The sequence below is a fragment of the Arachis hypogaea genome, chromosome 14, assembly GCF_003086295.3.
Source record: "Arachis hypogaea cultivar Tifrunner chromosome 14, arahy.Tifrunner.gnm2.J5K5, whole genome shotgun sequence".
Taxonomy (NCBI): Eukaryota; Viridiplantae; Streptophyta; class Magnoliopsida; order Fabales; family Fabaceae; genus Arachis; species Arachis hypogaea.
This window is the reverse complement of record NC_092049.1, coordinates 17,551,190-17,623,278: the sequence shown is the minus strand read 5'-3', so window position 1 is coordinate 17,623,278 and position 72,089 is coordinate 17,551,190. Positions and strand designations below refer to the sequence as shown.

At 33.7% G+C, this 72,089-nt stretch overlaps 3 protein-coding genes, 2 long non-coding RNA genes and 1 other non-coding gene across 6 annotated transcripts; 4 read left to right on the top strand and 2 right to left on the bottom strand.

Annotated features, from left to right (window-relative positions):
• Positions 1-6,689: 6,689 nt before the first annotated feature.
• Positions 6,690-6,797, bottom strand: LOC112745254 (small nucleolar RNA R71). The gene has a single exon (XR_003173191.1). It is a non-coding gene; the product is annotated as a small nucleolar RNA R71 (small nucleolar RNA).
• Positions 6,798-29,755: 22,958 nt separating this feature from the next.
• On the top strand, positions 29,756-32,382 carry LOC140178828 (uncharacterized). Its single transcript, XR_011871759.1, has 3 exons — positions 29,756-29,843; positions 30,214-30,610; positions 31,982-32,382. It is a non-coding gene; the product is annotated as an uncharacterized lncRNA (long non-coding RNA).
• Positions 32,383-36,507: 4,125 nt separating this feature from the next.
• Positions 36,508-38,620, bottom strand: LOC112742338 (pectinesterase-like). Its single transcript, XM_025791574.1, has 2 exons — positions 37,579-38,620; positions 36,508-37,226 (listed from the first exon to the last, which is right to left on the bottom strand). Exons 1-2 carry the CDS (start codon positions 38,618-38,620, stop codon positions 36,508-36,510), a joined length of 1,761 nt encoding a protein of 586 aa, XP_025647359.1.
• A 4,834-nt stretch (positions 38,621-43,454) lies between these two features.
• Positions 43,455-44,719, top strand: LOC112742337 (sodium/hydrogen exchanger 3-like). The gene is made up of 5 exons (XM_025791573.2): positions 43,455-43,630; positions 44,098-44,208; positions 44,290-44,428; positions 44,514-44,581; positions 44,710-44,719. Exons 1-5 carry the CDS (start codon positions 43,455-43,457, stop codon positions 44,717-44,719), a joined length of 504 nt encoding a protein of 167 aa, XP_025647358.2.
• Positions 44,720-53,409: 8,690 nt separating this feature from the next.
• On the top strand, positions 53,410-56,303 carry LOC140178269 (uncharacterized). Its single transcript, XR_011870780.1, has 2 exons — positions 53,410-54,179; positions 54,460-56,303. It is a non-coding gene; the product is annotated as an uncharacterized lncRNA (long non-coding RNA).
• A 14,212-nt stretch (positions 56,304-70,515) lies between these two features.
• On the top strand, positions 70,516-71,098 carry LOC112742336 (sodium/hydrogen exchanger 3-like; the record flags this gene model as incomplete). The annotated part of the gene is made up of 4 exons (XM_025791572.2): positions 70,516-70,622; positions 70,704-70,842; positions 70,928-70,995; positions 71,089-71,098. Coding segments are annotated over 4 exons (324 nt in total), but the record flags the coding sequence as incomplete, so codon positions are not given.
• Between the last annotated feature and the right edge of the window lie 991 nt (positions 71,099-72,089).

Sequence of the window (72,089 nt, the reverse complement as noted above, 5' to 3'; positions counted from 1 at the left end):
ATGCAGCAGAGAAAGAAACAACAACAACTACTTCATGCAGCAGAGAAATCTGCTACGCCAGGGATATAGGCCCCGCACGCACACTCTCAACAACAACTACTCATGCAGCAGAGAAATCTGGCACGCCGGTGATGTAGGCTCCGCACACTCCCATATGATCCAGTAATTTCTTCAGTCATTTCCAAGCCTTCAAATCGTCATACCCATCACCAGTTTTCAACTTCTCAAAAATCTCTTCAGCCATATACTTCACAACTCAACACACCCCACGCAAAACTAGAAGTTATACAAACCTTCCAAACCTAGATCACCGGCTCTAACTCATAACTAAGATACCCTTTTCCATTCTTTTATTATTTTCCCTCTTGATTCTAGATCCTAAAACTGGCAAAAAGGTTTTAAAACAAGTGTTACTGAAGTTTACAAGCTTGATGGAAAGGTGAAACAGTTGAAAACAAGGTTTTGATTGAAAAACAGGGCAGTGTGCGTGCGCACTCCCAGAGAAATTTTCAAGAGGTGTGCGTACGCATAGAGGTATGCGTACGCACAGTGGGTAAAATCTCAACTCTGTTCATCTGCACAAGGCGTGCGAATACCCTCAATAGAGTGCACCTTCCAACGTATGCGTACGCACAGGGCTGCGCGTGCACACAGCTTGCAAAACTTCGTTGGTTGTGTGCGCGCACAGGTCGTGCTAGCGCTCTCATCAGCAAGCTTTCTCCTGTGTGAGTGCGCACAAGGCTGTGCGTGTACACAGGTTCAAAACTCACAGGGGTGTGCGTGCGCACACAAACCAGAAATCACAAATTCTGCAGCATGCACAGAATTCAGTTTTTGACACCAAACTTTGAGTGATCATAACTTCCTCTACAAAAATCTATTTCTTACAAACTTTATATCCATTTAAAGATTTTTCAATGAACTTTAATTTAAAGAAAATTTCAATAAATTTTGAAAACTGAGGCTCAAGTTATGATCCGTCAAAGTTCACAAAAAATCTATTTTTACCAAAAACATTAAAACTCTATTTCACCAAACTTCTCAATCCAAAATCAATTGCTCTACATCCAACCCTAATGTGTCTAAATTATATCCCTATGTCTTCTAATTCATTCCACACCTAAAATTTTCAATTTTACCATTTTTCACTCCTAATCATCATTCATTCTATTAATCTCTCAAACCATATGCAACAACACCACACATCAATAATTCCTCATACATAAATACTTCACTTACCACCTATCATCATCATAATAGTCATCCACCATCAATCATAGCTGAACAGAAATAATGCATCCTCGTGCAACATTAACTCAAAATTAACACCATTCAATATCATCACCAACCATAAGATTTAAAAACCTACAATCATCATCATGATATATCATCACACATCATAATCATCAAGATCCTTCAACAAGCATCATAAACATATATTATACATTCCAACATTCCCTGTAATCCTCTTCATCATACAACATAATTTCATAATTAATTAAGCATACACCAACACTATTCAATCCTATCTTATAGTCCACTAGCCTAAGTGTCCAGAAATATTATATATTACATAGAGGAAACCAAAACCATACCTTCACCGATTATCCTCCACGCACGAAACCACCAAAAAGCCAAGATAACTCCAAAAAGTACCAAAGCTCAAACTAACAACACATATATCACCAAAATCAAAATCTAGAAACCACAACATACAATACTACAAGGGTATATGTGGAACTTTACCTTGTCCAAAGGGGATTGAGGCAAAGCCCAACAATTACCCACTACTAGAGATCATCTAAACAACCAAAACCACAAAATCTACTCAAAAACCATATCCAAAAACGTGAAAACTGTTAGGGCTGAAAGAAGGAGTATGAAATTCAAGTTGTCACCAAATTTGTTTAGCTATAAATGAAGAGCTCGATGAGAGCTTTGTGTGGCTGCAAACGGCTCGTCAATTGGAGTTCCGGATCAAAAGTTATGGAGTTTTGAAGAGGGAGATAAATAGTGACAATGGCTTCCTTCTCCTCTCTTCTCCCTATCCGAGCTCTCTCTCTCTCTCTCTCTCTCTCTCTCTCTCTCTCTCTCTCTCTCTCTCTCTCTATATCTCTTGGTGTTAAAATGAGCTTCTTAGGCTCATTTATTGCTTTATATAAGTTGGACTTGGGCCTAACTTGAGCCCGGTCCAACCATGTAGCGTTTTTAGTTTGTTTGGCCCAACTTTGGGCCAAACCTTTAAGATAAGTGCCCGGTTTGCTATTTCAAAAACTTTTCTAAGGTTTCCTATTGTTTCACTCTCTCTCACGTAGTGCTGGACAGACTTAAGCCGGTACTGCCGGCTAATCTATCGGTACGCGTTTTTACGCGAAATTTTTCAAAAGAGAACATTTTTCCACTCAGAAAAATCCACTGAATCCGAATCTCATATTTATATTTTAAGAAAAACATTTTTATATTTTTGAACCTATACCGGACAACTAAATTATTCTATTCTAGTTAAGCGGTTTTTCGTGAAAACTCTGGTTCTTACATATAGATTACTTGATGAGCGGATAATTTATACGCTTTTTGGCATTATTTTTAGTATGTTTTTAGTAGAATCTAGTTACTTTTAGGGATGTTTTCATTATTTTTTATGTTAAATTCATATTTTTGGACTTTATTATGAGTTTGTGTGTTTTTCTGTGATTTCAGGTATTTTCTGGCTGAAATTGAGGGACTTGAGCAAAAATCAGATTCAGAGGTTGAAGAAGGACTGCTGATGTTGTTGGATTCTGACCTCCCTGCACTCAAAGTGGATTTTCTGGAGCTACAGAACTCAAAATGGTGCTCTTCCAATTGCGTTGGAAAGTATACATCCAGGGCTTTCCAGCAATGTATAATAGTCCATACTTTGACTGAGTTTAGATGACGTAAAAGGGCATTGAACGCCAGTTCTACACTGCTGTCTGGAGTTAAACGCCAGAAACACGTCACAAACCAGAGTTGAACGCCAAAAATACGTTACAACCTGGCGTTCAACTCCAGAAAGAGCCTCTGCACGTGTAACATTCAAGCTCAGCCCAAGCACACACCAAGTGGGCCCCGGAAGTGGATTTATGCATCAATTACTTACTTCTGTAAACCCTAGTAACTAGTTTAGTATAAATAGGACTTTTTACTATTCTATTAGACATCTTTTGATCATTTTTAGATCTCTAGACCTCCATGGGAGGCTGGCCACTCGGCCATGCTTACCCTCTATTCACTTATGTATTTTTCAACGGTAGAGTTTCTGCACTCCATAGATTAAGGTGTGGAGCTCTGCTGTTCCTCAAAGATTAATGCAAAGTACTACTGTTTTTCTATTCAATTCAACTTATTCTGCTTCTAAGATATTCATTCGCACTTCAACCTGAATGTGATGAACGTGACAATCATCATCATTCCCCATGAACGCGTGCCTGACAACCACTTCCGTTCTACCTTAGATTGAATGAGTATCTCTTGGATCTCTTAATCAGAATCTTCGTGGTATAAGCTAGATTGATGGCAGCATTCATGAGAGTCCGAAAAGTCTAAACCTTATCTGTGGTATTCCAAGTAGGACTCTGGGATTGAATAACTGTGACGAACTTCAAACTCGCGAGTGCTGGGCGTAGTGACAGACGCAAAAGGAGGGTGAATCCTATTCCAGTATGATCGAGAACCTCAGATGATTAGCCGTGCTGTGACAGAGCATTTGGACCATTTTCACAAGAGGATAGGATGCAACCATTGACAAGGGTGATGCCTCCAGACGATTAGCCATGCAGTAACAGCGCATCGGACCATTTTCCAGAGAGGATTAAAAGTAGCCATTGACAACGGTGATGTCCTTAAATAAAGCCAGCCATGGAAAGGAGTAAGATTGATTGGATGAAGACAGCAGGAAAGCAGAGGTTCAGAGGAACGAATGCATCTCTATACGCTTATCTGAAATTCTAACCAATGAATTACATAAGTATTTCTATCCTTATTTTATGTTTACTTATTATTTAATTTCGAAAACTCCATAACCTTTTGATATCCACCTGACTAAGATTTACAAGGTGACCATAGCTTGCTTCATACCAACAATCTCCGTGGGATCGACCCTTACTCACGTAAGGTTTATTACTTGGACGACCCAGTGCACTTGCTGGTTAGTTGTATCGAAGTTGTGAATGAAAAACGATTTATTAAGACGTGCGTACAGAGTTTCTGGCGCCGTTGCCTGAGATCACAATTTCGTGCACCAAGTTTTTGGCGCCGTTGCCGAAGATTGTTCGAGTTTGGACAACTGACGGTTCATCTTGTTGCTCAGATTAGGTAATTTTCTTTTTGTTTTATTTTTAAAAAGAAAAAAAATTTTTCAAAAATCTGTCAAAATTTTCTCATTTGTTTTCGAAAAATTTTTTTTTTTTAAAATCAATGTTTTCAAAAATATATTTTTCTTTAGAATTTTTAAGAATGAATTCTAGTGTTTCATGATGATTTGTTGAATCCTGGCTGGTTGTAAGCCATGTCTAATCTTTTGGACTGGGGTTTCAACTTATCATCACAAGAGCTTGTTGATTTTCACACACTTAGTTGCTCTATACATGGAAAGTATAAATATCTTCTAAAGCTTGACTGGCTATTAAGCCATGTCTAACCCTCAGATTGGAGCTTTAGACTAAGAGTACAAAGATTCATAGAATTCATATTAAAAATTTTGGAATCCTTATTTTTCTTTTTCATATATAATTTTCGAAAAAATCCAAAAAAAAAATCATAAAAATAAAAAATATTTCATGTTTCTTGTTTGAGTCTTGAGTCAAGTTGAAAGTTTGGTGTCAATTGCATATTCATCTTGCATTTTTCGAAAAATTCATGCATTCATAGTGTTCTTCATGATCTTCAAGTTGTTCTCGGTAAGTCTTCTTGTTTGATCTTGATGTTTTCATGTTTTGTGTCTTTTCTTGTTTTTCATATGCATTCTTGCATTCATAGTGTCTATACAAGAAAAATTTTTAAGTTTGGTGTCTTGCATATTTTCTTTGCATTAAAAATTTTCAAAAATATGTTCTTGATGTTCATCATGATCTTCAAAGTGTTCTTGGTGTTCATCTTGGCATTCATAGCATTCTTGCATGCATTCATTGTTTTGATCTAAAAATTTTCATGCATTGCATCATTTTCATGTTTTTCTCTCTCATCATAAAAATTTAAAAAATAAAAAAAAATATCTTCTCCTTTTTCTCTCTTAAAATTTCGAAAATTAGATTTGACTTTTTTCAAAAAATTTTAAAATCTAGTTGTTTTTATGAGTCAAATCAAATTTTCAATTTAAAAATCTTATCTTTTTCAAAATCTTTTTCAAAAATCAAATCTTTTTCATTTTTCTTATCTATTTTCGAAAATTTCAAAAAAAAATATTTTTCAAAAATCTTTTTCTTAATTTTACATCATATTTTCGAAAATAACATCATCAATTAATTTTTGATTCAAAAATTTCAAGTTTGTTACTTGCTTGTTAAGAAAGATTCAAACTTTGAGTTCTACAATCATATCTTGTGATTTCTTGTGAATCAAGTCATTAATTGTGATTTTAAAAATCAAATCTTTTTCAAAACTAATTTCAATCATATCTTTTCAAAAATATCTCTTTATCTTATCTTTTTCAAAATTTGATTTTAAAATATCCTTTCTAACTTCTTATCTTCTTATCTTTTCAAAATTGATTTTCAAATTTGTTTCAACTAACTAACTAACTTTTTGTTTGTTTCTTATCTTTTTCAAAACTACCTAACTAACTCTCTCTCTCTAATTTTCGAAAATATCTTCCCTCTTTTTCAAAATTTCTTTTTAATTAACTAATTATTTTAATTTTTTATTTTAATTTTTGAAAAATTACTAACCTTTTTCAAAAACTATTTTCGAAAATCACTAACTCTTTTTCAAAAATAATTTTCGAAAATTCTCTCTCTCTCTTATCTCCTTCTATTTATTTATTCATCTACTAATACTTCATCTCACCCAAATTCGAACCCCCTCTTCCATCTGTGTTCGAATTTTTTCTTCTTCTTTTCTTCTACTCACACAGGGACCTCTATACTGTGGTAAAAAGGACCCCTATTATTATTATTTTTCTGTCCTTCTTTTTCATATGAGCAGGAGCAAGGACAAGAACATTTTTGTAGAAGCAGATCCAGAACCTGAAAGGACTCTGAAGAGGAAACTAAGAGAAGCTAAATTACAACAATTCAGCAAGCACCTTTCAGAAATTTTCGAACAGGAAGAGGAGATGGCAGCCGAAAATAATAATAATGCAAGGAGGATGCTTGGTGACTTTACTGCACCTAATTCCAATTTACATGGAAGGAGCATCTCCATTCCTGCCATTGGAGCAAACAATTTTGAGCTTAAACCTCAATTAGTTTCTCTGATGCACCAGAACTGCAAGTTTCATGGACTTCCATCTGAAGATCCTTTTCAGTTCTTAACTGAATTCTTGCAGATATGTGATACGTGTTAAGACTAATGGAGTAGATCCTGAAGTCTACAGGCTCATGCTTTTCCCTTTTGCTGTAAGAGACAGAGCTAGAGTATGGTTGGACTCTCAACCTAAGGATAGCCTGAACTCTTGGGATAAGCTGGTTACGGCTTTCTTAGCCAAGTTCTTTCCTCCTCAAAAGCTTAGTAAGCTTAGAGTGGATCTTCAAACCTTCAGACAGAAAGAAGGTGAATCCCTCTATGAAGCTTGGGAGAGATACAAAGGACTGACCAAAAAGTGTCCTTCTGATATGCTTTCAGAATGGACCATCCTGGATATATTCTATGATGGTCTGTCTGAATTAGCTAAGATGTCATTGGATACTTCTGCAGGTGGATCCATTCACCTAAAGAAAATGCCTGCAGAAGCTCAAGAACTCATTGACATGGTTGCTAATAACCAGTTCATGTACACTTCTGAGAGGAATCCTGTGAGCAATGGGACACCTATGAAGAAGGGAGTTCTTGAAATTGATACTCTGAATGCCATATTGGCTCAGAATAAAATATTGACTCAGTAAGTCAATATGATTTCTCAGAGTCTGAATGGAATGCAAGCTGCATCCAACAGTACTCAAGAGGCATCTTCTGAAGAAGAAGCTTATGATCCTGAAAACCCTGCAATAGCAGAGGTGAATTACATGGGTGAACCTTATGGAAACACCTATAACCCCTCATGGAGAAATCACCCAAATCTCTCATGGAAGGATCAACAAAATCCTCAACAAGGCTTTAATAATGGTGGAAGAAATAGGTTTAACAATAGTAAACCTTTTCTATCATCCACTCAACAACAGACAGAGAACTCTGAACAAAATACCTCTAATTTAGCAAACTTAGTCTCTGATCTATCTAAGGCCACTGTAAGTTTCATGAATGAAACAAGGTCCTCCATTAGAAATTTGGAGGCACAAGTGGGCCAGCTGAGTAAAAGGATCACTGAAATCCCTCCTAGTACTCTCCCAAGCAATACAGAAGAAAATCCAAAGGGAGAGTGCAAGGCCATTGACATAGTCTACACGGCCGAACCTGGAGAGGAAGGGGAGGACGTAAATCCCAGTGAGGAAGACCTCCCGGGACGTCCAGTGATCAATAAGGAGTTTCCCTTTGAGGAACCAAAGGAATCTGAGACTCATCTAGAGACCATAGAGATTCCATTGAACCTCCTTATGCCCTTCATGAGCTTTGATGAGTATTCCTCTTTTGAAGAAAATGAGGATGTTACTGAAGAGCAAGTTGCCAAGTACCTTGGTGCAATCATGAAGGTGAATGCCAATTTATTTGGTATTGAGACTTGGGAAGATGAACCTCCCTTGTTCACCAATGAACTAAGTGATCTGGATCAACTGACATTGCCTCAGAAGAAACAGGATCCTGGAAAGTTCGTAACCTTGTACCATAGGCAACATAATCTTTGAAAAGGCTCTGTGTGACCTTGGTTCAGGGATAAACCTCATGCCCCTCTCTGTAATAGAGAAACTGAGAATCTTTGGGGTGCAAGCTACTAAAATCTCATTAGATATGGAAGACAATTCAAGAAAACAGGCTTATGGACAAGTAGAGGATGTGTTAGTAAAGGTTGAAGGCCTTTACATCCCTACTGATTTCATAGTCTTAGATACTGGGAAGGATGAGGGTGAATCCATCATCCTTGGAAGACCCTTCCTAGCCACAGCAAGAGCTGTGATTGATGTTGACAGAGGTGAACTAGTCCTTCAATTGAATGAGGACTCCCTTGTGTTTAACACTCGAGGTCATCCTTCTGTAAACATGGAGAGGAAGCATAAAAAGCTTCTCTCAAAACAGAGTCAACCAGAGCCCCCACAGTCAAGCTCTAAGTTTGGTGTTAGGAGGCCACAACCAAACTCTAAGTTTGGTGTTGGGAAGTCTCAACAATGCTCTGAACATCTGTGAGGCTCCATGAGAGCCCACTGTCAAGCTATTGACATTAAAGAAGCGCTTGTTGGGAGGCAACCCAATTTTTATTTATCTAATTTTATTTTTCTTGTTCTTTCATGTTTTATTAGGTTCATGATCATGTGGAGTCACAAAATAAATATAAAAATTGAAAACGGAATCAAAAACAGTAGAAGAAAAATCACACCCTGGAGGAAGACCTTACTGGCATTTAAACGCCAGTAAGAAGCATCTGGCTGGCGTTCAACGCCAGAACAGAGCATGGTTCTGGCGCTGAACGCCCAAAATGGGCAGCATCTAGGCATTTGAACGCCAGAATTGCACCCTGGAGAAGAGCTGGCGCTGAACGCCCAGAACAAGCATGGTTCTGGTGTTCAACGCCAGAAATGGGCAACAAATGGGCGTTCAACGCCCAGAACAAGCACCAATCTGGCGCTGAACACCCAGAGTTGTGTGCAAGGGCATTTTTCATGCCTAATTTGGTGCAAGGGTGTAAATCCTTGAACACCTCAAGATCTGTGGACCCCACAGGATCCCCACCTACCTCCACTCACTTCTTCTCACCCCTCTTTCACACAATCCCATAAACACTCTTCCCCAAAACTCTTCACCAATCACCTCAATCTCTCTTTCCTATCACCACTTCACCACTCACATCCATCCACTCTTCCCCATAAACCTACCTCATAAACACAACACAACCCTCTCTTCTCTTCTTGGCCGAATACACCTCTCCCCCCTCTCCTCCTTATTTTCTTCTTCTTCTTCATCTATTCTTTCTTCTCTTGCTCGAGGGTGAGCAATATTCTAAGTTTGGTGTGGTAAAAGCATAAGCTTTTTGTTTTTCCATTACCATTGATGGCACCCAAGACCGAAGAATCCTCTAGAAAAGGGAAAGGGAAGACAAAAGCTTCCACCTCCGAGTCATGGGAGATGGAAAGATTCATCTCTAAAGCTCATCAAGACCACTTCTATGATGTTGTGGCCAAGAAGAAGGTGATCCCCGAGGTCTCTTTCAAGCTCAAGAGAAATGAGTATCCGGAGATCCGACATGAAATCCAAACAAGAGGTTGGGAAGTTCTAACAAACCCCATCCAACAAGTCGGCATCCTAATGGTTCAAGAGTTCTATGCCAATGCATGGATCACTAGGAACCATGATCAAAGTAAGAACCCGAACCCAAAGAATTATCTCACAATGGTTCGGGGGAAATACTTCGATTTTAGTCCGAAAAATGTGAGGTTGGCGTTCAACTTGCCTATGATGCAAGGAGATGCACGCCCCTACACTAGAAGGATCAACTTTAATCAAAGGTTGGACCAAGTCCTCATGGACATATGTGTGGAAGGAGCTCAATGGAAGATTGACTCCAAAGGCAAGCCGGTTCAACTAAGAAGACTGGACCTCAAGCCTGTAGCTAGAGGATGGTTAGAGTTCATCCAACGCTCCATCATCCCCACTAGCAACCGATCTGAAGTTACTGTGGATCGAGCCATCATGATCCATAGCATCATGATTGGAGAGGAAGTAGAAGTTCATAAAGTCATCTCCCTTGAACTCTACAAAATAGCCGAAAAGCCCTCTCCTGGGGCAAGGCTAGCTTTTCCTCATCTTATTTGCCATCTATGTTACTCAGCTGGAGCTTCCATAGAAGGAGACATTCCCATTGAGGAAGAGAAGCCCATCACTAAGAAAAGGATGGAGCAAGCAAGAGAGCCCATTCATGGATCTCAAGAGACGCATGAAGCTCATCACCATGAGATCCCGGAGATGCCTCAAATGCATTTTCCTCCACAAAACTATTGGGAGCAAATCAACACCTCCCTAGGAGAATTAAGTTCTAACATGGGACAATTAAGGGTAGAATATCAAGAGCACTCCATCATCCTTCATGAAATTAGAGAAGATAAAAAAGCAATGAGGGAGGAGCAACAAAGACAAGGAAGAGACATAGAAGAGCTCAAGGACATCATTGGTTCCTCAAGAAGGAAACGCCACCATCACTAAGGTGGACTCATTCCTTGTTCTTATTTTCTGTTTTTCGTTTTCTTAATGTTAAGTGCTTATCCATGTTTGTGTCTTCATTACATAATCATTAGTATTTAGTAACTTTGTCTTAAAGTTATAAATGTCCTATGAATCCATCACCTCTCTTAAATGAAAACTGTTTTAATTCAAAAGAACAAGAAGTACATGAGTTTCGAATTTATCCTTGAACTTAGTTTAATTATATTGATGTGGTGACAATGCTTCTTGTTTTCTGAATGAATGCTTGAACAGTGCATATGTCTTTTGAAGTTGTTGTTTAAGAATGTTAAATATGTTGGCTCTTGAAAGAATGATGACAAGGAGACATGTTATTTGATAATCTGAAAAATCATAAAAATGATTCTTGAAGCAAGAAAAAGCAGCAAAGAACAAAGCTTGCAGAAAAAAAGAAAAAAATAGCAAAAAAAAAAATAGAGAAAAAGCAAGCAGAAAAAGCCAAAGCTCTTAAAACCAAAAGGCAAGAGCAAAAAGCCAATAGCCCTTAAAACCAAAAGGCAAGGGTAATAAAAAGGATCCCAAGGCTTTGAGCATCAGTGGATAGGAGGGCCTAAAGGAATAAAATCCTGGCCTAAGCGGCTAAACCAAGCTGTCCCTAACCATGTGCTTGTGGCGTGAAGGTGTCAAGTGAAAACTTGAGACTGAGCGGTTAAAGTCAAGGTCCAAAGCAAAAGAAGAGTGTGCTTAAGAACCCTGGACACCTCTAATTGGGGACTTTAGCAAAGCTGAGTCACAATCTGAAAAGGTTCACCCAGTTATGTGTCTGTGGCATTTATGTATCCGGTGGTAATACTGGAAAACAAAGTGCTTAGGGCCACGGCCAAGACTCATAAAGAAGCTGTGTTCAAGAATCATCATACTGAACTAGGAGAATCAATAACACTATCTGAACTCTGAGTTCCTATAGATGCCAATCATTCTGAACCTCAATGGATAAAGTGAGATGCCAAAACTATTCAAGAGGCAAAAAGCTACAAGTCTCGCTCATCTGATTGGAGCTATGTTTCATTGATAGTTTGGAATTTATAGTATATTCTCTTTTTTTATCCTATTTGATTTTCAGTTGCTTGGGGACAAGCAACAATTTAAGTTTGGTGTTGTGATGAGCGGATAATTTATACGCTTTTTGGCATTGTTTTTAGTATGTTTTTAGTAGAATCTAGTTACTTTTAGGGATGTTTTCATTAGTTTTTATGTTAAATTCACATTTCTGGACTTTACTATGAGTTTGTGTGTTTTTCTGTGATTTCAGGTATTTTCTGGCTGAAATTGAGGGACTTGAGCAAAAATCAGATTCAGAGGTTGAAGAAGGACTGCTGATGCTGTTGGATTCTGACCTCCCTGCACTCAAAGTGGATTTTCTGGAGCTACAGAACTTAAAATGGCGCTCTTCTAATTGCGTTGGAAAGTAGACATCTAGGGCTTTCCAGCAATGTATAATAGTCCATACTTTGACCGAGTTTAGACGACGTAAAAGGGCGTTGAACGCCAGTTCTACGCTGTTGTCTGGAGTTAAACGCCAGAAACACGTCACAAACCAGAGTTGAACGCCAAAAATACGTTACAACCTGGCGTTCAACTCCAGAAAGAGCCTCTGCACGTGTAACATTCAAGCTCAGCCCAAGCACACACCAAGTGGGCTCCGGAAGTGGATTTATGCATCAATTACTTACTTCTGTAAACCCTAGTAACTAGTTTAGTATAAATAGGACTTTTTACTATTCTATTAGACATCTTTTGATCATTTTTAGATCTCTAGACCTCCATGGGAGGCTGGCCACTCGGCCATGCTTACCCTCTATTCACTTATGTATTTTTCAACGGTAGAGTTTCTGCACTCCATAGATTAAGGTGTGGAGCTCTGCTGTTCCTCAAAGATTAATGCAAAGTACTACTGTTTTTCTATTCAATTCAACTTATTCCGCTTCTAAGATATTCATTCGCACTTCAACCTGAATGTGATGAACGTGACAATCATCATCATTCCCCATGAATGCGTGCCTGACAACCACTTCCGTTCTACCTTAGATTGAATGAGTATCTCTTGGATCTCTTAATCAGAATCTTCGTGGTATAAGCTAGATTGATGGCGGCATTCATGAGAGTCCGGAAAGTCTAAACCTTGTCTGTGGTATTCCGAGTAGGACTCTGGGATTGAATGACTGTGACGAACTTCAAACTCGCGAGTGCTGGGCGTAGTGACAGACGCAAAAGGAGGGTGAATCCTATTCCAGTATGATCGAGAACCTCAGATGATTAGCCGTGCTGTGACAGAGCATTTGGACCATTTTCACAAGAGGATAGGATGCAGCCATTGACAAGGGTGATGCCTCCAGACGATTAGCCATGCAGTGACAGCGCATCGGACCATTTTCCAGAGAGGATTAAAAGTAGCCATTGACAACGGTGATGTCCTTAAATAAAGCCAGCCATGGAAAGGAGTAAGATTGATTAGATGAAGACAGCAGGAAAGCAGAGGTTCAGAGGAACGAATGCATCTCTATACGCTTATCTGAAATTCTAACCAATGAATTACATAAGTATTTCTATCCTTATTTTATGTTTACTTATTATTTAATTTCGAAAACTCCATAACCTTTTGATATCCACCTGACTGAGATTTACAAGGTGACCATAGCTTGCTTCATACCAACAATCTCCGTGGGATCGACCCTTACTCACGTAAGGTTTGTTACTTGGACGACCCAGTGCACTTGCTGGTTAGTTGTATCGAAGTTGTGAATGAAAAACGATTTATTAAGACGTGCGTACAGAGTTTGTGGCGCCGTTGCCTGAGATCACAATTTCGTGCACAATTACTTCAAATTTGATTTAAACTACCAATCTTAAATTTTGCATTGATAGGTTTGCGCTAAATAACAACGCATTTACATAGGAGTGTACCAACGTCATCAAGCTGATGTACGACCACCCATAACTGAGCTACCAGAAGATCCCTGCTGAGACCAGAGACCGATCATATTCAAACCTTATCTAGTTTATATCTTCTGTTTTATTAATTATGTATTTAATTTCGATTAATTAGTGGTAAATGTTTTTTGTGTAGGAGAAATTTATATGGGACAAGACTCACGATGCCATGATTAGGAAGATCTTCGACCATCGGATGGCTTGGCAACTTCAGCAGATGATAGAGGACGTACGTGAGAGGCGCAACCCCCTCACTGTTTGGCTCCGCCGGGACATTAAGAAGGCATTATACGTCAATTGGGAGACTGATGAGGGGTTTATGCATTACCGTCTCACAAACAAAGCTAACAGGGAATCGTCCAGGTCGTCGAAGTATACCGGCGGCTCAGCGACTTTTATGAAGACAAAGGCCAGGCTAGTATGTAACCTGTTTTATTTTATTATTAACTTCATTTTGTCTTTGACATTTAATGTTATTATTACTTGATTTAACATATTATTTCAACATGTGTAGTCTAAGTCATTGGATCGTGATGTGTCGATGGCGGAAACCTTCAAGTATATTCACACTCTGAAGGAGAACAAGGAGAGATTTACTGATCAGCAATCTAAGAATCATTATGTGAGTAAACATCATTTGACGTAAAGTTTTCAATTAACTGTCATCCTAATCATAACATGTGTTACACAGAGAGTCCTACACGCAGAGACTAGAGACCGCAACCCAGCAATCCCAGCCTATAGGAGAGGATGGCAGCAGCTCCGCAGATGCAGTCGTCGATCCTGACACGGTTTGGCACGAGACCGCATCTGAGCCATACAAAAATTGCATCTATGAAGTGGGATCATTTTTTGCCAACAACCTCCACACCTCCACATTTAGGGTTTCATCTGCCTCTGCCACCAACTGCGCTATCGATCCCGAGGACAGCGTTATCAGTTTGACGGATCAGGTGCTAATCTCACACAGATTAGGCAGGAGCTGGAGCGACTTCAGCAGATGGAGCAATAGATGGAGGTGTACCAAGAGCAGATATGTCCTAGTGGTAGCGGTACTGCTGGTGGCAACGGCACTGCTGGAAGGGCACCGACATCACCGCCTAGTCCGCCGCCTCAGTAGCATTAGGGGATAACGACGACGACTATCAAGATCTGTACTAATTAGAGTTTTGTTCTAGACTGTTTGATTGTATTTTATTTATTTGATTTTTTATTTTACTCGTACATTTGATATTTAATAAAATCATTATTTGGTTTTTATTATTTAGAATTTGACTGCCACTTGGGATAAATTTTAAAAAGATAAAAATAAAATAATTTTACTACTAGTTGTGTTTAAAAAAATAAAAAAATTATAGTTACCATCAAATTTACTGAAAAAAAATCCGACGTTAATTAGGTAGGAAACAAAATAGTGCCGCTCCAACATAACTTGTGAAAATTTTTCGCCAGTAATCAAATAGTTTTCAGGCAAAGAATTCGGCGTAGAATCCGATAGTAATTACCGGTGAATTGAAAAATCTAACGGTAACTTATTATTAATGAGGATTATACCATCAAATTATACCAACAAATTATTTTCATTATTTTGTTAATAAATTCAATGGTACTTAACATTTTTTTTGTACTGATTATAAAATTATTTATTTTAAAAATTTAAATTATTATACAAAATCAGAATAACAGTTATATATATACATATATATAAAACAAGATTAAATTTCTTGGTCATCATTATTTAGCTATTGGCAAGTTAGAGCCCAATCTTCATACAAAACTAGCCAGTAATAAAGGGTGTTCACAATGCAATTTAGATCGATTTTAAATAAAAAAAATTATTATCCAATTTGAACACATTAGTTTTATTTACAGTGCAATTTGGATTGAATTTATAATTTTATAAATAAAAAAATTAAATATACATAATAAATTTCAATATCAAATATTAAATAACTAATAATTATATAACCAGTCTTAATAATATTTTATTAAACTAATAATAACATAACGGTAGAAATAAAATTATAGATTGATTAAAATAAATCAATCTCATTTTAAATTCATAAAATGTTCACTAATAGTACATAAATAAGATGAAAATATATAACAAATTAAACATATTATAAGTAAAATTTTTAATATAATAATAATATTATTATATCACATTGTACGATTTAGAAGAAACATAATTAATATAATTTTAAGAAATAGATCCAAAAATTTGATCCAACCCATGCGATTTATAAAAATAAAATTCAATTAAATCTAAGTTAATACAATTTTAATCGGTTTTTCTTTTTACATTACAAGGGGCTTTCATACTCAAATATTCGGTTACTCTATGATCAAATTAAATAAAGAGAAAAAAATTTTAAGAGTTAACAGAATTTATTATTTTCAATCAGTTATTTTAGTTATAATCTAATTTTTTTAGTCTAATAATTCAATACAATATATTTTTAGTTTATACTTTTAAATATAATTAATTATTAATCAAAAACAATAAATTTTGATCTTCTTACATAAATGCGGCTCTCTTTTATGTTTTAAGTCCATAATATAGTAAGCAACTGTCGATGATTATTTAGTCTTTTCTACTTTTCCTTGGTGTTAAAACATCAACGTTCGTTAAGCTCTTAAGGTTTTTTTTTTCCCTCCCGGAAAAAGGATAGAACAAAAAACCCTATTCAATGTAAATTTAAATTCAAAGTCACTAACCTTTAATTTGATTATCATTACGTGTTCAAAAGCTTTACTAATCAAATTATTGGCAATGGAAAATTTTTATTAAATTTGAGATTGAGTATACATAACTCAACTTGAAAATTAACTCATGAAGTGAAAATTATTTTATATGAGTAAAGTATCGTTTTTGTCCTCAACATTTGGGGTAAATCCTATTTGTGTCTCTAACGTTTAAATCGTTCTATTTGTATCCCTAACATTTGTAAAAGTGATTCAATGTTATCCTGCCGTCAATTACACATCATGAGCGCTTTAGTTTGAGTTTTAAAAACCTCTTCTTGAAGTTAGAATATAAATATTTGGGATAGAATCGATGATCTACTCCGAAAAATAGCTCATCAAATGTTGAAACTAATTCCTACAACATTTAAATAATTCACTTTTCTAATAACATAATTGAATCTAAACACAAATAGTGGATATAATATTAAAATCGACCACATCCAAGTGAGACCTAATTGAAAATGAATACATCCAAATGAGAATAATTGAAAAATATAATCTGATTTGTTAGTATAATTGATAGTAGGATAACATTAAATCACTTTTATAAACGTTAACGATATAAATAGGACGATTCAAACATTAAGGATACAAATAGAACTTACTCCAAACATTAGGAATAAAAATGATACTTTACTCATTTTATATTTATAAATTCTTTAAAATTTTATTTTTAAAAGATGTGAGACTTGATGATATATTTTTACAGCAACATATGTTGCCGGATGGTCTATTTGCAGTTTTGCACAGCAAAGCAGCTCATGCAGTTTAGCTTAGTTTGTTGGGTTACTAATTGTCGCAAATTAAGTTAATTGTAGTCTAGTATATGCTGCGTGTCCACAACTCCACAAGTCATTAAGGTAGCGTTTGTTTTGAGATATTGAGATAAAGACGGAAAGACTGAGACTCAATATCATGTTTGGTGGTTCAGAGACTGGTACTAAAATTTCTGTCTCTGTCTCTGTCTCCAAAATTTCAGTACCTCCAAAAGATGGGAACACAGGAGACTAAAATTTTTAGAGGTGGAGACTGAAACTTTAATAACATTTTATATCTAAAATACCTTCATTTTAATTAATTAATTCCAGTTTGGTTGTTTGTACAAATTAAATTAGAATTTCATTCTTGTTTTAATTTCTGTCTCCCACTTTGCACCAAACAGAATACTAAAATTTATTTCAATCTCTGTCTCTTAATCTCTGTCTCTCAGTCTCAGTCTTTCTGTCTCTCTCTCTCCACCAAACGCCACCTAAAGGAGCTATTTGTATAAAATTTATATTAAAATTTAAAATACAGATTTTTTTTAGACAATGGAGGGTGTGGGAGGATCAAACGAATTTGTTTTTCAGCAAAGCACCCAACTCTTTTCCTTACTCGAGCTATCTCCTCTTGCGTTGAGTTATACTCTTTAGCTAAGTGCACCATCAAATCATAGATCTTACCGTCATCCATTGCATTGTCTCTCTCAAAAACATGCTTGTTACGACGATACCAAAGAGAGCATAGGGTGCAAGTAAACAACAAAGGCCAATGAATGCCTTAGTACTGAGATTAAGATGAAAAGTTCATTAACAATTAGGGAAAGAGGGGTTGGTTCAAGAACGTACTGGAACTCAATGAAGTGTCCTTGCTCTTCCACATATTATTTGCGACTTTGTAAGCGCGAAGGATGTGGAAGAAAGACTCTAAAAAGAAAAGACAAACCTGGCAAGTATCATCTTGGGTCATGTGCCGATAGGCTCGAACCTCATTTGTCAAAGGGGCTTCATTAGCAACTAGCCAAAAAAAGGTGCGCAATCTTTGGGGCTTCAACTTTTCAAAATTTCAAAAATAAATCAGCCTTAGAGTCTTCAGAGGGATTTAAATAGAGGGAACATGCTGACTTTATGCTAAATTTACCATCGGGATTAAGAAGCCACGCTATCTGATTATCCCCTAAGTTTGCTTCTAGAGCTCTTGAGGATGAAAAAACAGTGATTCATTCCTCTTCTAAAATCTCTTCAATTTTACTTAAATTCCAATCGTCATTTGTTGCATATTCACTGACCATGTCGTTCAACATATCTTTCGATATATTTAGTTGATTAAAAAATACATTAATGATTATTAAGTTAAACAATACATATATTTATATACAAATACATAATGATTAATTTTTCTATGCATATATTATTTTTTATATACATTATTCATTTTACATTAACTATAATTATAGTAGCTATTTTAAACACTTAAAAAATATATTTTAAAAAAGTCACACCTTTTATTATTTATTTAAAAAATAAAAAATAAAAAATGTGATCAAATTAAAAATATTACTAAATAATAAAATTTACGACCTTAATTTAAATTATACTTTTTAAGTATTACCACGCGTTTTATAATCACCTTAACCACCTTAATTTTAACTACATATTTTAAGTATTATCAAGTTTTATAATCACCTTGATCCCGCATATTCATAACAATAATAGAATTCACACATATATGAAAAAAAAAAATAATGAGTTTTGCAAAGTGAAATTCAGTGAATGGATAATTATTGGATATGACGCTCCTCTTATGGCTTTTGCACTATGTGATATATGTTCCTGCTGAGATGTTTTCTTGTCAAAGATATCTACGTTAAAAATAAATTTGCTAAGGTATATATGGATCAGGTGTAAGTGGTAACAGGTGTTTTAGATTTTTTTTATCGTTATTTGAGATAAAAAATAAATTTTGCAAAGTTTTTTTTGTCTTTTTTTCGAAAAATATGAATTTGGAAAAAAACGTACTCTTAGTAATGTTCTTAGGATGAGATTTATGATAGATTTAAATAAGTATTTAAGAAAAAACGTACTCTTAATAATGTTTTAGATTTTTTTAATTTATTTTTAATAAAATGTCAAAACGTCTTGACTCTTAGAAAGTTTGTAACTTTTTTTTTGGCAGGTAGAGTCACTCTTGCTCAATCGACTCTATCAACTATCCCATCTTATGTAATGCAAACCATAAAGTTACCTTTGAGTATATGTGATCTAATTGACAGCATATGTCACAATTTTGTTTGGGAGGAGCTAATTTGGTTAGAAACCTCATCTTCTTAAATGGAAAACTCTTTGTTTGCCTAAGGCGCAAAGAAATCTCAGCTTTAGACCTGCGTGAGTTCTTAATAATTCAAATTTGATGAAATTAGTCTAGAAACTTGTCCATAATAGAGGAGATCTTTGAGTTAAAGTTCTTCGAAGTAAATATGGATGTGGTGAGGCTACTCTTCCTGTTGTTAAAAAGATCAAAACAACTTTAAGTGCTTGGCTAGGCATCCAAAGGGTTTGAAAGGATTTTTAGAATAATCTCATATGGAGGATCGAATTTGGTACTGAGATTCATTCACTACAAAAAAAGGTTTAAAATGGCATTTATATTTATGGACCGACGAATAGATTCCAAGTATTCATAAACTTGTGGACTTTCTCAGCCAGAAGTTATCGAAGAAATGTTGAAAGAGAGAGTTTGCGAGTTTGTTATTAATGTTCATTGGAACTATGACCGGATTGGTACTATGCTGGAAGAGGATTGATATTCTATTTTTGTTTCTATTAAAACTTCTGAGCTTGAGTTAGGAGTCGATAGTTTGACTTGGTTTCCGGTATCGAGTGGTGTTTTTTCGAGCTATCTTTTTGGGGCATGCGAATCACTCAAATGCTTCCTTATTCTCGAAAATATAGAAGTTGGAGGCTCCGCAATAGCTGTGGTCTTTCTGCTGGTTCGTAGAACACCAAGCCCTTTTAACCAATGCAGAATGCGCCAGAAAACATATGGCAGAGGAAGACAATTGTGCTATTTGTAGTGTACCCCTGAATCTGTTTCATGTGTTCCGTAACTGCAGGGTAGTGAGCGGCATGTGAATAAGTATTGATAATAGTTTGGTTTCAGGTAATTTCTTTAACTCTCTTCTCTTGCCTTATTTGTTAGAGAATTTATTTACTAAATCTCCCTACCAAGGGCAATCTTGATTCCTTAATTCTTTTTGTTACTATGATGAATTCCTTATGATATTGATAGAATAAATTTATTTGATGTTGATGATATCATTGAGGAGGAGAAGGTTGCTCTCCTTGTTGTCTATCTAGCAAAGAACTTTTAGTATGTTCATGATGAAGTGAGTCGAGTTAGAAAGGTAGTTGGCAATTATATTGAGAGGCAGATTAAATAGCACCCCTAAAACCTCCTTTTATTAAGTTAAAGACAGATGGTTCGGTTCTACATAATGAAAAAGTAGCTTGCAGAAAAATTATTAGAGACTTGGATAGAAGGTATTTAGCTGGTCTTAGTGCAAAATTAGCTTTTACCTCTGTACTTCGGTAAAGTTCTGAAGAATTTTAATGGGTGTGGACTTTGCTATAAACCTGGGGTATAATCATGTGGTTGTAGAGGTGAACTCAGTTGTTGCAGTAAGACTTTTTTTTTTTAATGATGATATTAATTTGCATTCTTCTCGAACCCTTATTTTGGCAATTAGGAAGAGGTACAGCCGAATAATCAACTGGAGAATACAACATCAATTCCGAGAAGCAAACTCCTGTGTAGATGGAATGGCTAATTATGGTCACAGCTGACCTTTTGGTTGTCATGTATTTTTTAATTTATCTTCTTGTATCTCTCTTCTTTTTCATACTGATTCTATCAGTATCTTATTTTCAAAAACTATTGTCTTTTAGTTTATTTTTTTTTGGGCTTTAGGCCCGTTGTTAATAAAAAAAAGATATTCAAAGTAACTCGTCTATTCGATTCTTTCATATATACACATACAGTGGTATTTAAATTTATATTGATCCAAATTAAATTGTTTGTCTAATTCAATCTAAATCGAAAATGGATAAAGTACTAAATTAGTCCCCTATGTTTAGGCGTAATCCTGTATTGGTCCTTAAAGTTTAAAGTGTCCTATTTGAATCCAAAAAGATTTCATTTAGCTTCAATGTAATCCTATCGTGAGGTCAAAGTTAAATAATTAACGGAATATCTTACAAGACAGTAGTATAAGAATAATATCGATAATTTGGAGAACAAGTATAAGCTCCAGAGGCACAAAATCAACCGTGAATGTATCAATACATTTATTTATCATTTTTCTTATAATTTAACTGAAATCTTTTTTATTGAACTAAGGAGAATGATAAATAAATGTATTAATGCATTCACGGTTAATTTTTTGCCTTTGGAGCTTGTACTAGTTCTCCAAATTATCGATCTTGTTCTTGTACTGCTGTCATATAGGACATTTTGTTAATTATTTAACTTTGACCTCACGGTGGGACTAAATTGAAGCTAAATAAAATTTTTTCGGATTCAAATAGGACACTTTAAACTTTAAGTACCAAAACAGGATTATGCCCAAACGTAAGAGACCAATTTAGTACTTTACCCAACTGAAAATAAATTAAAACTTTATTAATTTGAATGTGATTGAATTCTAGTTTTTTGCAAACTGCATGGATCCAATTTCAACCGCACAATATGCTATAATATTATTATTTTATTATTATATTTATAATTTTATTTATAATATATTTAATTTGTTATATATTTTTATATTATTTATGTATTATTATTATTTAATAAATATTTTATATTTTAAATAAAATTTATTTATTATTTTTTATATTTTATTATTTTTTATTAAGATAATATTATATTTTTAAAATGATATTTATTTTATAATTAATTTTAATAAAAATTTTAATTTTAATTAATTTATTTTTTAAAAGTATAAAAAAATGATACTCTCAAAATATTGGGTTGGACCTTTGAGGTGTTCTTATTATGTTTTCTTATCACATTAACTACGCATACATTATGACGTAGTTACATTTGACGTAATCGAACTCTATCCAAGAGAATAAAATGTTAAAGTGATTAAATGAGACACGTAAGAATAAGAATCTCATTTGACATGTTAGTAACTATTAATGGTAAAAATTAACCAAATAATTTTAAATTTATATAATAAAACTAAAAGAAAAATAAAGTTATTGAAACGGACTAAAATAGAAAAATAGGAACTATAGTAATGCTAATCCCTCATTTAACCTATAGGTAGACTGTTTCAACTATTCAAGCAAACCGGTAATTACGCCCATATGTTATATCTTCAATTAATTACTAAAATGAAAAAGAAAATAGTGCAAAACTAGCTACATGTTATAGCTTTAGACACACTTTTAACACTATTGTGTCGGTACTCAAATTTATTCAATTTTTTGAATTAAGATCAATTCAGTCCAACTCTCAATATCTATCAAGAAAACTAAGAACACAAAAGAGTACAAGAGAAAGGAATTTTTAGTGGAAAGAATATTTTATTACTCAAGTATTTGTTACAAATGATCCAGACACACAAACTCTAACTCTCATCTCTATTTATAACCATTCACCTCCTCAATTGATGGTTAGGATTAAATCTAATCAATCGGTCCAAATTGATCATCCAGAACCTTCACTACAAATATCTATCCTACCACATTTTTTTAAATACTTCTAAATTATTCTATACTACTCTTTATACTTCTATATACATCCATACTCTTCTAGAATACTCTGTGACCTTCTAAGACATTCTAGAACGTTCCAAAACTATCTAGAGCATTCTCAAACAATCCAGAAAACTATACAAACACCATTAAATTTAACCTTTTAAAATTTACCGTGACATTCTTCCCAACTTATTATGCAGACGTCCTCGTTACATTCTGTTGATGATAGCGCCCTAGGTATTCTTGAAAATACCACAAATCTTCACGAGCTTCCCATCTAACTTCGATTATCAGGAGTCCTTTCCACTTGATCAAGTATTGGATACTTGGTGGTACTACTCTGTGTCTCACAATGCGATTAGCTAAGATATCTTCGATTTCCTTATCAAAGGATCTAATCACTACGGGCGGAGCACTATTCGAGTCACCTCTACTTGGTTCCTCTCGATCTCCATGATATGGTTTAAGCATACTCACATGGAAGACATGATGGATCTTCATAGAGAGAGGGAGTTGTACTTTGTAAGCAATCTCCCCAACATGCCCAATGATCTCAAATGGCCCTTCGTATTTGCGAATTAAGTCCTTATGGACCTCTAAAAAGGCTTTGAATTGTTATGGAAAAAGTTTAATCATTACCTTGTCTCCCACTTGATAGCTTGCATGCCTCTTCTTCTTATATGTCCATTTTTTCATCCTCTTTGCAGTTTGTCGAGGTAAGAACGAGTGACATCTACTTGTTCTTCCCATGACTTAATCATATGATAAGCTCCATGGCTCTTTCCTGAGTAAGAGGAAGAAAAAGAGTGTGTTGTAAGCAGCTGTTGTCTAGTCATAATCTTGAATGGACTCTCCCTTGTGGACTCACTCCTTTGCAAATTGTATGAGAACTGAGCAATGTCTAGGATTTTTATCCAATTCTTCTTATTAACGCTTACAAAATGCCTAAAGTAACAATCGACTAAGGCATTCACTCTTTCCGTCTGCCCATCAGTTTGAGGATGGAAGCTTGTCAAAAGGTGAAGTTCTCATCCAAGAAGTTTGAACAACTCTGGTCATAGTCATCTTGTGAAGTGTGGATCTCGATCGCTGATGATGCTCTTAGGCAATCTCTAGTACTTTACCAAATTCTTAAAGAATAGTCGTGCTGCTTTCTCTGCAGTGCAATCAGTAGGAACAGGTATAAAGGTATCATATTTTGAAAATCGATCCACTACCACAAGGATAGATCTAAACCCCTCGGACTTCGGTAAGACAGTGATAAAATCCAAAGACATACTTTTTCACGATCACTTTGGTGGCGGCAAAGGTTCCAACAATCCACTTGGTGTCTTGTTTTCAATCTTATCTTGTTGGCACACAAGACAAGTCGTCACATAGCTCTCCACTTCATTCCTCATTTGAGGCCAATGATAGGAAGATTCAATAAGTGCCAAGGTCCTTCGTTGGCCTTTATGACCAGCCCATTTAGTCTTGTGGCATTTCTTCACTAGCTTTCTCCTTATATTTTTTCACTTAGGAATAGGGGTGTAAGTTACCGAACCAAACCGAAATTTATCGCAAAACCGAACCGAAATTTACAACAACCGAATAAAAACCGAAAAAAATCGGTTTTTTTGGTTTTTTTTCGATGTAAACCGATCGGTTCGGTTCGGTTTTCGGTTGGCTCGGCAAAAACCGAACCGAACCAAACCGAACCGCATAAGTGGTTTAGTAATACATTGAATGGAAATTTTAGACTTAATAAATGTGTTTGTTTTATGTTTAGTTGTTGGAATGAGTTGAAATTGTGTTGAATTTGAATGTAATATAATATTATTTCAGTTTATTGATTGTTTTGAACATCATTTTACTAAAATTAATTTTTTATTAGTTAGAATTTAAAAACCGAAAAAACCGACCGAACCAAACCGCTTTTGGTTCGGTTCGGTTCGGTTCGGTTGTTGCGCAGATAGCAAACCGATTGGTTGGTATTATGTAAAAACCGAACAGATCGGTTCGGTTGGTTTTTGGTCCAAAACCGAACCAAACCGAACCGATAACACCCCTACTTAGGAATGTATAGTCTTCTCCCTTTGATGTAGAGAAGGTCGTCTTCTAGCCCAAATCGTTTGGTCTTACCTTTTCTAGCCAATTCTACCAATTTATTAGCTAATGGATCATGATGTAACCCTTCTTTGATGGTATAAAAAATATATTCTTCAACCATGGAAATGAATGCCAACTTAGCCTTGCGGTTCAGCGCATCTGCTATCGCATTAGTCTTGCCAGGCTTGAATTCAAATTTGAAATCAAACTCAGCTAAAAAATTTTGCCACCTAACTTGTTTGGGGCTTAACTTCTTCTGAGTTTAGAAGTAGCTTGTAGCCACATTGTCTGTCATGACGATGAAGTGTGAACTAAGCAAGTAGTGACACCAAGTTCTCAGACAATGCACCATGGCAGTCATCTCCTTCTCTTGGATGGTATATTATCTCTCTGTATCATTCAACTTGCGACTTTCAAAGGAAATAGGATGTCCTTCTTGCATCAGGACCCCTCCAATAGCGTGTCAAAAGCATCAGTGTGGACTTCAAACACCTTTGAGTAGTTGGATAGTGCTAGTACTGGTCCTTCTGATTATAGCAGCCTTCAACTCATCAAAGGCCTTTTGATACTCCTTTGACCATTCCCAAGAGTGATTCTTCTTGAGAAGATCAGTTAATGGTGCAGCCTTGGCAGAGTATCCATTGATAAACTTCTGATAGTAATTAGCTAACCTAAGGAATAACCTCAATTCAGATACCTTGTTTGGTGGCTCCCACTCTTTGATAGCCTTCACCTTCCCTTGATCCATGCAGAGAGTTTCATTTTTAATGATGTGTCCCAAGAAGTGGATTTTGTTCCTTGCAAAGGAACACTTTCTTTCCTCACATATAGGTTATTCTCTCGCAAGATCTTGAACACGGTTCGTAAGTGTTCTACATCTTCTTTCAAAGTATTGCTACAGACAATAATATCATCTAAGTAGACCACTACAAACCGATCAAGATAAGGATGAAAGATATCGTTCATCAAGGTACAAAACGTTGTAGGAGCATTGGTTAAGCCAAAAGACATCACCAAATCACTCATACGATCCATACCTTGTGACACACGTGGTCTTATGCTCATCACTATCGGCAATCCTCACTTTGTAACATCCTGACCTCAAATCCAGCTTTGAAAACCACTTAGCTCTACCAAGTTGATCAAACAAATCAGTTATCAAAAGAATAGGGTATTTGTTCTTGATGGTTAGCTTGTTAAGTGCTCAATAGTCGATGCATAGTCTTAACGAATCATCATGCTTCTTTTGGAACAAGATTGGTGCGCCATAAGGTGCCTTAGATGGACGGATGAATCCAGCATCATGCAAATTCTTGATTTATTTCTTCAACTCCTCAAATTCTGCCGGTGCCATCCTATAAGGTGCTGAGGCAGGTGGCTTCTCTCCTAACTCTAATTTAATCTTATGATCCACCTTCCTCTTAGGTGGTAGTTGCTTTGGCAACTCGAGAGGCATCACATCCTTATTTTATTCAAGGACTTCCTTGATTTAAGGAGGAATGTCTTTTCTTTCAGATGTTGACTCCTCTTGTAATAGAGCCAAATATGTAATCTCTTCCTTCTTGAACCCTTTCTTGAGTTGCATAACAGAGGGCATCGGTGGTCCTCCAGCTTTAGAGACTATAGATACCATGTATGGAGATCCTTTCTCCATGATGCATACTATGTCGTAGTATGGCATGGGTGTTATATTTGCCTTCGTTTGCAAACCGAACCCAATGTCTATTTTGAAATCGTCCATGGGTGCTACTGAAAAATCCACAAGACCCTTCCAAGAACCAAGAGTCATCTCAATCTCTTTTACTACTTCTTTAAGGGGTTTACCCTTGGTATTCACAGGTTTGAACCAGCCATTCTTTTCGGTGATCTTCAACCCAAGCCTCTTTGCTTCATCAGGCGTAATGAAGTTGTGTATAGCACCAATGTCGATCATAGCCATGACGGGTTTATCATTGATAAAAAAGGCTTTGACATACATCAAGCCTTTCTTTTCTGCAGTGCTTGCCTCTTTGCCCTTCACAACATTCATGAGTTAGACAGATCTAACACTCTCAGTTACTTGCGATTGAGTCTCTCGTTCCTCGGCGATAGATGCCAAAGTCCCTAACTTGGGACAATCCTTCATTTTGTGTGGTCCCTTGCACACAAAACATCCTCTTTTGGGCACGAAAGCCTTCTTCTTTTTCTCATACTCTTTCTTTGAAGAGTACTTCCTTTACTTCTTGATTAAGAAACTCTTTCCCTTGTATTTTTCACCTTTAGTAGAACTAGGCTTGGAGGAAGACTTGGATTTAGAGTCTCCCCAATGATACTCAGTGAGTGATTTAGCCACCACGATAGTCTCGTCGACATCCTTAACATTTCTTCTTTGTAATTCTTGCTTTGTCCAAGGTTGGAGTCCATCAATGAAGAAGAACAACGCATCCTCTGATGCTAAGTTGAGGATTTGAAGCGTAAGAATAGTGAACTCCCTTACGTAGTCGCTAATCGTACTCTTGTACTTCAACTCCCTCAACTTCCTCAACTTCTTTCTTGCTTCATAGACCATATTCTCAGGGAAGAATTGTCTTTTCAACTCTCTTTTAAAATCTTTCGATGTGGCTATATTGCAAGTACCATTTTTCATATCTACACCCTTTCTCTTCCACCATAAAGTAGCATTATCAGAAAGGTAGAGAGCTACAGTGGGTACCTTTATTACTTCTTCAACCACCCCTTGGCATTCGAAATACCTCTCCATTTGCCACAGGAAGTTCTCCACCTCTTGAGTGTCCCTTACGCCCTTGAATTTCTTTGGCTTTGGGAGATCAATCTTTGTTGTCTCCCTTATAATGGTTTGTCAGAATTTTGCCTCCTCGAACCAAACTCAAACTTCCTCGAATAGTTTCAAGAAATTCTCAAGCTTATCTTCGATTTGGAGCATGCTTTCTTTGAAAGCATCTAGTTCTCCTAACATGTGAGTTTTGAGGGTCTCCTTATCATATTCTATCCTTTGGAAGTGCTCATCCATAAAGGATAGAATATTCTCCAACATAGAAATTTTCTCTTCTAAGAAGTTAGAATCCTTATCTCTAGGTTCACTTGAAAAATGGGCCTTCTTGCCTCCTCATTGAGAAGAAATAGCATCCCTTCTCCTTTGAGACTCAACATGCTCCATGGTTACACTAGAAGCCATATCCACAAACCACTTGTGCTCCCTCTTGAACCTTGCTTTGATACCAAATTATCACAACCTTCGGCACACTTCAATGCTACCGTGCCGACACTCGAACTTACTCAACCTCTTGAGTTAAGATCAAGTTAGCCTAATTCTCAGTATTTAACAAGAAAGCTAAGAACACAAGAGAAATGAAGCTTTAGTGGAAAGAACACTTTATTACTCACGTGTTTATTACAAATGACTCATACACACAAACTCTAACTCTCACCCCCTATTTATAGACCTACCTCCTCAATTGATGGTTAGGATTAGATCTAATCAACGGTCTATATTAATCATCCAGAACCTTTACTACAAATATCTATCCTACTACATTTTTTTAAATACTTCTAGATTATTCCATACTACTCTTTATACTTCTATATACATCCATACTCTTCTAAAATACTCTATGACATTCTAGAATCTTCTAAAATCTTCTAGAGTATTCTAGGATTTTTTAGCACATTCTAAAATCTTTCGAACCCATCTAAAGCATTTTCAAACACTTTAGAAACCTATACAAACACCATTAAATTTAACTTTCTAAAATTTACTGTAACATACAACTACCAACGAAAAAAAAAAGCTCATAGTTGAGATTTTGGTCTTTAATAATTTTTTATTATTGTATAAATTTTCAAAAATTATTTTTGTCACAAATTAATACTTCTATCAACTTTAATGAAATTTATAATATGCAAATCAAAACACATAAATTCTTAACAAATTTTATTATAAAATAATTAAATTTTAAAAATATTATTATATGATAAATTTTAATCTCCTTACAAAAGAATAATTCATCTCAAAAACTTTTGAAATAATAAACATTTATTTATTGAAAAATTTTAGCATGGTGCGAACACGTATTCATGGAATCAAGAAAACAAGAATTATACTTTCTTTGATCATTCAAAAGTAGAATTAAAATGAATTATTGAATTAAAAGTAATCGAAAAAGAGATAAGGAATATGATCCGATTCGGTCCCTTTGTATGTATTAGTCATAGACTCATAGTTATTTGAGTTGAATAGAATCTCCGACCATATAATTTACAAACGTCGTGTCATATGCTTATCTTCTTCCATTGTATCTCATAGGTATGTCTGAGACAAAATGTATTTACTATATTTGGTTTTCAAAAATATTATAGTCTATCATAAATAAGTCATAAAATTAACTATATATTACCTATATTTATATATTCTTTTTAATATAGGATATTGATTATTAAAATAATAAAATTTGTTGCTCAGAATCATAATTTTTATATAACAAAATAATCAGATTCTCATAATAGAGAATAATCAACTTCTTTTATGAACAATCAAAATAAGAGATTTAAAAATTTTCTAACTTCATAATATATTATTATATTACAAAAATATTATACAAAAATTAGCTACTAAAATTAGTCACCATGTATTTATGTATGTTGTACAAAAAATTTGCACAAATGCTCGACGTTGAAAAGAATTCAATAATTAAAGTCGAAGATCATATATGCATGAAGCATATTATGATTGAAGAAAATAAAAATGAATTAGGCTTGATGGTTAAGTTACCTTATGTTTGGTGTCTAAATTTGCTTGAGGTTCAAAACTACTTAGCATCCAAGGTTACTTGAGATCCAAGACTATTTAAAGTTCAAGACTACTTGAACTCTAAGTTTACTTGAGATTCAAGGCTACTAAAAGTGTAAGTTTACTTGAAGTCTAAGAATAATCTTAGACTGTTTCTCTATAAATAGGATTAGTTTTAATATGCTAGGAGAGCTTCCATTCATTCACACACTCACTCGCTCTAAAAATTTCTAGTCATTGACGCACAGAAACAAGAGTTACAAGTCCACGTAAGTATTGGGAGACTCTATTTTTCTTTTGGTCATTTTTCAATTCTATTTTTTCTTTCTGTTATTTAAATTCTATCATTTTTATTCAATTGTACTTGTCAATTTCTGCACATTTTAATATAAGTCTTGCAATTTTTAATTCTTTATTTTTTGCACTTGTTCTTTCTTACTGTTTGTTTTTCTATAATTATTTTTTGGAAAAGTATAGGGAACCAAGTTAGAGTCTGCCAAATTTTACCAACAACAATTAATTATTAATTTTAAATTCTAAAAACAAAATTTAAATAATTAGTATTAAACAGAATTTGAAAGATAAGGATTAGGCAAATAGTAACCGCCCCATAAACGTCTCCACCTCTTCTTATCGCAGCTTCGGAAGTGCCCTGGCTTCTATCGCGCAGACCACTGCATCGCTGCCTCTGCAGTGCGCCGCGCACGTCACCACTCTCCCGTCGCACCGCCAGCTAATCTGTGTCACTCGCATCCATGTCGCTCGCCTGTCACATCCTCGCCGCTCGCGGTTTGCATATCCAAGGCCAAGCCCGCGTTTGCGCCACCGCGGCCTCCACCTCGACGATCCTTTGCGCAGTGCTGGTTCCCTCTGCAACCAATCCCCGTCGCCGCAAGGTGCTCTCTGCAAGCGCTGTTTCCTCCTCCGCTTGACCACGGTAGTGCCCTTCCTCTCGTGATTCGCGTTGCCGCCGACCATCACAGCGCGCTCCCTCTCTCTCGTATTCACCTTCTCAATCCTTTCTACTTCCTTTCTGGTGAGCCAATTCATCTTCTTTTACTTTTTCTTTTTCGATTTCTTTCTTTTTTCTCTAATTTAATTTAAAAATCAATTTCTTTTCTAATTATTTTGGTTGTTACAATATACATGTTGTGTCTATTATAGACTATGATGATGAGTGTGGCAGTCAGTGAATCTGTGTCAAAATTCATGATTTTATTTTTTTCTGGTTGTTGGTTCATTTTGAAATTTGCACTGTTTGTTGATTTTGTGTTATGTTGTTGCTAATGAAGATTTAGGTATGCAATTATCCTTGGAATATGATTTTACCTTTGTTATGAAGTTGTTGCCCTGTCAAAAATCATGAAAATTTTGTCGAATTAAAGATGTGAATATTATAAATTAGGTTAAAAGTTTTATGTTTCAGAATGTGTTTTTAACTCCTTAATTATCGATCTGTTATGATCCTTTTTTAAATTGACATAAATTATCGATCTGATAAAGGTTATTCTGACATTAGTTCTAGTCAGGTTTTTTCTCAACTAATGACCAATAAAAGTAAATAGAGAGATAGGATCAAACATGTTACAAATGTTGCAAATTCTTGCTAATGTACTAAAAAGTATCATTTATAAAGAGGTAATTATAGTTAGCTGCATTTACTTATAGTTTGTAATACAAATGTTCGAGTAATCTTTGTTTTTATCATGTTTTAAGCTTTATAATATTAAAACCTTTTTATGATATAAGTATATTCTTCTGCTTCATTTGAAAAATGAATAGTTTCCATAAAATCATGAATCTAATTTCTGATAATTACTTTTTCTTGTACAAAATATTAAGAATAATGTTATCACACATGAGGCCATGAATGAAGGAGCAATTTCTTTAATTTTTTTAAAGAAGCATTTCCATCAATTGCTAAATTATTGAACTATTTCTGTCTAACTTTATTTCTTTACATTACTTTTAGAGATGAGCTTTTCAAACACTGGCTAATAGTATTGGATAAGAAGATTCTTCTATTAGGATTTAATAGAAAAAAAAAAGTTAATTAAAAAGATAAAAAAACATGTTAAAAAAATCTGTTAGATAGAAACTCAAGTGGAACCACCTACAAACAAATTGTGAAAACTCTGTAGAACTATAGTTATGCAATAATGTTATTTCTCTACTCATGATTTTTATCTACTATTAAATATAATATAAATTTTATTTAAATTAAATTCATATTCCATCAAACAATAAATAAAATTTGAAACTTGGTTATTGCTTAAGGAATCCGACTTATTTTGGTATGAAGATAAGTGATTCAGGTTGATGATTATGTTTCTTAGTTCTGGAATATAGTTGTTGCTCGATTACATAAGTTACTAACCTTTAAATTTAATTTCCTTATCTATATTAGCGGATCATATGTTGGGAGGGGCAACTGAAGTAGATAGATCAAGACATCTTAATCTATATGAAGATCCTGCGGTGCCCTCTGATGCTGAGACCAAAATAATAACTAATTGATTTGTTTTAAAATGTTTCTTAAATCCTTTATGTCAAATATTTTGCTTTTTGCATAGGTGATTGTAAAGCTGTCAATATTTTGTTGAAATTAGATGCCAACTATAATGTATAGTGGTGTTGCTTACAAGTATTTTATTCATACATGATGTTTGCTTGTGTATTATCAACCTCAGAATATGACATAATATTCTTCTCAAATTTAAAGTTTATTGTTTAGTTTCATGAACCGTGAACTTTGGGTTGTAGTTAATTATGTTCAGATTATATGACAAATCATTATTTATTTCTTATTTATTTTTGTGGTCTTGATCAAAAGTTAGTCCTCTTTGCTAAAGGTAGGAGCTTGTATTCAAAGATTAGATCAGGTGCGCCAGAACGAATTAAATCTTACCTGATTTTAAGTAGTTCTGAAATTAATGACATATCCAATCAAGTTTTAAACAAAAGACACATTCATCACAGACACAGCCAAAGAAGTTTGAAACACAAGACACATCTATTAAGGACACATCTAACAATTAAAGACACATCCAAACATTAGTCGGTTAAAACAAAACAAGTATTTAATAAATGCAAAAAGACATATCAATTTCTTAACAGAGAAGGCACATTCACACTTAAAATTTTTTTACAAGAGATAACCAAAGAAAGTTCACAAGTCTTGAAAAGCAACATCGAAGTTCTAAATAGAGGACACATCCATTAAAAACACATTCAAATAAGTTTTAAACAAAAGACACTTTCAACAGAAGATACATTTATTAAAGACACATCCAAACAAATTTTAAACAGAAGACACATCCAATAGAAGACACATCCAAGTATTAACTGGTTAAAACAAAACAAGTGTTTAACAAAAGCAAAAAGATATCATCTAGAGAAGCATCTTTAACATATCAAAAAAATTAAATATCTCTACCGTCTTCATTTCTAACAACTTCTCCTTGTATGCTAATTAACCAAACAAAGCATCGTAAGAAACTATAATAGAATAATTTAACTAAAAATAATAGATCTACTAAGCTAGTACAATTTCTGCCTAAATGAATTCAAAGGACACAAGGGAATGTTATGACATTCTACTTCTCGTTCCGAAGAACATACAAGTTGGCTTTCAACAAGTTTTTTGAGCATCTCATTATTTGTAAGATCAGGTGAGGTAAGGGTCTTATAAAAGAATTCTCTATACAGCACAAGCTTTTGTTTCTTCTCTATCTATGCATCTCTTGGAAAATTAGAACAAGCCTTCTCTTAGGAATTCATGTTAAGCACCATGTGATCAACCATTTACAAGTTCTGACTTTGCTCCTAAATCAACAACAGAATAAATTTTCCATAGTTATAAACAAAGACTAGCCATTCATGACTAATTCAACATCTCATCATAAGCATATAGAGCGTATAAGCATACTCTGCAAGTGGATCAATTAGGTAGATATTAGCAATAAAGCTTCCCAAAACAAATAACTTGAACCTTAACTCAAATGGACACATTCCAATAGTCTAAACTAAGCTGCTAGATACTTATCATGATTCATGGTGATCATTACTTCTCCTTGAATGGTGATGTCATTCAATTTGAATAATATCCAAAAGTCTTCCAAAGAACTTACTCGGGGCAATGTATTCATATGATCCAGCAACCCTGGACATGGCACCGGCACCAGCACCAGCACCTCTGTCGCCCACCTCACACTGCAAGGTCTTAGCAAGCCCAAAATTCGCTACATGAGGCATAAACTCATGATCAAGCAATATGTTATTGCTCTTCACATCCTTATGAACTATAGCAGGCACACAATCATAGGGAATTAGTGTTTAGTAATGATAGATTTTTGGTAAATTCAATTCTATGTTGTTTCCATTATAGCATATAACTAATAAAAAGGCAATAAACTCATCATAACATATAGCTAAAAATAGAAAAGTTACACTAAACATACGTATAACCAAGTAACAAACACATAGTGGCAAATGGAAATTAAATGAAATTACATGACATGAAAGTCCAGAATCGAAATTCGACCTTAAAATCAATATACAACATTATATTCCCATTAAAATAAGCATGAACTAAAGGAGCTCAATGAACTGCAATTCAGAAAAAAGTTACAAGAAAATTATATGAAACTATCTCAGAAGAAACATCCAACTAAAATCAATGAAAAATCCATGAATCCAACAAAAATTAGGAGCATCACATAAGAACCATGAATACCAAAATCGAAATAGCTATTGTTACTTAAAAGCCTAACAATATACAAACCAATTGGAGAACACCGGGATGATTGCAGAGAGCGGCGTGCAACTGTCGGTGGCTAGACGCGGCGGGGCAGCGTGGACACAGAGGTGGTTGCTGTTGCGGCCTGGAGGAGACGATGCGTCGTCGACACCTTCAGACGAGAAGGACTCCCGCGGCAACATCTATCTTCGTGGGAACCAGCATCGGCGGCGTCGACCTCCGTGATAGCAGCAGTGGCGGGGATGTGTTATGGTGTTGAAGACGACGGCGTCCTCGTGGGTGGGCGGAGCAACTCAGGCTGCGCAGGTGGTAGGCGGAGGCGGCGCCGAGGAGACCTGTCGACAGGGCTGATGAGTATGCAGCGCTGGAAAAGGATATGGGGGTTGGGGGAGTGTATCCACAGTAAGAACAAAAGGGTATAGGGTAAATCAGGGTTAGTGTGGTAAACTAGTGAAATTAGGATTAATCTGGATTAATTGGGGATGTGCCTTTTGAAATTAAGTGGGCTTAGAGCCCAACCCAACTAAAGTTGGCAGATGTTGACAGAAATGCTGTTGGTAACGTAGCGGGATTATTATTTTTTTACACTTCTATTAGAAACGATCTCTAAATTGTAAGAGCAACTCATAAAAGGAGAGTCGTATCTGTTTCTTGAATTGAGATTTTGATACAAGTTTGGTCGACACCTCCTATCGAGGTCTAAAAAACAAAATCTAGACAAAATATTGTATAAATGCATGTGTGTTTAATTTTTTTATGTGTATTTTATATTTCAACATATATTTTATACTAATGGTTAATTTTAATTGCTAATTTTAATATATACCTAACATAGTCGATTATATTAATATTTGTTTTTATTTAAAATTTTAAATTAAAATAAGGGATATTTTACTACCACCGCCACCACTCCCAATGGAGTCGAACGACGAAAAGGACGAAGACGACTATGCTAATTATTGTTGTTGATACTATGTACTAGAACACTTATTACTTATTTATGTTTGGTACTAATTATTCTTAGTTTGATAATTTGGTTATTGTATTTGATAACTTGAATAACTTGTTTGCTTATTAATATATTCTAATTTTCGTTTAATTTCAAATTTTCATTTAGAACATGGATTAGAACAATGATAATTAAAATTTATTTTATTTTTTTGTATGATCGAATATATATTATATATTTATTTGAAAAAGAAAAATATAAAAAAAAAACATTCTGTTATCTTTACCAACAAAAATTCATCAAGATTTTTTTTTACAATGATACACAAATCTTTCGTCGGTAAATGAAAAAGTTCTCTCTTTTTAAATTTTAAACTCCACAATATCGACAAAAAATCCATTAATCAGTTAGTTGAAAAATTACTGATAAAAAATTCATCAATAATTTGTTACCTATTAAATTCTAAGTCTCAAAGTTTTCGTGGAATTTTTTGTAATAACGAGATAAAATCTATCGATAAGTTTTTGACCTAAACAACTCATCAATAAATTACCACGGATGAGATTTTTATTGTCAAATGAAGTCTATCTGTAAAACAACAGAAAGGGCCAATAAATCTACTTGTAATGACCTCTTTTCTTGTAGCATACCACTTTATAGGACATGTGAGAGTATGGACCAATCCAAATTTGAAATTTTTATGGTTTTGAGAACTAGGCCGAATAGGTCAATTTAATGTGCGGCACTTCTTTTTCCTAGTATATTATATAGTAAACAAAGATTCAGACAATGCTTTTTTTTTTGAGAAAAATGTTACTAGACTAAAAGAATATAAAAAGTTAGTTAGTATTAATACAAAAATACAAGACAAATATTAAAAAAGAACCAACATTTTTTCTATTTGTTATTGATAGTTTAATCTCTTTGAGAGAGGAAAGATTAGATAATATAATTAACAATTCCGTTACGTTACCAACAATATTTCTGCCAACTTCTGCCAACTCTTATTTATAATTGTATTTAATAAAAGTGTTTTTATGGATGTGTCTAATAAAAATGTATTTTTTATGGATGTGTCTAATAGAAGTATTTTTATAGATATATTTTTTAGATGTGTCTCTTTATACATGTGTTTAAAATATAATAATTAATTGTTGTTGGCAATAAGTTGGCAAATAATATATTGGTACTCTATACTTTTCCTATAATTAAAAAGTAATAAATGTTATGGTCTTAGAAAACCACTGTCAAAAGGAACACCAAGAGCGTTCAACCATTGGTCAGCACTATTGTTAGGTCCACCCTTGAGGAATTCAGCAACAGTGAATCGCATTGCTTCATTCTTGGTTATTATACCACGATATCCCTTCCACTTGATTCTTCCATGAACTGAAGCAGCTGGTCCGGTATTTCCATACTCACAAATATCTAAGAAGCCTTTCATCTCATTGCCATCATGAGGGGCCCATCCTTCCAGATTAATCCAATCACCCAGATATGATTCCATAATTACTGCTCTCGATCCTTCCTTCCATGGCCTACCCAAATAAGTCTTGATTTGATATTTGACAGGGTCAAACATTGAATCTGGAACAATCTGGCATTCCTGAATCACAATGCCAGTAGTCATATTCCTCTCGACGGTGCCATCTGCGACCAACACATTGAACTGAGTTGGCAAGGGCATCCTCACAATGAGCTTGCTTCTCTGGATCACGGCGGGGGATGTACCGAAGATAAAGTCAACTGTTCCAGCAATTTCGCAGTTGCGGTAGAATTGTCTGTTGGCTTGAACATACAAAGTGTCTTGATAACCGTGTATGTGGCAGTTATAAAAAGCTGAAAAATCTCCTACATTTCTGAGTGCAACTGCTTGGTGCCCTTTTGCACCAGCTGCATTCTCGAACCTCATGTCCTTCGCAAGAAACATTCCCGCTTTATTCACTACATGCATGCACATTCATTTTATTATATATTAATTAGAGTAATCATTATATATTATGTATGACTCATATTATCTATCGTGTACTAGATTTATTTCTGTATTTGTAAACTCTTTTTTTCCATATAGGATATTATGTCGAGTTTCGAGTGACTAGATAAAAGATGAGTTATACAAATATTTGTCGTGTATGTGTGTGCCTACGAGAAGATTGACGAAGGTTTATATGTAGTTATTTTTATGAAATTATTAGTTAAAAATTATTATCTAACCGTTCTTAGCTATCAATTTCACAAAAAATTACATGTGAGTCTTTATTCATATAATAATAAAATAGAGAAAATAAGGAATTACCAAAAGTGGCAGTTAACATGGTCTTGAGGTTGTGGGTGACATTGCTCATACTAGCAGTGACAATGGTCTTAGTAGGGCCATCGCCATACATGAAAACGTTCATTGCATGAGATGGAACCGTACAATTCTCCTTATAGATCCCCGTCTTAACATAGATAATGTACCTTCCCTGAAAATTCTTTGTCTTTGGGTATGAGTTAATTGCATCCTGAATCGTCCTAAAGTTTCCACTACCATCTTTAGCAACCACTACATTTGGAACATAAAACTTCACATCCTTCGCCAACAGCTTGCGATCTGAAGAGGAAAACCAATCGGGGAACCCCTCGTTATCAACCTCTTCGCGAAGAACACGCCCAGAAGAAGAAATGGGTTTCATTTGCACATGCACACCAAGATCTTCAATGATCTTAGCTAAACCAGTAACAATATCGAGAGTTATGATGGAAACCTTCTCAACACGATCCAAACTCTGGCTTTGTAGTTGTTCTTTGATTTTTCTCTCTCCTTCATTTTGATCTTCAAAAATGTCAACACAAGATTGCTGATATGAGATAACGGCGCTAAGCCAGTTCTTGAGGTCGGGGCTTTGCGTTTGCACGGAGTTAATGTCGTGATTGCTGCGAAGCGCATTGCTGAAAAGATCGAGGCTGCTCAATGCGGACTCCATGACTTCTTTGCAACCATCAATGGCCATCTTGATTCCATTGTCATCTTTGGAGAACTCCTCCTCAGTCGTTATCATCTTTAGGGCGGTGGTGACGCTGTCTCTGATATCGTTCACGGCGGCGTCGATATATGCTTTCGGGTCGGAAGAAGAAGAACCATCAACTTGGCTTAGAACCTCGCGACAGAGGTTTTGATCCTCTTGTGTGTTGCGGCACATGAGACTCGTGAACCTTTCTTTAGTGTTTTGCACTTCATCAGCGCCATTGCTTTTCTTGTTATTAACGGCCATGATGACCCCAGTGGCAACTACCGCCACAAGGATGAGCGAAAGTGAAACAACTATTGATACTATGATTTTTCTTTTCTTTTCCATTTATTTTTTATCTTCTTTTTTTTGTGTTATTGGAAAGCATTGCAGCACTTTCAAATATTTATAGTCACTCACAAGATGTTTGTTGAAACTACTATAGTTTATTAGTTCAGATAAGATTATGTTCAGACACGTTTAGAAACAATTGTCTATTAATAAGGTTAATTAATTGGTATTTTATTATAACCTTGATTAGATTAACTGGCATTGTGGTATGACCAACAATATAAATTGTTTAATTTTAGTACTAAACTGTTGGATAGAAAATTCGATAGTTAACAATTCAATATGAAATTAGCTAGTTTCGATCATTGTTAATTTTCTTTTATGTTATTTGATTACAAAAGTGTCATGTAATCAACAAATTTCAATGCAAAAATTCACAGATTTGGCGGCTAACCAAATTCGGTCACAATAATACAACTAATTTTGTAACAGATAAAGATTTGCTATGACCAAAAACGTTTTTGGTTGCTAAATTGATATCTACAGTAAAAGTTATCTACCAATTTAACAATCAATTGAAAAATTAGATTGGTTAGACTATTGCTACCTATATTGAAGTGCTTTCATTGTTAAATTATTTCAGATTTTTCATGTTATTTATCAATTTATACACAAGATCATCTGTAAAATAATATGTTAGAAATATAATTATTTATGTAATTTTTTTATTAGTCTAATTTTTCTAGAAGAAATAATTTCATATCATGGTATTAAAATAAAAAAAAAATTATTAGACTCCAAAAACAAAAGTCAGCATAAGACAAAAAAAAAAAACTTATATAAAAGTTTTAACAAATCTGAAAGAGATTTTTGTTGGAAAGAATCTATCAAAAATATAATTATTTATATGTATTTTTTTTTTTGTAAGTTTAAATTTATAAAAGAATAATTTCATCAAACAATGAAATCATTCATGAATGGAGAAGATGAAAAAAACATTATCAAAAGATTACTGACTTATATTATTAGTTATACAATCTAATTCTTTAGTTAGTTACCGAGTATGATTACATACAGTATCTCAAAAAGAAAACTGATAAAAACTGATCACTCTATTAAAAACACTGCACACATTGAAACTAAACTGATTTAAGGCCTAAAAGATCTTCCAACACTAAGAATATGAGAGGCTCTGGGAAGCATCATAATTCGACGACCATAGTGTTTGATGGGAAGCTCTATCATCTCATGACATGGAACCTCAACCATCCAATGTCCTTGTTTTGCAGGATACACCCCATTTCCATTCCTATTTTTTGCAATGGGCCTTATTCCCATTCCAATAATCTCTTCTTTCTGCTCTGATGGAACCACCATGAATAATTCTCAACAAGATATGTAACACTACGGTTTTGTTCTTTGTTGTTTCTAGTTTCAGTACAAGTTAAGATGCTTGAGTCCCTTTTGTTTATATAGAAAGCAAAAAGTGGTTCTTTAAGCTTCTCTTTATACTATCTTGGCACTGATGCAGCACTTTTAACTAATTTAATATAATTTGTTTGGCCGAAGCTAATTAAGGATTATTAAATCCGATAGATTCTGGATAAAATAAAGTAATTTATTTCACGTTAGATTTGCCAAATGAATTTTTTTTTCTTGTTGTTGGTAATAATATTTGAATAATTAAGTTTGATTAATTCAAAGGCAACAATTCATTTATTTTTTTAATTAATTATGGTTATACTTTATCAAAAATACTATAATAAAAAAGCATATATTATATTAGAGTTTTTAATTAGAAAAAAATAACAAATGAATAAAAAATATATATTATAACAAAAAGTAATTTCATGACATGATATTATATTAGAATTTTTATGATCGAAAAATTTAAGTTATTGTTATTTTTCAAAAAAAAATAGCATAAAGTGAATAAAAAAAAGAAAGTTTATATAAATAATCAAATAAACTCAAAAAATATTCTTAAGGCGATATGTTAAAAATATAATTATTTATATATTTTATTTATTTATTTAAATTTTTGAGAGAAATAATTTCATAATAGCAAACTTTTTACATGTAGTATTCTCTCTTTGTTATTTCTTTTTAACTCGAATGTTTTTTTGGTTCAACTTATAAATTGTGGAAGAATGTATATATACATGATTCTAGCATGTTTCTTTGGTTCTCCTGTTTGTTTAATAGATATTCTTCATGAGGATATGGTCGGTGTGGCTTTTTGGATAGCTAGGGTTGCTTCAATTTTGAATTTTAATTTCTTTTGCTGTTTGCGTTTTTGGACTCTTAATTTAGTCCTCCTAGTTAGATGGCTTTTCTTACCAAACAAACACTAAATTATAATTATTCTTTTGCTCGTGGATTCACTTTCCGCACATATATATCATGTTCGCATAATCTGACTTCAATAATTTTGTATTATTGTAATAGCTTCCTAGTTAATTAATTAATTTTAGCTAGCTAGCACAATAATAACGTGAATGATATATTTTACTATATATGCTCTTTTTTTTTTTTTAGTTATTGGATTATTTAGAAGCTAGCCTCTTTTTTTAGGGGACAAAGAAGATATGAAATTTGATGGACAAATCACTCATCTAATCTAAGATAATGAGAGCTCAAAATTACAGAAATCAGCCAAAAACAAAAACAGTTTATGAATCAATTAGAGATACAGATCTATATAATTCGAATTAGGTTAATTTGAATTCCATCTCTATGTAATTCGAATCACATTGATTCGAATTATACACACGCACACACTCACTAATTCGAATCAGGGTGATTCGAATTACACACACGAAAGCAGTATGATTGTGCACTCCCCGAACAGCATATGAAATGTGTGCATCTCCGAATACCACCGCTCAACGAAAGCACTCACCAAGGGCTCATCCAATCTGAACCATCTCTCGTTTAACCTCGCAAGATGGTATAAGCCGGTCATCTACAAGTACGGAACGTACCTCTCGTCCAGTCGCATGCCCTGCTGCCGTCGTATGCTCAAGATGCATCACTGGAGCTGCACATATAATGAACCAGATAATTAAAAACAAATTTAATCATTCAGAAACAATGTTGATTCACTAAAAAGACCACTAATAAGACCATCTCCAAAACCACCAACCAAACCACCAACAAACCCACCAACAAAAACCACTAAGAAAACCATCAAATGCACCAACAAGTCCACTAACAAATCCACTAACAAATCCACATACAAATCCACTAACATAACCACTAACAAAACCACTAACAAACCCACTAGCAATCCCACCACCAAAACCGCTAACAAAACCACCGACAAATACCACTAACAAAACCACTTACAAACCCACTTGCAATCCCACCACCAAAACCGCTAACAAAACCACCTACAAATACCACTAACAAAACCACTTAGAATACAACAAACAAAATTACTAACAAAATCACCAACAAAACCACCAAGATAAATACCAACAAAACCACTAACAATACCACCACCAAAATTAGTAACAACACCACTAGCAAAATCACTAGCAAAACAACAACCAAAACCACAAGCAAATCCACAAGCACAACCACTAACTAAATCATCGTAAACCACTAACAAAATCACTAACATAACCACTACCAATGCCATTTACAAAACCGCTAGTAAAAGCACGCGCTTATCAAACCACATACAAAATCACTAGCGAAACTTTTAAAATCATTCACATACAATGTTACCAGCGTCATTTACTATCTAAACCACTAACATAACGTATATAAAAAAACAAAAAAAGTTACTTAATCCTAGTTTAAAAAAAAAGATTTCGTACTAACCTCTTCGTTGATGACACCGGCTATATGGGCTACTCCATCCAAACGATAAAGTCTGTCCGAATTATCCCCATGGGCTGAATATCCTGCTCAAGCCTTTATTGGAGTGGTTTTGGGTCGTTTTCTCTGGGATTTGGTGGGGTATGCTTTTGAAAAAGTGGTTCGAATGAGGTTGATTCGAACTCCTTTTATAACCGAATCTTGAGTAATTCGAAACACCCCAATTCGAATTACTACTTGTGCCAAAAATTGAGTAATTCGAATCTGACCAATTCGAATTACTTTGGATTGCGTGTGTGTAATTCAAATAACCCTGATTCGAATTAGTGAGTGTGTGCGTGTGTGTAATTCAAATCAGTGTGATTTGAATTACATGGAGATGAAATTCGAATTATATAGATCTGTGTCTCTCGTTGATTCATGAACCGTTTTTGCTTTTGGCTGATTTCTGTAATTTTGAGTTCTCATTGGCTTAGATGAGTGATTTGCCCAAATTTAATGGTATAACAATATTTGAAATGGTTTTCGTAACAAAATATATTTTTTTAATAATTATTCACTACCACATTTTTTATCTATTGCAACATATTTTCAAGACAACATTTTAAAAGAGTTGTCTAAAATAAAAATAGACAACACTTTATACTAATTGCTAATAAATAGAGTTATTACAACATATTTTTAATCAACATATTATAAGTGATGTCTTAAATAAATTAAAAGACACTTAACAAGTGTTGCTCTATCAAATATATAAAACAATTATTATAAAGTCAATATGTTACATTTTATAAGTGTTGTCTTTAAATTTATTTTAAATTTCGTCTCCTAAGTGTTGCCTAAAATTTTTAATACCTTTCTCGAAAATAAATCTTATAATTGGTACATTATTTAGCTTTGCTTCCCAGTTTCCAGTTTTCCACCGATTTTGAAATAAAACGAATCCAACTTATCAGGAAATAATAGAAGTATTTCTCAAACGAGAACGAGCAAGGAAAGGGACTAGGTCTATGGTTCTACATTGTGCTGAAAAAAGTGAGCACGGCGATGGGGAGGGATACGAAGAATGACGAAGAGAACGAGAGAAAGGGAGATCCGCCATCGAAGGAGGAAGAAGAGAAAGATGGAGAAGGCGACAATGGAGAGAGAAGTCGCCACCGCCGCTTCCTGCACCTCTAGAGCTATCTCTGCCTTGCACTGCTGTTGCCGTTTCTATCTTGCGCTGCCGGATCCGCTACTGCTGTAATCCCTCTTCTCTGCCTTGCACAGCCTGAGCCGTCTCTGTTTGTCGTCGCTGCTCGATGGTCGTCGTCGGCTCGTCAATGCCTCATGTCCTCGCTGCTCTGCCTGAGCCGTCTCTGCTGTAATCCTCACTGCTCGCTGCAATCATGTCTCAGGTTAGGGTTTTTTCTCCTCCGTAATCTTAGGAAGCTAATTCTATTCTCAGATTGGGGAAATTGAGGAATGTGTTTATGTCTAATCATGTCTCAGATTAGGGTTGCTCTTATGATACTGATGGCTTACCTTTCATACATGCTTGTTGAGGTGAGAATCTCCTTTTAATTTTAATGGAGGTATTTTTCCATGTCTATTCATTACATGATGCAATTAATTCCAATACTAATAATTTTATTTTCAAAAGTCACAACCAAGTACGTCAAAAATTTCAACATGTTTGATTTATTATGAGATTGCTGATCTGAATTAACCTATTGCGGGCATGTTTTTGCAACATTGTCATTCATTGCTGAGATATTTATATTCCTTTATGTTGGGATGGATGCACTGGACATAGAGAAGTGGCGATTCATAAGCCAAAGGTAATACTAACATTTCTAGATTAATAAACTTTGTAAAACATGAAAATTTTAATTAACATTTTTGGTCTCTTGATTCATTAGTCCTGGAAAATCAGTTGGGATCAGTTCAGTGCTTCTAGGACTTATCCTAGTTGGAAGAGCAGCATTTGTTTTCCCTCTTTCATTCTTATCCAATTTGCTCCAGAAATCCCCACATGTGAAAATTGACATGAAGCAACAAGTATGTGTTTTCTTTCCCTGTTTCAATTTCTTTTCAGAGCCTTCCTTGGTACATGACTCCTGTCTCCTATGATCTTGTTTCACAGGTCACAATCTGGTGGTCTGGTCTCATGCGAGGTGCTGTTTCTATAGCACTTGCTTACAACCAGGTGAAGTAATCAAACTTCATGGCTAGCTGTCAATACTAACTAAATCTATGTCTGGTTTAGCAATAAACTGAATCCTAAATCTGTGTCTGGTTTAGCAATAAACTGTATCCTAAATCTGTGTCTTGTTTCACAGGTACCTATGATTCTGCCTATTTTTTTTTCTTTTCCATTTTCGTGCCTTGAATCCTAATTTTAATAATATTGTTGCTATTGTAGCATTTTTGGTAATAATGTTGATGTTTCAAGCTTCTCTAGTTTCTGCTCACCATTCATCTCTTACCAAAAGAAGAGTGGCAGGAGTTGATTCAGGTTCCTCTCTTATTTAATCTTATGAGATGTTAAGATATATTCAGCTAGATCTAAATTTACAAATTAATTTAATTGGTTTGTCACATTTCTCTGGAGTTGTTAAGATATAAATAAATATATTTATAATTTTTTATTATTAAAAAAAGTTATTGTGAAATTTGATATATTTCATTTCTACTTCTGATTGTTTGGTGAACAAATCTCACCGATTAATATGTTCGCCATTGCGTCAAAGTTAGTTTTCTATCTTCAGTGTTTTAATCTTACTTACATAAAAGTAATTAACCTGTGGCATTAAAATTACAAAAAGATTATTGTAGATATAAATAAATATATTCAGTTGTTATTGATTTGGTATGCCAGTTCAATTTCTTAGTGTAGCTATGTTGCTTGCTTGTTTCTACTTTTGAAAATTTTGTTATTGATTTGGCCTTCACTAGACTTTTGCAGAAACTATTTTTGTGTGTCATTATCTCAATTGCTATATCACTTTGTCTCCATCTCTATGATCTCTCTTTACACAATCCAAGCACTTTCCATAGGATAAGAATTTGAGTTACTTGAGAATTTGATCTATAGCCTTAGTTTTTTATTTAAAAAGATGACTCTACTTAGTTGTAGTTTTGAATGATAAGAATACATGAAGCTTATGGTTGATTATTGTAGCTGAATTTAAAATAAGTTGCACAAAAATTATATATGAAACACCCCCTTATATATGAATGAGTCTGAGTATTATTACCTGGCTATCTTGATGTGTATGTGTGTGTATGTGATTCATAAAAGAGTGATAATGTTGCGTGAACAAATTAATGGTGATGACTAGTGAGTGGACTTGTCTGATAGTGATAGTCAACTAAAAATGTCTCCTAAGCCTTACTTCTATCCATTTGAGAGTTGTGGAGATGTTAGTACAAGATGAAGACTTACTAAAAATGTCTCTTAAGCCTTACTTCTATCCATTTGATGAACCTGAAGATAAAGTTGGAGAAGATAACAGTTCGAGGCTATCCTCTAATATGTCCTCAGTTAGTGGTTCCAAAGAATAGAACTGTTCTGTTTGGACTCTGATCTAATATAAATTTGCAAGATCTGCATCTAGCTTTTTTCCTTGGCTATGTCATATATATGTGTATTTTTTAGGTATATAATAGAATCAATTGATTTGATTAATATATGCTGAATATGATAGAATCAATTGTTCAAGAGCTTTGTGTTTGTCAAAGATTCTGCTAACAAAAACACTCATTCTAATTATTAGCTAGAGATCAAGCACAAAATTCAATATTAAGATTTCCAGTTTCTTTCAATAAATGTATTTTCCTTTGGATTCAATGCTACTAGATTAGGAGTTCCTCTTGTTTTTTGCTAGCTAGGCTACCAGCGAAGTTAGTAGAAGTGGTAGTTTACAAAGAAAAAATTACAATTTTTGTTGTTGGATTAAAGTGATTCAAGTATCTATTTCAAAGTTTCATGCAATTTCGATAACAAATTTTGGAGAACTTCTAAAACCACTTTTTAATGAGGTAGCAAGAAAAGTTGCTGGATTTGGTCCTGAATGATAAGAAATCATGTATTTATAAGAATTAAGATGGTGACTTGCTAATTTTGCTTTAACAAATATTCTATTAGAAAAACTACAAAAAGCATTGCTCATGAATATATATATTTGTTAGGGGAATGCACAATTTAATATTCATATATAAGAAACATCCCCAGAGGTGAGGTCCTGTTACCCTTCACTCTTGTTGTTTAGAAGGAGTTTTTTAGACCTATTTATTGCTTTTATATCTATAGTAATTAATATCATAAGGAAATTTTTATTATAATTTTTCAGTTTTAATGGTAAGTTGTTTATTTTTTATTGTGTATTATTTGCAGATTTAGCATATGGGACAAGTCAAGCATGGATATAAAATATGCAAGTAGATTGACATTTTTTTGATAAATATTAATTACTATTTTGTTATGACAATTATTGTTAGACAATAATTTTATTATTTTGTTGAGAATTATTGATAAACATGTATTTGAAATACTAATTGAACTTTTTAATATCTATTTTAATTAGAATTTTATTATTAGTTATCTTGTCTCTTTTATAATTTTTTTCTATTGTACACAAATTTATTTATTAATTAAAATAATTATACATGTATGAACAAAAAATTTTATTAAAAATTTTATTTTTTGTATTTTTATTACAAAATTAATTTTTATTTTTATAAAAAAGACAACCCTTTTATTAGTTGCATATTTTGAATATTAGACAACACTTGTATGGTTGCATATCCAAAAGAAAAAGTAACACTTGCACAGGTTGCATATCCAAAAGAAAAGGCAACACTTGTATAAGTTACATATCCAAAAGAAAAGGCAATACTTTAAAGGGTTGTATATTCAAAACTAATAGGCAACATTTCAAAGGATTGCAAATTTCAACTTATAAGCAACACGTAAAAGAGTTGCATTTTATTGCAAATAGGCAACACCTTTTAGTAGTGACCAAAATACGAGAGAAGAGACAACACTGCAAAAGTGTTGTCTCAAACACACCTTTGAAGTGTTGTTGTTTTTCAACCAAAGGCAACACTTACCAAGTGTTGCTCTCAAAAGCGTTGCTTTTGAAACAAAAAAGTGTTGCCTTGATCTAAGGCAACGGCTGCATATGCAACGCTGCCCAAAAACGTTGCCTTAGGTCCAAAAGTATTGCCATAGATCAAAAGCAACCTTTTGTCAGCCTTTAGGCAATACTTTTTAAATGTTGCCTCAACCTAAAAATGTTGTAGTGATTAAATAATTTTTATTTAATTTTGATTTTAAATTAATTTTTTATTTATTATTTAATTTTAAATTTTATTTTTTATTTTATAAATTATTATTTTATTATTCACTATTTATATTTATTAACAAGTAGAAACAACAATGAAATATATCTTTCATTAATTGTAACCTCCATAAATATTTTGACAATATGAATCAACGAATTTTTTATTGATTTGTTACATCCTAAAAATTAGAAAAATCGTGTTTGTTGTTTATTCAATTAATTTATTTGACACCAATCAATTAGTAAAAAACGAGTAGCGTCAAAAAAGTCGATTGGAAGTATAATACAGTCAATTGAATTGCGCACTAGAGTATGATTTTTTTGTATTCAATCGACTAAAAATATAGTACAATCGATTGAATTTTGCATAGCAATATCGATTTTTTCTTATTCGATTGATTAGAACTGTAACACAATCGACTGAATTGTCCAAATTGATCAATTACAAATGATACCCAAATGTACAAGGTAAAATACAAATATGTTGTAAAAATAAATAAAATGGATCAATGTGATCTTAGAAATAAAATAATAAAAATGATGATTCTACAATCCTTTCTATTATAATATTAATTAGCAGAGTAAAAAATGCCTCTATAGCGAATATCAAATACTGATGAATAAACATTTACATGTTTAAAGATGCTTCTGAGGGGTTTTAAGATCCAAGTACCGTCGGAGTCAAACTAATTCCACCACTGCTCGAGTTCGAACAACCATCAAGATTATATTTAATGTTTAAAATTAGATATAAGATTTCTTTAAAAAAGGTAACCATTATTCTTGAATCAAATAAATTGAAATATGAATGTGTATGGATTAAGATTTTACACCTACATACTTTCTTGTTTAAATTGATAATAATAAAAAATGATTGATAAATGTTATAACTGTAGAATTAGATAATTAAAAAATAAATTGATAATAAATATTTATTAATTATTAATCTTAATATTAAAAAAATAAAATTTGAATATCTAAATTAAAATAAAATTAAAAAATTTAAAAATAAAATTATAAAAATAAAATAAATAATCAAATAATAAAATAATAATTTATTAAATAATAAATTAAAACTTAATTTATAAATAAAATTAAATAATACTTTTTTAATAATTATTAAAAAATTAAAAATATATTTTATTATTAAGACTATTTAATAATTCAAACGGACCATGCATTAAATTTTTTACCAGATCAAAAAAGATCTTTGCATTCGTTGGAAAACATGTATATCGATACTAGATTATCGTTCTCGATCTTTTCCATTCTCACTTTTTCTAAGATGGTTTTTTTTATACTTTTTATTTGAATAAATTTTTTTTGTCTTTAGTTATTTGTCCGAAAATTTTTTATAATTTAAAAATGTCTAATTAATTATTAATTATTTAAATAATTAATCTAAATAATCTTTATAAATAATAATATATTAATAGTTCAAGGATAGTTTATATCAAAATTATTAAGACATTTATTTAAATAAAAATATTAAAAATATTTTTTTTATAAAAAATGATGTTAAAAATATATTTTATTTGTTTGATCATATTAAAAAAATAATATTTTTATAATATATCAAATTAAATTTTATAATTTATTATTTAATAATAAAAAAATACATTTTATATAAAAAAAAATTATAAAATCTTTATAATAATATCCACTTTTTTATATTCTCTAATCTTAAAAGCAAAGTAATCAATGTAGTATACATAGATTATATTATTCTGTAATGAAAATTACTCAGATTATTTGACTAGCACTGCGTTGAATAATAATAGAAAGCATTAGATGGTGACATGTGTATCTGATTCCTCAACATTATTTGCTACTTTACTTTCTCCCTTCAAACATCTTTAGCTAACTAGTTATCTTGTGATGGGAAATTTCGTTCTTTTGTACATTAAAATTAATTATTAATATAAAATATATATTAAAATATAAATATATATTAAAAAAATAAATTTTATATATATATATATATATATATATATATATATATATATATATATATATATATTAGTAACAGAATATATTTGTTTTTTTTTTTTCTCAATTCGTCAAAATTTATATATATATATATATATATATATATTAGTAACAGAATATATTTGTTTTTTTTTTTTCTCAATTCGTCAAAATTTAATTCCCCGTACCAACAGAGGTCAAAGGGTCAAATACAGTGAGAAATTCTTAGCATCTTACTGCATAATTGACCCCCAAAGATCATTCATCAACTTTTTTATTTTTATTGTATATTATTTTTTAAATAAAGAATGGGTGCCAGAATACCCGACTATATATGGTCAGAAAAAGTTACCAAAAAAAATATATGGTCAGAAAAATATGGTTGGTTATTGCAAAAGAAATCATGCAATTTTTTATAAGTTGTAAAATCGATTTTTATATTAAAGTACTGATTATGTCCTGTTAAGTTAATCTTAATTGGGATAATAGCGAATTCTTAGTTGAAATAGATTAATATTATTTTAGAGTGAAATAGGGTAGTTTGGTTAGTAAAAGAGAGATTTTAATGAATATTTGAATATATTTATCTAATTTGAAAACAACATTTCATATTTATTATCTATTATATCTATTATATATTTCTAATTTTACAATTAAAATGTACCACATGTCACTTTCTCATTATAATTAAAATTAAATCTTTCCCTCTAAAATTAAAGAATTCTTCCCTCCTCCTTACTAATTTTACAACTAAAATATGCTACATATCACTTTCTCATTACAATTGAAATCAAATCTTTTCCTTTAAAATTAAAAAGTTCTCCCCTTCTCCCTCTTCTTTTATCTATTTCTCTCATTCCTTCAACCACTCTATCAATTTTATATATCCTTATCAATATCAATGACTAATTACTAATTTGACAATCAAAATGTGCAACATGACATTCTTTAGTTGCATTAAAATTAAAATTAAAATATTAACATTGAAATTGAAATATACTTATATTATGTATCATATATTACTATTTAATTTAATAATCAAATATGTTACATGACACTCTCTTATTAAAATTGAGAGAAAATATTTTTTTTTTCAAAATTAATAAACTCCCTTTCTAAATTCTCTCATCTACCTCTCTCTATTTTTCTATTTCTCTCTACTATTTTTACTCTATATATAATTTATATTTTATATTAGTAATTTAACAAATCAAAATATGTCATCCAATATTTTTTTACGATTAAAACAAAATTTTTTCTTCCAAAATTAACAAACTCTCACTCTCACTCTCATTCTTCATCTTTATGTTTTTCTCTCTTTTCTCTCATTCTCTATTTTTTTCTATCTTTCTCTTCTACAGAAAATAAAATTAACAAAATAATATAATTTAAATTATTATTATTATTATTATTATTATTATTATTATTATTATTATTATTATTATTATTATTATTATTATTATTATTATTATTATTATTATTATTATTATATAGTTTTTTAGTTTTTTTTATTTAGTTTTAACTTTTTACCACGTATCTTTCTAATCTATATTTTTATTTTTCTTCTTTCAAATATTTATTACATATAATTTGGAGAGAATACTAATGTTATAATTAAAAGTTAGAATCAAGATTTAATTGTTTAAAAAATTAATTTTGAGTTAATTTTATAACTATCAGTATAATTTTTTATGCTAATATTAATATTTAATTATAATTTTATATACATAGAGAAAAAATATTATTTTTAAATAGCAAGTATAAAAATTAATTATTTTTATTTGTGCAACAGACTTAACAGTTAACACCTAATTAAATGTAAAAGTATACACATTAAATTGTTATAAATTTTAAATTACGAAAGTTAAAATTAATTATTAATAAAAAATTAAAATTTTTCATATAAAAATAATAACTAAAAATTTTATTATTTGATTTTTTATCTACAGATATCTTGATCTTTTTAGTCAGAGACTTTTGTCAATCTACAATTTTTTTTTGTAAAATTAGTTTGATTTTATAAATCTTTTGTGCTATGCATAATCTATATTGTCAGAACAAAGTGGACCGTGATTTTAAAAATTTTATATTTCTGTAATATTATTATGGATAAAAATACTAGTATATTTCTAATTTTACAACCAAAATGTGTCACATGTCACTTTCTCATTACAATTGGAATCAAATCTTTCCCTCCAAAATTAAGAAATTCTCCTATCTTCTTTACTAATTTCACAACCAAAATGTGCCACATGTCACTCCCTCGTTGTAATTGAAATTAAATATTTTCCTCTAAAATTAAAGAATTCTTCCCTCCTCCATACTATTTTTACAACCAAAATGTGTCACATGTCACTCCCTCATTGCAATTGAAATCAAATCTTTCCTTCCAAAATTAAAGAGTTCTCCACTCCTCCATCTTCCTTTCTCTATCTCTCTTATTCCTTCAACCATTCTATCTATTTTATATATTATTATTAATATCAATGACTAATTACTAATTTGACAATCAAAATGTGCAACATGATATTCTTTAATTGCATTAAAATTAAAATTAAAATATTAAAATTGAAATTGAAATATACCTATATTATGTATCATATATTACTATCTAATTTAATAATCAAATATGTCACATGACACCCTCTTATTAAAATTGAGCAAAAATATTTTTTTTCAAAATTAATAAACTCCTTTTCTAAATTCTCTCATCTATCTCTCTCCATTTTTCTATTTCTTTCTGCTATTTTTACTCTATATATAATTTATATTTTATATTAGTAATTTGACAAATCAAAATATGGCATCTGATACTGTTTTATTACAATTAAAATAAAAATTTTTTTCTAAAATTAACAAACTCTCACTATCATTCTTCATCTTTATCTTTCTCTCTCTTTTCTCTTAGTCTCTATTTTTTCTATTTTTCTATTCTACAAAAAATAAAATTAATAAAATAATATAATTCAAATAAAAAATATTATTATTATATACATATTTTTTAGTTTTTTATTTAGTTTTAAATTTTTACTGCTTATCTTTCTAATCTATATTTTTATTTCTCTTCTTTCAAATATTTATTACATATAATTTAGAGAGAATATTAATATAATTAAAAGTTATAATCAAGATTTCAATTATTTTAAAAAATTAGTTTTGAGTTAATTTTATAACTATCAGTATAATTTTTTTTATGCTAATATCTAATGATATTTTTATATATATAAAGAGAAAAATACTATTTTTAAATAAGAAGTATAAAATTTAATTATTTCTATTTGTGCAACAGACTTAACACCTAATTAAATGTAAAAGTATACACGTTAAATTGTTTCAAATTTTAGATAATGAATGTTAAAATTAATTATTAATAAAAAATTAGAATTTTTCATATAAAAATAATAACTAATAAAAATCTTATTATTTGATTTTTTATCTATAGATACCTTAATCTTTTTAGCCAATGACTTTTGTCAATCTATAACTTTTTTTTGTAAAAGTAGTTTGATTTTATAACTTTTTTGTGCCTTGCATAATCTATACTGTCAGAACAAAGTGAACCGTAGTTTTAAAAAATGTATATTCCCGTAATGTTATTACGGGTAAAAATACTAGTATTATTTATTTTATTAATTTATATATGATCACCATATTTTATTATGAAATATTTCATGTCAATAAATACTATTTTATAAATTTATATGTACATTTTGACAACTCAGCTGCAACTCCAAGCTCAATTACTCAAACGATACAATTTCAAGTCCAAACAAAAATACTGAAGATAAGCAAGGAGAATCTATCTGAGAAGGAGAAAAATGGACCAGAATCAACTGAAAACATATGAATTAGGCCAAAGAGATTGAGAAGAGCTCATGTATAGTTGAGAGACTATGTTAGGAAGTAACAGAGGGCCGCAGAGAATCATAGCTAGTGAACTGAGGTGTACCAAGTTAGTTAGAAAAGAGTGGGGAGTGACGTGAAGGAGGGTAGAGAAAGAATTAGTTAAGAAATTGTTAGGAGTTTCTCCCTCAACTCGAAAGAGGAGTATCCATTAATTTTCTCAAGTTCAATATAACGTCTCATACAATTTTATTCATACACTATTTTCTATTCTTCTTCTTCTTTTCATATAACATTTGGTGCTTTCATTGAGAATAATTCCACCATAGGAGTCACTGATGAACTCACACGTTCTCAAGCCGAGATCGTAGCCTTACAACGGAGCCATGTGGAGCTGAGTAGTCAGTTCACTGATAGTAACACTCAGTTGTCTGCTATAGAGGAAGCATTGAAGGAGTTCAACGCTAATTTGAAGGGGCTCTGAAAGTGAAGGAGTTGCTAGCTGGCTCACCATGAGAGGGAACTCTAGCTTCGTCACGCTCCCCATCTCAGCCGTTGGTACCGCATTTAAAAGGAATGAAGGTCAAGCTACCATTGTTTGATGGAGAAGGTGTGAAAGAGTGGGCGTTCAAGGTTTCAGAGTACCTTGAATGGTATGAGGTGCCTGATATGCGATGATCACCTTTCATCTGACTAATCTTGCATATAATTGGTACATATAAGGCATTAATAACAATATCCATTACAATTGAAAAACATTTTTGGATGCATTAATCACTAGATTTGGTCAAAATATTTTTTATTATCCAAAAGTTGTACTTAAAGAGCTGAAACAAGTAAATTCTGTTGATGAATATCACAATCAATTTGATAAATTGTCAAATCAAATCACTGATTTAAGTGAAGATTGGTTAATTTCATTGTTCGTTGCAGGATTGCAAGAATATTTGAAATGTGAACTGTTACTGGCGAAGCCTACATCATATGTTGATGCTGTTTTCTTGGCCAAATTATACGAACAGAAGCACCAGGCCTCTACCAAAGCTACTCTCGTAAAAACCCCATAATAGCACACACTACTCTTCCACTACTACACAACCAAACATGCCCAAACAACATATCAGCCCCATTAAACCACCTTTAACACAAGTCATATCGTCTACTCCTACACCTGTAAACACTATACCGTTAAGAATCTCATAACCATAAAGATTAAGCAAAAGAGAGAGAAAAGCTTATGTTACTAATCTGAAGATAAGTGGTCACTAACTCACTGATGTAAATCTACTTGTTACTTGCTAGTTGGTGAAGAAGAGATGCAAGAAATATTAAGAAAATCCGATCTATCCATTATAGAAACTACTGAACCAGAAAAGCCAATTATAGTTCAACCCACCCAGCTAGGGATTAGCTTTAATGTCCTAGTAGGCCAGTATCAACCAACTACTTTTCACTTGAAGGGAACTTATCTGGGACAGTTCTTATTGATGGGCGTAGCACTTACAATATTGTAAAAACAAGTGTGGCTGAGAAATTTTGCTTTCCAATGCGGCAAGTGACACCGCTCTAGGTGTTAGTAGGCAATGGAGAGGTGATTGGTTGTAGGGCACAGTGTGATGAGATTTCCTTAGTCATGCATGGATACCAATTTAATGTAAGTACCTATGTGTTGGATTTGCAAGTTACTGACATTATTCTCGGAGTGCAATTGTTGATGTGTTTAGGCTATGTAACGACTCATTATGGACTTCTAACCATGCAATATGTAGTGAATGATGTTAATATTACCCTTCAGGGTGATTGGCTACTCCAATCTGAAGGGATCAATAATAAAACATTACATAAGCTCGTGGCCAGCAAAGTGGTCACTGAATTCTATCATTTGCGGGTGATTAGTGAGGATAAAGGGGATGCCAAAGAAGCAGTATGATAAACCATTATTTTATGGTTTATATTGTGTTTAATTGTGTGGTTTTATCATGATCCTTACCCACTTATTCATTAAATTAGCATGCATTTAGATTTCCTTCCTGAATTTATTACATGTTTGAAAACTGCTTCCTAGAGACTTTAATTATTTATTTTTAATTCTCCTTTATTCCATTCGATGCCGTGATTTGTGTGTTAAGTGTTTCAGACTTTATAGGGCATGAATGAGTTGGAGATTGGAAAGGAAGCTAGCAAAAATGGAAGGAACACAAGAATTTGAGGAGATAACTAGCGAGAAGTGACGCGGTCGCATGGCTCACGCGACCGCGCGAAGGAGAGCAAATCGCAGCGACGCGGCCGCATGGCTCACGCGGCCGCGCGGATTGGAAAGCCCAAGCGACGCGGTAGCGTGGACGACGCGAACGCGTGGCGAGGAAAAGTGCGAATGACGCGTCCGCATGGATGACGCGATCGCGTGACATGTGCGATCTGCATAATCTGCAGAATTCGTTGGGGGCGATTTTGGACCCTATTTCGGCCCAGTTTTCGGCCCGAAACAGCAGACTAGAGTCAGAGAACATGCAGAAACAAACAACACATTCATTCAGAGACAGTTTTAGATCTAGTTTTTACTCTCTTAGGTTTCTCTCTCTAGGTTTTAGAAATTTAATTTTCAATTGATCTTAGCATTGGAACATTGAGAAAAGTTACTTCCTTATCAAGACTTCGTCATCCTAGTTCGTTTTCTCAACTTGGTTCTATTCTTCCATGTTCCTTGTTTTGTTCAATTTTGCTATTTGAATACTTTTATGATTAATTAATGCAAGGATTATTTCTTTTTAATTCAATTTCAATTCCAATAATCATGTCTTCTTTTAATTTCCTTTCATATGCTATGAATTTATTATTTACAATGCGTGAGTAGTTTCTTTACTTGATGGGGAGTTGATTAAAAAGGAACTCTTGAGTTGGAAGGATTGAAAGAAAATTTGTAATTGGGTTAATTGTTGGATTGTTATCCTGTCACCAACGCCAATCCCTTTGAACTAAGTAGGTTGCAACTTGTGAACAGATCTGGCATTCCAACTTGTTTGACTTTCCCTTACCTAGTAAAGGATAACCAAACAGAACAACCATTAATTATAAATTAATCTTACAATCACTCCATCAATAGTAGAAGTTCCAACCAATCAACTCCCAGTCAAGGCTTTTATCCATATTATTTAAATTTTCTCAATTTATATCCCAATTTACTTAGCTCAACTTCTTGGAACATCTGATTAATAAGATAGCACACTTTTCTGCAACTCGTTGGGAGACGACCTAGGACTTAAAACTCCCAGTAATTTTTAATCTAATTCTCTGTGACATATTTCTAAATTGATAGGCAGATTTTCAGTGAGTTAAGAACTATACTTGCAACGTAACCATTTTAATAATTTTTAATTTACCAGCTTCTGCGTCTCATCACAGTACTAACTGGGAAGGTCCAGCAGCTCTTGGATCAATTTGTGGTCGTGTTTGAGGGGACAACCAAGTTGCCGCCATCCTAAGATATTGACCGTCAAATCACTATCACTCCAGGGAAAAAGCCGGTGAGGATCTGACCCTATAAGTATCCACAGTTTCAGAAGACCAAAATGTCCAGATTGGTGGCAGAAATGTTGGAATGGGGGTGATCTGGGAGAGTCGGAGTGTTTTTTCTAGTCTGGTACTTTTGGATAAAAAGAAAGATGGTAGTTGGTGATTTTGTGTAGATTATCGGGCTTTAAATGCCATCACCATTAAGGATAAATTTTTCATCCCGACTATAAAGGATATCCTAAATGAGTTATTTGGGGCTGCGTATTTTTCCAAGATGGATTTGTGGTCGGGCTACCACCAAATCAGGATAAGCAAGGACACTATCCTTATGTCAGCTTTTTGAACTCACAATGGGAACTATGAATTTGTTGTGATGCCCTTTAGGCTTACTAATGCGGTAATGCCCCTTCAACCTTCCAAGCGATGATGAATCACATTTTTCAGCCCTACTTGAGGAAGTTTATAGCAGTGTTTTTTGATGATATTTTGGTTTATAGTAAATCGTGGGACACTAAAAGAAAATTACATATTCAACCACATTTTGCAAAGTTATATTTGAAAAGAGTAACCTATTCATAGAATAGGAATATGAATAAGCTACGCTTTTCTTCGTATTACCTTTTTATAGGAGAATAGGAAACACAATTGTGGCATCATGATGAATCCATATTTGATGATGATTTTTGCCTTGAAATGAGTGGATTTTATAATATAAACTTGAACTTATTCATTGAAATAGCATTCTTTTGTGAATTCTCCCTTAATTGTGTCTAAGTGTTAAAAACATAATTTTTGTGCTCTAAATTTTACTTTTATTCCATTCGATGTCTTGATATATTTGTTGAGAGATTTTAGGATCAATAAGTAAGGATGGCTTGAAGAAGTGAAAGAAAATCATACAAAGTGGAAGAACTCATGAAGATAAGTGTACCCTATTCTTTTGAATTATGGAAAGCATGCGTGATGAAAAGCGTAGTCTTTGGTTCTCAAGAGCATCACTTGAAAAGCGCACCCTATTATGAACACCAAAAAGTGTAGCTTTTCATACAGAAAATGTAGCCTTTGAGAATAGGTAACGACCGAATATGCATCCCCCACTAAAGTGTCTCCAAAGCCAAAAAAAAGCGTAGCCTTTTCTTAAGACATCATTTTTTTTATTTTCAACTACACTTTTCAAGTATAGCTGAATGGATGATTATCTTGTAGTGGGAGGACCACGTGCAACATCTAACTACTACCCTTTCTACATTGGCCCAGCATGAAATTTTTGCCAAGAAATCTAAATGCTCTTTTGCGCAACCTTAGGTAGATTACTTAGGACATATTTTTTGTGCCCAATGTGTTAAGGTTGACCCTACCAAAATTGAGGCCATCTAAGATTGGCCGAAGCCAACCTCCCTTAAGCAATTGCACAAGTTCCTTTGTTTTACAGATTATTACAAAAAATTTGTGCCTTATTATGCCAAACATGCTGCCCCAATGACAAATTTATTGAAGAATAACTTTCATTGAAAAAAAAAAGGTGGACTTAGCATTTACGAGTCTAAAATCAGCCATGGTCAATACACCAATTTTAGCCTTACCATATTTTTCTCTATCTTTTACAGTGAATACTGACGCATCTAACACCAGTGAAGGGGCAGTTTTATCACAACATGGACATTTTATCGCATATTTCAGCAAGAAACTCAGTCCCTGACTTCGGGTCACCTCTGCTTATGTGCGAGAACTATATGCCATTAGAAAGAGGTTTTTAATTAAGATAGACCATCAGGGGATAAAAGAACTGATGGCACAGGTTGTGCTGACACCAGAACAACAATATTACTTATCTAAATTGCTAAGATACGAGTTTGAGATTAAGTACCGACTTGGGAGGTTGAATCAGGTGGCGGATGCACTTTCCAGGCTCCTAGAAACAGAGACGAAGGTAGAGCTTTGCACCTGTCAGTTATCTAGTATTCAATTTGGTCCATCTTGCAGGAGGCTGTGGAGTGTGGCCCTTCTACCAAGGACCTGCTGGACGAGTATGATTGGAAAAAGTTAGAGCTGATTATGTGATGCGAGAGAGATTTTTGCTTTATCAGGAACAACTTTTCATACCTGATTTTAAAGGCCTGAGGGAATTGTTACTCGTTGAGTTCTACTTCATCCCAAAAGCAGGACATGAGGGAGTGTTAAAGATGTATAAGCTATTGGGTGAGATTTTTTTTGGTCCGGTATGAGGGCTAATGTACAGTGCTTCATAGATAGGTGCCCTGATTGTCAACTGACCAAATATGTTCCAACAAAATTCCAGGGTCTCTTGTAGCCACTGCCAACCCCAGCAAGATCGTGGATAGATATCACAATGGATTTCATTTTGCAACTACTCAAAACTACCGGATTCACAGCTATCTAGCAAGACGGGACATTTTGGACATTTTGTGGCTCTCAAACCCGATTTTATTACAAAAGACATTGTCCAAGCCCTCATCAGTTCAATGGTGAAACTTCATGGATTTTTAACAACCATTGTTAGTGACCGAGATCCCCTGTTCTTGAGTCGGTTCTAGAAAAATCTCTTGAGCTTTAATGGCACCTGCCTATACTACAGCATGTCTTACCATCTACAATATAATGGTCAAACGGAAGTCATTAACTGCTCACTCGAGCAGTACCTTTGGGTTTCACCCACTCCTACCTGAAGCTCTAGAGCTCATACCTTCTTTGGACAGAATTTTTCTACAATGGTACCTACCCACTAGGTGTTGGAAATGTCTCCTCATGAAGTCTTCTTTGGCTACCCGACGAGAATGCTGCCAGGATACATGCCAGGGGCATCGAAAGTCAAAGAAGTGGATGATTTTATGAAAGCCAGGAACGTGTTGAATTGTGAACTGAATTTCTTCCTCCAGCAGGCCTAAGAGAAAATGCGCTACCAAGCGAACCAGTACCAGAGACAAAAGAAATTTGCAGTGGGAGACTAGGTTTTACTCCGGTTGAAGCCGTTTCGGCAACACTCCCTCACTGTGAGCAATCATCACAAACTCAGTAAGAGGTTTTATGGTCCCATTCAAATAAGAACGGGTGGGACAAGTGGCTTACCTTTTGAATCTTTTGGCATCATGTGCTCTTCACCCTATGTTTCATGTTTTGGTCCTGAAGGAATATAAAAGGCCGCTGCCTTTAGGAGTTGCCGCTGCCTCCAAATTACCTTCCTCATTGCAGTCGCGCCCCACAACAGTGTTGGCAAAACGCACTATGATAACTCCTAATGGAACACGGGTTGATGTTCTTATTGATTGGGAAGGGGTTTCACGTGAAGAAGCCAGTTGGGTCCCTCTATTTGAGATTTGTTCCTTGTTTTCTGAGTTGGACCTTGAGGACAAGGTCTTAGTAGAGGTGGGGATAGCTGATAGCTCAGCTGCAACTCCAAGCCTAAATGATACAATTCAAATTCCAAACAAAAATGCTGAAGATGGCAAAGGAGAGTCTGAGAAAGAGAAAGATGGGCCAAAATTAGCTAAGGACATAGGAATTAGGCTAAAGAGATTGAAAAGAGCTCATATATAGTTGAGAGACTATGTTAGGAAGTAATAGAGGACTACAAGAAATCATAGCTAGTGAGTTGAGGTGTACCAAATTAGTTAAAAAAATGGAGAGTTATGTGAGAGAGGATAGAAAAAAAATTAGTTAATAAATTATTAGAAGTTTTTCTCTCAACTTAAAGGAGGAGTATCTGTAAACCCCATTAAAATCGGTAACTAATTAGTCAATAAATTGAATTTTAATTAGGAGAATTAAAAATGCAAAACTAATATCAAAATAGGATAGAGTTCGTGAAAACGAGAATTTTGATACCAATTTCGAAAAATTTGGCCCAAAGTTAGACCGAATTGGCCGAACCGGTTGAACCGGGGCCCAAACTGGGCCCGGGGGTCCAACCGGACCCATAACTTAAAGGAGGCAGCAGCTACTTCTTCCCCCATTTCATGCAACGATACCAAACAGATTGGGGGAGGGAAGAAGAGCTCTCAAACCCTCATCAACCTTTGATCCACCATAACTTCTCCGTTTGAGCTCCGATCGCTGCACCGTTCACGGCCACGCATCCAGCGCGTCGAGTTCTACATTTCTATCGGATCAATTTCACCGGTAAGCTCCATTTTTGTTTCATAATCTCCATCCCCTTTCTATTCTTGAAATTAAAACCCTATAGTGAGATTTTGCCAATTTTGATGTTCTAGGTTCGATTTAGCTTGTGGAGCTTCCTGGGTTTGAGTTGCTACATGTGTGGGAGCGGTAAGGTTACCCAAATCTTAAATTTAATTTTTAATCCATTAGGTAAAATATGAATCGGTAATATATGTGTGTATTAGGTACAAATTAAGTCCATATATATGCATTGGAAGCGAAAAGTGAGTGTTTGAAGGCTTATGGGTGATTGAAGCTTAGTTTGTGGCTGGTTTCTTTGAGTGTTTGGGGCTGTGTTCTTGCTTGTGAGGCTGTATTGGATTGAATAAAGTGATCGGCCAAGGTATGGTTTAGGTTTCGTGCGTTTAACATTTAAGGTGTTGTGAAAACTTAGGCTAGAAGAACCATAGGTTAAGTTGAATTGGTTAATTGCATTAAGTGATTAGTCTTGTGAAGTTGTTGAATAAATTATGGATGAACATGTGTTGGAATTTATGAGGTGTTAAAGTTGTTGAATGTGTGATCTTGAAATTGAGCTAGTGTTAGAAATTATGAGCATGAATTGTTGGTATTGAATTTGTGTTCTTGAAACCATTAATGAAGGGTTGATATATGTTAATGGAATTTAATTGACATATGTTGATAAAGGGTTGATACATGTGATGAAGGGTTAGTATATGTGAAGAGTTAATATATGTAAATGAGGGGTTGTTTATATATGTGATGCATGTTGATATGTATTGGTGGTTAAGGCTTGTTGGAATAGTGAAAGGTAAATTGGAAGTGGTTGTTAATGAAATAGGCTTGGTGTGTTAGTAATGTGCATGTCTTGATGGTAAGGAACTTGAAATTGGTGAAAATGAGGTTTGGAAGCAAATTGGTAAAAAGTGAATTTTGGTGAAATTTGGAAGTCCATAACTTACTCCTCAAATTTTGGATGGAATTGTGGTTTGTTTCAAATGAAAGATGGTTCTGTAAGCTTTTAAACGATATCAATTTTGTGAAAAACGGAATTTTTTGGAGAAAGTTATGGACGGCGGAAATTTGGTATATAAAACTGTGATGCAGGTGCTAAAATCTGGTTTGTAGCAGCTTCCTGGTATTCTGCCAATTTTGGAAAAATGCCCATCCACACGTACGCGTGGCGTGGCATTTTAACGATGCATGCGCGAGAAGCCATGCGTGTGCGTGAGAAGCTAATGTGCATGATCACGCGTACGCATGACTCACGCGTACGCGTGATTTGCTATTCGTTCCACGCGTACACATGGCCTCTGTTTGCTGCAAACTGGATTTTGGCTGTTTAAACCAGATTTTCACTCCTAAACCTCGATTTTCCTTCACTTTTAGACTTAGGATATAGTACTGAGTCCAGTAGATAATTGAAGCTAGGAAAATAAGATAACTTGGGGGTAAAGTAAGGGGTAAATGACGACTTGTGTGAAGAAGATGAGAATATTAAAGAAGTTTGACGCCAAGACTTGATAAATGATTATATATTGATTATGAAAATGAAATGGCTTATGAATGATGATATCTGAGATATGAGTTTCCCTGGGTAAGAACCGTGGCTTGCCACCACGTGTTCCAAGTCGAAACTCGATACTCTATTGACCCTACGTCGTAAGGGTGACCGGACACGTATAAATTCCCGGGTATGGATAGCCCCCATTGAGTGATTGAATGATAATTGATTATGAAATCTATGCATAGACTCATGGGATGCGCGACGGGGGACAGTCTAAGGTTTTCAGACTTGTCGGGTTGGCTAGATAACCAACAGATGAGCCTTATCAGCCATAGGACAGGCATGCATCATATACATTTGTGTGTTTTGATTGCTATGCATTTCTTGGGTTTGCCAAATTGAATATATACCTCCTGCTATCTGTTATACTTGCTACTTGCACTATCTGCTTATTACTTGTGCGTGAACTTGTTTGGTTGCTTGTTTCTGCTGAATTATGGATGACAGATGAATGGAGGAAAGGGTGAAATGGTTTGATGTCATGTTAGGTTTAAAATTGGGTGAGTTTAAGAAAGTCTAGATTACCTACCCCTATTTATGGCTTCTGTTTAGTAATTAAGTTTTACAATTGTACGACGGAGTTCTAGGATTGCCTCTGGCATTTCCAAGACCTTATTTATTACACGCGTGGCACTTTTACCATGCTGAAAACCTCCGGTTCTCATCCCATGATGTGTTGTTGTTTTTAGATGCAGGTCGAGAGGCTCCTCGCTAGGCGTCTGGATCTTGAAGCTGAGTAGTCCCTGGGTTATTTTGGGCTTATGATTGTATATATATATGTACCTATGTACTTAGCTTGCTCTTCAAGAAACTTGTTTATTTTGTTCCTCATAGAGGTTAAGGGAGAGCTAGGACCTTATCTTGAGTTTTGAGTATTTTGTGATATCTGTATATGTATGTATATATATATATATATATTCTCCGGCCAGCTTTGGCTTCGCAGGATGAGTCAGGGGCTAGTTATGCTGTTTCTTGGCTTTCCTCTTCCCTTTTGTTTATCTTTATCAATACCTTTTAGGTTTCTTAGCACGCAAGTAATTCTGTTCCTCGAGCGTTGCACTTTTCATATTGCAATTTTGTTTTACCCGTTTTACACCGAGCTCATCAAGGCCTGCCACATCTACGGTTGTGGCGTTTCAACTGAATGGTTCTTTGTTGTGTTTGGAGCTTTTGGAATTAGAAAACAGTGATAAAAATGGTGGTTTGTCGAAGAACAAGGGGCTTGGTAGTGACAGAAAGTATGGGAAGATTATCAGGAAGGTATTGGGGAAGTTTAGGAAGTTTTATGCTTTGAAGAAGGATCGTAGTAGAAGAGTCGACATGTCAAAGTGATTCCTTCAAGGTAAAATTCCAATACATGATATATGATATGATGTTCTACTCTTCTAGCATGATAAATACAATTTTCAATATTGATTTTTAGCGAATATTGAGGCTTAAGATTGGCAAAATTAGTTAAACCTAACAATGATATATAGTTTCCATGTCTTCATTTTCAATTGCTTTCTGTTGATGAAAGATTGATGAAAATCATACAAGAAACTAAATTATTTTGTTTTTGAAAGATAATGTTAAACCCCCTTAACTAACACATAACAACTTAATTGGTGTTATTTGATGCAATGGAAAAAAAAAGGAATCAAGTTGAAAAATGCAATAATTTCTAATTTTGATTTATTTATTTGTCTTGCTTGATTTATATTATGATGCAGAAGCATAGCGATAGTGAGACACTTGATGCGGTAGAGTGGCACTCTTAGGTTTTTTTAGGTCCATGACAGGAGTTTCTATAGTTAACTATGGTGAAATCATGTACTCCACGTCATCTCCTTCCCTTTAAATTGACCTCAACTGAAGCTTCATTTCTACTCTCTTATAATTGAACAAGCTTTTAATTTCTTCTTGTTTTCTCTAATTCCATCTGTGAATTGAACAAGCATATTTGGAAAATATAATACAGGCTTTCTGAGAAGAACCATGTATAAACTAAAATAATAAGTGTTCTACATCAAACATTATTCAGCTAATGACTACTTATTTTTGCCAAGAGTAGGCATGTTGAAAATAGGGGGACAAAATATTCAGGTTCATAACAGTTACAACTTACAAGAGTAATCAACCTCGTGAAAAGCTCTTAATTTGAAGACTCATGAGTTAAAGGTCCAATTGAAGGACCTTAGAAACTTGAGGTTGGTATCTATCTGTTGTCCCTGCAGGATACAGTTCTATACAAAGGCGATGCATCCTTCCATTTAGTAGTTGGTGTACAGATTATAGATGATTGTATATAAATATATTTACAAGTAAAGTCTATCATAGTCCCCTGTTATGAACCGGAAGCACCCTTGCCGGTTTGCGTGTCAGTAGTAGTATTCACTTTTCTCTTCCACCCTAATCCCTTTTCCCACCTTCATTCCTTAACTTAATTTCTTAATCTGCAGGCACTAGGTAATAGACCATATTGGCATTACCTCCTTCAAATAGTGATGGTAAGAACTTGCTTAATAGTGATAAACCCAATCTGCTAAGAGCGCAAATCAATGGATTGTGACAATGGAGGTATTATACATTTTTATAACCATTTCGTGCTTGGAACTTGTTCAGTACTTGTTTCATCATGTGATTGTTTAGGGAACAGCACAAGAAGCTCGATTTCCTTGAGATGGAACTTGCTGCTGCTAAGCAAGAGGGTTTTGTTTCGAAGCAATTGCTTGAGACCAATGGGACTTACTCTGAGGGAAGGCCTTTGGTCATGATAGGTATACTCACAATATTTGGCCGCCAGAAGAATAGGGACGCCATTCGCAATGCCTGGATGGGAAGTGATAATTATGTTTTGTTCTTTCTCTTGCTAAATTAGAAGTCACTGATATTGTAAATTACTTGCCATGATTAATATTGCACGGTTTGCTCACTGAGATTGTGGATTAGAGGTGGTTTTAACATTAAGAGTTCTTTCTTTGCAGGTGCAGCTTTGAAGAAACTGGAGGATGGAAAGGGCATTGTTGCACGATTGGTTATTGGAAGAAGGTTTAAATTCTTACTTTTAATTTTTCTGGGATGATGTTGATGATCGTTTTTGTTATTTATTTATCTTTTCAGGTACTAATATTCAAACTAATGAGGAAGTTGCAATTAAGTTTGTAAGTTATGCTTACCAATTGGTTTATATATATATTGAATGAATTTGAGTACCTTTTTTTTGTTATTGTTGTTTGTTTATTGGTCAGCTTTGTATTGTCAATTGACAATTTTTGAGCCATAAAAAATATAAAACTAGTTTTGGGAGAGACATGATTTCATGTGAAGTCAGTTTCTTGCTGCTATGTATTGGGGAGTTTGTGAAATTTGGGTTTGGGACTAATTTGCTCTTGCTACCCTGCATTTTTAATGTCAATCATGAGGGAACTTTTGTGCAACTGTAACGTGCCTGCTAGGTCACAGGTTTGAATCCTAAAAATAACCTTTTTGCTTGTGGAGGTATGTCTTCATATATCTACTAGCTGCAAACCCAGCAGTTGGGAGCCTTATGCATTGGATCCAACCTTTTTTCTTGAAGTCATCGTCTGTGAGCCTATGCTGAGATTTCATTTATACAACATTTTAAACATCATCACAAGGTACCTATCTTTAATGTTTAGCTGTCTTGTGCCTTTTGTTTTATTTATACAACATTTTAAACCTATTTGACATCCATGTTTAGGAAAACACAAGTTCAGAAAAATAGCAGTTGCACTTGGAGTCAGTCTTAATTGTGCTTCTCTCATGGTTTTGCTCTTTGGGATCTTTTGGTATAGACATAAACGACAGCACCAGGCCATCCTATTTATTGGTGGTAGGTAGCACAAAATAACAGTTCTTAGACTATGTATGGAGGAATAGTTAATTATGATTTTTGCTCTACTGTAGAATATAAAGAAGAGGGAATTGTCAGCTTGAAAAATCTCAAGACTTTCACGTTCAGAGAGCTCCAACAGGCAACAAATAGTTTCAATTCTAAGAACATACTTGGGGCTGGAGGTTTTGGCAATGTTTATAGGGGAAAACTTGGTGACGGCTCTATGGTGGCAGTGAAAAGACTGAAGGATGTTAATGAAAGTTCTGGTGAATCAGTTTCGAACAGAATTGGAGATTATCAGTTTGGCAGTTCATCGCAATTTACTTCGCTTAATTGGATATTGTGCTACTCCTAATGAAAAGCTTCTGGTTTATCCTTATATGTCTAATGACAGTGTGGCATCCAGGCTTAGAGGTAGGTTTATCTCACTACCCCATAAAGCATGTGATCACATAGTGTTTGTTACTATATATTTTAGTAGAACTTAGTTATGTGGTCTTCGTTTTGCATTTAAATCTTGTTATGGTCTTTGATCTGCACCTATCATGTTTTGAATTTTAATTTTAGGACTTAATTATTTTTTCAAATTTGACTCTTTTTCTCTTGTATTCTGAAAAATAATTTTGGATGTCAGGCACCTACACATAATTTGTCTCTAGTTATCAATATCTTGTGTATCCAATAATATTTAAAATACTTGAAAGACCATCATGATTTCAAATATAAGCTTAAAATGTTCTGTATCAATTTATTGGGAACTTTCTGTCCCCTTGATAAGATCTAAAATTAGACAATCTTGAGTAAGAAAATAATGTTAGGATAAAAGTGAGAGCAAAGAAGCTGAACTAGATGGGAAGATTTGTATAGAGTCTTGGGTGGTATCAGGATGTGATTCAGTAGTTTCTATTAAGGCATTTCCTCCTTTTCTTCTCTGTTCTGTAATATGCAATACTCGTCTCTCACTCGGACTACGCTTGGCACTGTTGACATGTTTATGTTGAATATATATGAGTGCTGCCGATATGTTTTTCTTGGTCTTTTATGTTTGTTACTTGTTGCTCTATGCCCTTCTAAATCAGAAAAATGTCAACACAAGACATCCTCAGTTGCTGTATGAGTCCAAGTTGTACAGGATTCTCCAGGGAGGAAGTAAGAACTGCTGTCTTACATCTTTATTTCATTAGTGCATTTTTTTGGACCGCTCTCTTTTAATCTGTAGAACATATTTGCTATATAAGTTCATAAATTTAATATTGTCACATTAAACTTCAACTTCAAACATAATCTCCTCAATTTTCCTTGCTCCATTAGTTGGTTGCTTTCTGTTATAACTTCTAAGCCTTGGTTTTGTGCTATCTGGTTCATGGTTCAAGTTTTCGAGATAGAAGATATGAATATAAAGGCCTTAATAAGGTTTGGAAGGGAAAACTGTCAGAAGTCAAGGCCAGTGAAAATCCTATGTAGATCCAAGAAGCACAAGTATGGATTATATTTATAGGCTTGTTCATGGTCAGATTACTATGGTCAATACATTTTTATGTTGGGTTTCATTTTGTTTGATTATTTTGTGATCCAGGACATGATTGTATTTATGATTCATTGCAACTTGCTCACAAGTGTACACTTAAGAGAAATTTGTATATCAATATTTTGAGTTTAATGAAATATCTCATTTTGTAATAATTAATTTTAGTATATTTATATTATGCATAATAATAATAATAATAATAATTGGTGGCACAAATAATTGAGATTCTAGAAAAAAAAGTAGTTCGTTATTTCTAAGAAAATGAGTATAATATAACTAAAAAAAATCTTAAGATTTTAGCGGCAATAGTAATGGTAACTAAAAGTAAATAACATTACAATTTTAGAATTATTTTTAGTGGTCATATAAATTGTCGGTAAAATAAATTTTGGCGGCAATAGTAATGGCCGCTAAAAGTAAATAACATTGTAATTTTGGAATTACTTTTGGTGGCCATATAAATTGCCAAAAAAATGACCGCTAATAGTTATATACTTTTTGCGGCCATTAAAAATATCTTTACCGACAAATGTTATAATTGCTACTAAAACCTTTTAGCGGCGAAGCATAAAACGGCTAATGTCTAATTGCCGGTAAATGTATTAGCGGCTATTTTTATTGCCGCTAAAAGCAAAATAAATGGCCGCTAAAAATAATTTTTTTGTAGTGCTAGTATATTATCTCTTTCACTATTATATGTATATTTTAACTGAGAAGAGGTCCGTAACATCATACTACTTCTGTTCTACGACTTAAGCGTTATACTACTTCTGTTCTACGACTTAAGCGTAAAACTCTGTGTAATAAAGTGTTATAATATCCATTAATTTTCTCAAATTCAATATACCGTCTTATATAACTTCATTCGTATATACAATCTTGTATTCTTTTTCTTCTTCTATTTTCCTCCTAATTGTTACAGATCTAGATCCACTTACAAATCTAACACATTCGTTTGGGAGAAATAAATTTTGGAATAGTTGAGAAATGTCATATATTAAAATAAACAAGAAACACTGCCCCTTTTCAATATCTACTTATAATTTAACCAATACTTGTATATTATTTGAGACACCAAGACAACGAAAACTTTGGCATGTCGTTCTCTGAAGCATCTTTAATTTTTAATTAATCATAATTGAAGATTTATAACTAGGTTTGATGTGGAATAATCAATTAAAATTAGTCAGGTGGTCAATTTATTTATTTTTTTATTATGTAATAGAGAATATTCTTAAAACTATTTACAACACTACCATATTTTTTATCTATTGCAACATATTTTCAAGACAACATTTTAAAAGAGTTGTCTAAAATAAAAATAGACAACACTTTATACTAATTGCTAATAAATAGAGTTATTACAACATATTTTTAATCAACATATTATAAGTGATGTCTTAAATAAATTAAAAGACACTTAACAAGTGTTGCTCTATCAAATATATAAAACAATTATTATAAAGTCAATATGTTACATTTTATAAGTGTTGTCTTTAAATTTATTTTAAATTTCGTCTCCTAAGTGTTGCCTAAAATTTTTAATACCTTTCTCGAAAATAAATCTTATAATTGGTACATTATTTAGCTTTGCTTCCCAGTTTCCAGTTTTCCACCGATTTTGAAATAAAACGAATCCAACTTATCAGGAAATAATAGAAGTATTTCTCAAACGAGAACGAGCAAGGAAAGGGACTAAGTCTATGGTTCTACATTGTGCTGAAAAAAGTGAGCACGGCGATGGGGAGGGATACGGAGAATGACGAAGAGAACGAGAGAAAGGGAGATCCGCCATCGAAGGAGGAAGAAGAGAAAGATGGAGAAGGCGACAATGGAGAGAGAAGTCGCCACCGTCGCTTCCTGCACCTCTAGAGCTATCTCTGCCTTGCACTGCTGTTGCCGTTTCTATCTTGCGCTGCCGGATCCGCTACTACTGTAATCCCTCTTCTCTGCCTTGCACAGCCTGAGCCGTCTCTGTTTGTCGTCGCTGCTCGATGGTCGTCGTCGGCTCGTCAATGCCTCATGTCCTCGCTGCTCTGCCTGAGCCGTCTCTGCTGTAATCCTCACTGCTCGCTGCAATCATGTCTCAGGTTAGGGTTTTTTCTCCTCCGTAATCTTAGGAAGCTAATTATATTCTCAGATTGGGGAAATTGAGGAATGTTTTTATGTCTAATCATGTCTCAGGTTAGGGTTGCTCTTATGATACTGATGGCTTACCTTTCATACATGCTTGTTGAGGTGAGAATCTCCTTTTAATTTTAATGGAGGTATTTTTCCATGTCTATTCATTACATGATGCAATTAATTCCAATACTAATAATTTTATTTTCAAGAGTCACAACCAAGTACGTCAAAAATTTCAACATGTTTGATTTATTATGAGATTGCTGATCTGAATTAACCTATTGCGGGCATGTTTTTGCAACATTGTCATTCATTGCTGAGATATTTATATTCCTTTATGTTGGGATGGATGCACTGGACATAGAGAAGTGGCGATTCATAAGCCAAAGGTAATACTAACATTTCTAGATTAATAAACTTTGTAAAACATGAAAATTTTAATTAACATTTTTGGTCTCTTGATTCATTAGTCCTGGAAAATCAGTTGGGATCAGTTCAGTGCTTCTAGGACTTATCCTAGTTGGAAGAGCAGCATTTGTTTTCCCTCTTTCATTCTTATCCAATTTGCTCCAGAAATCCCCACATGTGAAAATTGACATGAAGCAACAAGTATGTGTTTTCTTTCCCTGTTTCAATTTCTTTTCAAAGCCTTCCTTGGTACATGACTCCTGTCTCCTATGATCTTGTTTCACAGGTCACAATCTGGTGGTCTGGTCTCATGCGAGGTGCTGTTTCTATAGCACTTGCTTACAACCAGGTGAAGTAATCAAACTTCATGGCTAGCTGTCAATACTAACTAAATCTATGTCTGGTTTAGCAATAAACTGAATCCTAAATCTGTGTCTTGTTTCACAGGTACCTATGATTCTGCCTATTTTTTTTTCTTTTCCATTTTCGTGCCTTGAATCCTAATTTTAATAATATTGTTGCTATTGTAGCATTTTTGGTAATAATGTTGATGTTTCAAGCTTCTCTAGTTTCTGCTCACCATTCATCTCTTACCAAAAGAAGAGTGGCAGGAGTTGATTCAGGTTCCTCTCTTATTTAATCTTATGAGATGTTAAGATATATTCAGCTAGATCTAAATTTACAAATTAATTTAATTGGTTTGTCACATTTCTCTGGAGTTGTTAAGATATAAATAAATATATTTATAATTTTTTATTATTAAAAAAGTTATTGTGAAATTTGATATATTTCATTTCTACTTCTGATTGTTTGGTGAACAAATCTCACCGATTAATATGTTCGCCATTGCGTCAAAGTTAGTTTTCTATCTTCAGTGTTTTAATCTTACTTACATAAAAGTAATTAACCTGTGGCATTAAAATTACAAAAAGATTATTGTAGATATAAATAAATATATTCAGTTGTTATTGATTTGGTATGCCAGTTCAATTTCTTAGTGTAGCTATGTTGCTTGCTTGTTTCTACTTTTGAAAATTTTGTTATTGATTTGGCCTTCACTAGACTTTTGCAGAAACTATTTTTGTGTGTCATTATCTCAATTGCTATATCACTTTGTCTCCATCTCTATGATCTCTCTTTACACAATCCAAGCACTTTCCATAGGATAAGAATTTGAGTTACTTGAGAATTTGATCTATTGCCTTAGTTTTTTATTTAAAAAGATGACTCTACTTAGTTGTAGTTTTGAATGATAAGAATACATGAAGCTTATGGTTGATTATTGTAGCTGAATTTAAAATAAGTTGCACAAAAATTATATATGAAACACCCCCTTATATATGAATGAGTCTGAGTATTATTACCTGGCTATCTTGATGTGTATGTGTGTGTATGTGATTCATAAAAGAGTGATAATGTTGCGTGAACAAATTAATGGTGATGACTAG

Bases quoted from the DNA above. Each gene is read 5' to 3' on its own strand.
- LOC112742338 (XM_025791574.1), bottom strand. From the start codon at position 38,620: ATGGAAAAGAAAAGAAAAATCATAGTATCAATAGTTGTTTCACTTTCG. The intron at 37,227-37,578 runs GTAATTCCTTAT...GCATGCATGTAG, and splicing joins CATGTTAACTGCCACTTTTG to TGAATAAAGCGGGAATGTTT.
- LOC112742337 (XM_025791573.2), top strand. From the start codon at position 43,455: ATGACGAAGAGAACGAGAGAAAGGGAGATCCGCCATCGAAGGAGGAAG. The intron at 44,209-44,289 runs GTAATACTAACA...TTGATTCATTAG, and splicing joins TGGCGATTCATAAGCCAAAG to TCCTGGAAAATCAGTTGGGA. The intron at 44,429-44,513 runs GTATGTGTTTTC...CTTGTTTCACAG, and splicing joins AAATTGACATGAAGCAACAA to GTCACAATCTGGTGGTCTGG.